The sequence below is a fragment of the Colletes latitarsis genome, chromosome 1 (assembly GCF_051014445.1).
Source record: "Colletes latitarsis isolate SP2378_abdomen chromosome 1, iyColLati1, whole genome shotgun sequence".
NCBI classification, from domain to species: domain Eukaryota; kingdom Metazoa; phylum Arthropoda; class Insecta; order Hymenoptera; family Colletidae; genus Colletes; species Colletes latitarsis.
The window spans coordinates 26,654,906-26,726,994 of NC_135134.1; positions in this window are offsets into that span (position 1 = coordinate 26,654,906).

The window sequence follows — 72,089 nt, forward strand, 5'->3', positions numbered from 1 at the left end:
ATCCTCTAAAATATTGATCCAAACCAGGTCTAATGGACTGTTTCAGTGTGGTAATACACTACTACGTCATCCAAACCAGTAACAGCCCAGGATCTGTTCAACAAGTATGTGAAAACGTGAATCTATGAGCCTGATGAGGGCAAATCCCAGACCTATCCCAGACCCAACATGCGTTATCCTCTAAAACATTTATCAAGACCAGGTTTAATTGAATGATTCCGTGTGGTACCACATTACTACGTGATCCAAACCAGAAAAAACCCAGGATCTGTTCAACAAGTATGTGAAGAATGCGAAAGTATGTGTCTGATGAGGGCAAATCCCGGGCCTAACCTAGACCTAACATGAGTTATCCCCAAAAATATTGAAGGAAACCAGGTTTAATTGACTGTTTCAGTGTGGTACCACATTACTACGTGATCCAATGCAGAAAAAGCCCTGGATCTAGCCATCAAGTATGAGAAATATGCGAAAGTATGAGCCTGATGAGGGCAAATCCTATACCTAACCCAGACCTAACATGCGTTATCCTCTAAAATATTGATCGAAACCAGGTTTAATCGACTGTTTCAGTGTGGTTCCACATTGCTACGTGATCCAAACCAGAAAAAACCCAGGATCAGTTCAACAAGTATGTGAAAAACGCGAAAGTATGAGCCTGATGAGGGCGAATCCCAGACCTATACCAGACCCAACATGCGTTATTCTCTTAAACATTTATCAAGACCAGGTTTAATTGAATGTTTCAGTGTGGTACCACATTACTACAGGATCCAAACTAGAAAAAGCCGAGAATCTGGCCATCAAGTATGAGAAATATGCGAAAGTACGAGCCTGATGAGAGCAAATCCCAGACCTAACCTAGACCTAACATGAGTTATTCTCAAAAATATTGATCGATACCAGGTTTAATGGACTGTTTCAGTGTGGTACCACATTACTACGTGAACCAAACCTGAAAAAACCCAGGATACGTTCAACAAGTATGTGAAGAATGCGAAAGTATGTGTCTGATGAGGTAAAATCCCAGGCCTAACTTAGGCCTAACATGCGTTATCCTCTAAAATATTGATCGAAACCAGGTTTAATGGACTGTCTCAGTGTGGTACCACATCACTACGTGATCCAAACCAGAAAAATACCCAGGTTCTGTTCAACAAGTATGTGGAGAATGCGAAAGTATGTGCCTGATGAGGGCAAATCCCAGGCCTAACCCAGACCTAACATGCGTTATCCTCTAAAATATTGATCGAAACCAGGTTTAATCGACTGTTTCAGTGTGGTTCCACATTGCTACGTGATCCAAACCAGAAAAAACCCAGGATCAGTTCAACAAGTATGTGAAAAACGCGAAAGTATGAGCCTGATGAGGGCGAATCCCAGACCTATCCCAGACCTAACATGCGTTATCCTCTAAAATATTGATCGAAACCAGGTTTAATCGACTGTTTCAGTGTGGTTCCACATTGCTACGTGATCCAAACCAGAAAAAACCCAGGATCAGTTCAACAAGTATGTGAAAAACGCGAAAGTATGAGCCTGATGAGGGCGAATCCCAGACCTATCCCAGACCTAACTTGCGTTATCCTCTAAAATATTGATCGAAACGAGGTTTAAGTGACTGTTTCAGCGTGGTACCACATTACTACGTGATACAATCCAGAAACAGCCCGGGATCTAGCCATGAAGTATGAGAAATATGCGAAAGTATGAGCCTGATGAGGGCAAGTCCTAGACCTGACCCAAACATAACATGCGTTATCCTCTAAAATATTGATCCAAACCGGGTTTAATGGACTGCTTCAGTGTGGTACCACTTTACTACGTGATCCAAAGCGGAAAAAACCCTCGATCGGGTCAACATGTATGCTAAAACTGCGAAAGTATGACCCTGACGAGGGCAAATCCCAGGCCTAACCTAGACCTAAAATGCGTTGTCCTCTAAAATATTGATGCAAACCAGGTTTAATTGACTGTTTCAGTGTTGTACTTCATTACTACGTGATGCAATCCAGAAAAAGCCCAGGATCTAGCCATGAAGTATGAGAAATATGCGAAAGAATGAGCCTGATGAGAGCAAATCCCAGACCAAACCTAGACCTAACATGAATTATTCTCTAAAATATTGATCGAAACCAGATTTAATTGACTGTTTCAGTGTGGTACCACGTTACTATGTGATCCAAACCAGTAAAAACCCAGGATCCGTTCAACAAGTATGTGAAGAATGCGAAAGTATGAGTCTGATGAGTGAAAATCCTCGGCCTAACCCAGACCTAACATGCGTTATCCTCAAAAATATTGATCGAAACCTGGTTTAATCGACTGTTTCAGTGTGGTACCACATTAGTATGTGATCAAAACCAGAAAATAACCCAGGATCTGTTCAACGAGTATGTGAAGTGTGCGAAAGTATGAGTCTGATGAGGGCAAATCCTAGACCTATCCCAGACCCAACATGCGTTATCCTCTAAAATATTTATCAAGACCAGGTTTAATTGACTGTTTCAGTGTGGTACCACATTGCTACGTGATCCAAACCAGAAAAAACCCAGGATCATTTCAACAAGTATGTGAAAAACGCGAAAGTATGAGCCTGATGAGGGCAAATCCCAGACCTATCCCAGACCTAACTTGCGTTATCCTCTAAAATATTGAACGAAACCTGGTTTAATCGACTGTTTCAGTGTGGTACCACATTACTATGTGATCAAAACCAGAAAATAACCCAGGATCTGTTCAACGAGTATGTGAAGTGTGCGAAAGTATGAGTCTGATGAGGGCAAATCCTAGACCTATCCCAGACCTAACATGCGTTATCCTCAAAAATATTGATCGAAACCTGGTTTAATTGACTGTTTCAGCATGGTACCACGTTACTACGTGATACAATCCAGAAACAGCCCAGGATCTAGCCATGAAGTATGAGAAATATGCGAAAGTATGAGCCTGATGTGGGCAAATCCTAGACCTAACCCAGACCTAACATGTGTTATCCTCAAAAATATTGATCGAAACCTGGTTTAATCGACTGTTTCAGTGTAGTACCACATTACTATGTGATCAAAACCAGAAAATAACCCAGGATCTGTTCAACGAGTATGTGAAGTGTGCGAAAGTATGAGTCTGATGAGGGCAAATCCTAGACCTATCCCAGACCTAACATGCGTTATCCTCAAAAATATTGATCGAAACCTGGTTTAATCGACTGTTTCAGTGTGGTAGCACATTACTACGTAACCCAAACCAGAAAGAACCCAGGACCTGTTCAACAAGTATGTGAAAAACACGAAAGTATGAGCCTGATGAGGGCAAATCCCAGACCAATCCCAGACCTAACTTGCGTTATCCTCTAAAATATTGAACGAAACCAGGTTTAATTGACTGTTTCAGCGTGGTACCACGTTACTACGTGATACAATCCAGAAACAGCCCAGGATCTAGCCATGAAGTATGAGAAATATGCGAAAGTATGAGCCTGATGAGGGCAAATCCTAGACCTAACCCAGACCTAACATGCGTTATCCTCAAAAATATTGATCGAAACCTGGTTTAATCGACTGTTTCAATGTGGTACCACATTACTATGTGATCAAAACCAGAAAATAACCCAGGATCTGTTCAACGAGTATGTGAAGTGTGCGAAAGTATGAGTCTGATGGGGGCAAATCCTAGACCTATCCCAGACCTAACATGCGTTATCCTCAAAAATATTGATCGAAACCTGGTTTAATCGACTGTTTCAGTGTGGTACCACACTACTACGTGATCCAAACCAGAAAAAACCCAGGATCTGTTCGACAAGTATGTGAAAAACGCGAAAGTATGAGCCTGATGAGAGCAAATCCCAGACCTATCCCAGACCTAACTTGCGTTGTCCTCTAAGATATTGATGGAAACCAGGTTTAATTGACTGTTTCAGTGTTGTACTTCATTACTACGTGATGCAATCCAGAAAAAGCCCAGGATCTAGACATCAAGTATGAGAAATATGCGAAAGAATGAGCCTGATGAGAGCAAATCCCAGACCAAACCTAGACCTAACATGAATTATTCTCTAAAATATTTATCAAGACAAGGTATAATTGAATGTTTCAGTGTGGAACCACATTACTACGTGATCCAAACCAGTAAAAACCCAGGATCCGTTCAACAAGTATGTGAAGAATGCGAAAGTATGAGTCTGATGAGTGAAAATCCTCGGCCTAACCTAGACCTAACATGCGTTATCCTCAAAAATATTGATCGAAACCTGGTTTAACCGACTGTTTCAGTGTGGTACCACACTACTACGTCATCCAAACCGGAAACAGCCCAGGATCTAGCCATGAAGTATGAGAAATATGCGAACGTATGAGCCTGATGAGGGCAAATCCTAGACCTAACCCAAACCTAACATGCGTTATCCTCTAAAATAGTTATCAATACCAGGTTTAATTGATTGTTTCAGTGTGGTACCACATTACTACGTGATCCAAACCAGAAAGAACCCAGGATCCGTTCAAAAAGTATGTGAAGAATGCGAAAGTATGAATCTGATGAGTGAAAAACGTCGGCCTAACCTAGACCTAACATGCGTTATCCCCAAAAATATTGATCGAAACCTGGTTTAATCGACTGTTTCAGTGTGGTATCACATTACTATGTGATCCAAACCAGAAAATAACCCAGGTTCCGTTCAACGAGTATGTGAAGTGTGCGAAAGTATGAGTCTGATGAGGGCAAACACCAGACCTATCCCAGACCTAACATGCGTTATCCTCTAAAATATTTATCAATACCAGGTTTAATTGACTGTTTCAGTGTTCTACTTCATTACTACGTGATGCAATCCAGAAAAAGCCCAGGATCTAGCCATCAAGTATGAGAAATATGCGAATGTATGAGCCTGATGAGGGCAAATCCTAGACCTATCCCAGAGCTAACATGCGTTATCCTCAAAAATATTGATCGAAACCTGGTTTAATCAACTGTTTCAGTGTGGTAGCACATTACTACGTAACCCAAACCAGAAAAAACCCAGGATCTGTTCAACAATTATGTGAAAAACACGAAAGTATGAGCCTGATGGGGGCAAATCCCAGACCTATCCCAGACCTAACTTGCGTTATCCTCTAAAATATTGAACAAAACCAGGTCTAATCGACTGTTTCAGTGTGGTACCACATTACTACGTGATCCAAACCAGAAAAAGCCAGGGATCTGTTCAACAAGTAAGTGAAAAACGCGAAAATATGACCCCGATGAGGGCAAATCCCGGACCTATCGCAGACCTAACTTGCGTTATCCTCTAAAATATTGATCGAAACGAGGTTTAATTTACTGTTTCAGGGTGGTACCACATCACTACGTGAACCAATCCAGAAAAAGCCCAGGATCTAGCCATGAAGTATGAGAAATATGCGAAATTATGAGCCCGATTAGGGCAAATCCCAGAACTAACCTAGACCTAACATGTGTTATTCTCAAAAATATTGATCGAAAGCAGGTTTAATCGACAGTTCTAGTGTGGTACCACATCGCTACGTGATCCAAACCAGAAAAAACCCAGGATACGTTCAACAAGTATGTGAAGATTGCGAAAGTATGTGTCTGATGAGGGAAAATCCCAGGCCTAACTTAGACCTAACATGCGTTATCCTCTTAAATATCGATCGAAACTGGGTTTCATTTACTGTTTCAGTGTGGTACCACATTACTACGTGATACAATCCAGAAAAAGTCCAGGATATAGCCATGAAGTATGAGAAATATGCGAAATTATGAGCCTGATTAGGGCAAATCCTAGTCCTAACCCAGACCTAACATGCGTTATCCTCTGAAATATTTATCAAGACCAGGTTTAATTGAATGTTTCAGTTCGGTACCACATTACTACGTGATCCAAACCAGAAAAAACACAGGATCTGACCAACAAGTATTTGGAGAATGCGAAAATATGTGTCTGATGAGGGAAAATACCAGGCCTAACCTAGACCTTACATGCGTTACCCTCAATAATATTGATCGAAACTAGGTTTAATCGACTGTTTCAGTGTGGCACCACATTACTACGTGATCCAAACCAGAAAAAACCCAGGATCTGTTCAACAAGACGCGAAACTATGAGCCTGATGAGGGCAAATCCCAGACCTATCCCAGACCTAACATGCGTTATCCTCTAAAATATTGACCATACCAGGTTTAATCGACTGTTTCAGAGTGGTACCACATTACTACGTGATCCAAACCAGAAAAAACACAGGATCTGACCAACAAGTATGTGGAGAATGCGAAAGTATGTGTCTGATGAGGGAAAATCCCAGGCCTAACCTAGACCTAACATGCGTCACCCTCAAAAATATTGATAGAAACCAGGTTTAATCGACTATTCCAGTGTGGTACCACATTACTACGTGATCCAAACCAGAAAAAGCCCAGAATCTGGCCATCAACTATGAGAAATATGCGAAACTACGAGCCTGATGAGATCAAATCCCAGACCTAACCAAGATCTATCATGCGTTATTCTCTAAAATATTGATCGAAACCGGGTTTAATGGACTGTTTCGGTGAGGTACCACATTACTACGTGATCCATACCAGAAAAAACCCAGGATCTGTTCAACAAGTATGTGAAGAATGCGAAAGTATGTGTCTGATGACGGGAAATTCCAGGCCTAACCTTGATCTAACATGCGTTTCCCTCAAAAATAATTATCAGTACCGGGTTTAATTGAATGTTTCAGTGTGGTACCACATTTCTACGTGATCCAAACCAGAAAAAACCCAGGATCTGTGCAACAAGTATGTGGAAAACGCGAAACTATGAGCCTGATGAGGGCAAATCCCAGACCTATCCCAGACCTAACAGGCGTTATCCTCTAAAATATTGACCAAACCAGGTTGAATCGACTGTTTCTGTGTGGTACCACATTACTACGTGATCCAAACCAGAAAAAACACAGGATCTGACCAACAAGTATGTGGAGAATGCGAAAGTATGTGTCTGATGAGGGAAAATCCCAGGCCTAACCTAGACCTAACATGCGTCACCCTCAAAAATATTGATAGAAACCAGGTTTAATCGACTATACCAGTGTGGTACCACATTACTACGTGATCCAAACCAGAAAAAGCCCAGAATCTGGCCATCAACTATGAGAAATATGCGAAAGTACGAGCCTGATGAGAGCAAATCCCAGACCTAACCAAGACCTAACATGCGTTATTCTCTAAAACATTGATCGAAACCAGGTTTAATGGACTGTTTCAGTGTGCTACCACATTACTACGTGATCCAAACCAGAAAAAACCCAGGATCCGTTCAACAAGTATGTGAAGAATGCGAAAGTATGTGTCGGATGAGGGAAAATCCCATGCCTAACCTAGACCTAACATGCGTTACCCTCAAGAATATTTATCAAGACCAGATTTAATGGACTGTTTCAGTGTGATACCACATTACTACGTGATCCAAACCAGAAAAAGCCCAGAATCTGGCCATCAACTATGAGAAATATGCGAAAGTACGAGCCTGATGAGAGCAAATCCCAGACCTAACCAAGACCTAACATGCGTTATCCTCAAAAATATTGATCGCCTCCAGGTCTAATCGACTGTTTCAGTGTGGTACCACATTACTACGTGATCCAAACCAGAAAAAGCCAGGGATCTGTTCAACAAGTAAGTGAAAAATGCGAAAATATGACCCCGATGAGGGCAAATCCCGGACCTATCGCAGACCTAACTTGCGTTATCCTCTAATATATTGATCGAAACGAGGTTTAATTTACTGTTTCAGGGTGGTACCACATCACTACGTGAACCAATCCAGAAAAAGCCCAGGATCTAGCCATGAAGTATGAGAAACATGCGAAATTATGAGCCCGATTAGGGCAAATCCCAGAATTAACCTAGACCAAACATGTGTTATTCTCAAAAATATTGATCGAAAGCAGGTTTAATCGTCAGTTTCAGTGTGGTACCACATCACTACGTGATCCAAACCAGAAAAAACCCAGGATACGTTCAACAAGTATGTGAAGATTGCGAAAGTATGTGTCTGATGAGGGAAAATCCCAGGCCTAACTTAGACCTAACATGCGTTATCCTCTAACATATTGATCGAAACCAGGTTCAATGGACTGTTTCAGTGTGGTACCACATCACTACGTGATGCAAACCAGAAAAATACCCAGGATCCGTTAAACAAGTATGTGAAGAATGCGAAAGTATGTGTCTTATGAGGGAAAATTCCAGGCCTAACCTAGACCTAACATGCGTTTCCCTCAAAAATATTTATCAGTACCAGGTTTAATTGAATGTTTCAGTGTGGTACCACATTTCTACGTGATTCAAACCAGAAAAAACAGAGGATCTGACCAACAAGTATGTGGAGAATGCGAAAGTATGTGTCTGATGAGGGAAAATCCCAGGCCTAACCTAGACCTAACATGGGTCACCCTCAAAAATATTGATAGAAACCAGGTTTAATCGACTATTCCAGTGTGGTACCACATTACTACGTGATCCAAACCAGAAAAAGCACAGAATCTGTCCATCAAGTATGAGAAATTTGCGAAAGTACGAGCCTGATGAGAGCAAATCCCAGAACTAACCTAGACCTAACATGAGTTATTCTCAAAAATATTGATCGAAAGCAGGTTTAATCGACAGTTTCAGTGTGGCACCACATCGCTACGTGATCCAAACCAGAAAAAACCCAGGATACGTTCAACAAGTATGTGATAAATGCGAAAGTATGTGTCTGATGAGGGAAAATTCCAGGCCTAACCTAGACCTAACATGCGTTTCCCTCAAAAATATTTATCAGTACCAGGTTTAATTGAATGTTTCAGTGTGGTACCACATTTCTACGCGATCCAAACCAGAAAAAACCCAGGATCTGTTCAACAAGTATGTGGAAAATGCGAAAGTATGTGTCTGATGAGGGCAAATCCCAGGCCTAACCCAGACATAACTTGCGTTATCCTCTAAAATATTGATCGAAACCAGGTTTAATCGACTGTTTCAGTGCGGTACCACATTACTACGCGATCCAAACAAGAAAAAACCCAGGATCTGTTCAACAAGTATGTGAAAAACGCGAAAGTATGAGCCTGATGAGGGCAAATCCCAGACCTATCCCAGACATAACTTGCGTTATCCTCTAAAATATTGATCGAAACCAGGTTTAATCGACTGTTTCATTGTGGTACCACATTACTACCTGATCAAAACCAGAAAAATACCAAGGATCTGTTCAACAAGTATGTGAAGAACGCGAAAATATGACCCTGATGAGGGCAAATCCCAGGACTAACCTAGACATAACATGCGTTATCCTCTAAAATATTGATCGAAACCAGGTTTAATGGACTGTTACAGTGTGGTACCACATTACTACGGGATCCAAACCAGAAAAAACCCAGGATCTGTTCTACAAGTATGTAAGAAACGCGAAACTATGAGCCTGACGAGGGCAAATCCCAGACCTATCCCAGACATAACTTGCGATAACATCTAAAATATTGATCGAAATCACGTTTAATGGACTGTTTCAGTGTGGTACCACATTACTACGTGATCCAAAACCAGAAAAAGCATGGGATCCGTTCTACAAGTATGTGAAAAATGCGAAAATATGACCCTGATGAGGGCAAATCCCACACCTATCCCAGACCTAACTTGCGTTATCCTCTAAAATATTGATCGAAACCAGGTTTAATGGACTGTTTCAGTGTGGTACCACATTACTACGTGATCCAAACCAGATAAAGCCCAGAATCTGGCCATCAACTATGAGAAATATGCGAAAATACGAGCCTGATGTGAGCAAATCCCAGACCTAACCAAGACCTAACATGCGTTATTCTCTAAAATATTGATCGAAACCAGGTTTAATGGTCTGTTTCAGTGTGGTACCACAATACTACGTGATCCAAACTAGAAAAAACCCAGGATCTGTTCAACATGTATGTGGAGAATACGAAAATATGACCCTGATACGGGCAAATCCCAGGACTAACCTAGACATAACATGCGTTAGCCTCTAAAATATTGATCGAAACCAGGTTTAATGGACTGTTTCAGTGTGGTACCACATTACTACGGGATCCAAACCAGAAAAAACCCAGGATCTGATCAACAAGTATGTGAAAAATGCGAAAGTATGTGTCTGATGAGGGCAAATCCCAGACCTATCCCAGACCTAACATGCGTTATCCTATAAAATATTGATCGAAACCAGGTTTAATGGACTGCTTCAGTGTGGTACCACATTACTACGTGATTCAAACCAGAAAAAACCCAGGATCTGTTCAACAAGTATGTGATAAATGTGAAAGTATGATCCTGATGTGGGCAAATCCCTGACCTATCCCAGACCTAACTTGCGTTGTCCTCTAAAATATTGATGGAAACCAGGTTTAATTGACTGTTTCAGGGTGGTACTACATTACTACATGATGCGATCCAGAAATAGCCCAGGATCTAGCCATGAAGTATGAGAAATATACGAAAGAATGAGCCCGATGAGAGCAAATCCCAGACCTACCCTAGACCTAACATGAATTATTCTCTAAAATATTGATCGAAACCAGGTTTAATGGACTGTTTCAGTGTGGTACCACATTACTGCGTGCTCCAAACCAGAAAAAACCCAGGATCTGTTCAACAAGAATGTGAAAAACGCGAAAGTATGAGCCTGATGAGGGCAAATCCCCAGATCTATCCCAGACATACCTTGCGTTATCCTCTAAAATATTGATCGACACCAGGTTTAATCGACTGTTTCAGTGTGGTACCACATTACTATGTGATCCAAACCAGAAAAAAACCCAGGATCTGTTCAACAAGTATGTGATGTATGCGAAAGTATGAGTCTGATGAGGGCAAATCCCAGGCCTAAACTAGACATAACTTTCGTTATCCTCTAAAATGTTGATCGAAACCAGGTTTAATTGACTGTTTTAGTTGTGGCACCACTTTACTACGTGATCCAAAGCAGAAAAAACCCTCGATCAGGTCAACATGTATGTTAGAACTGCGAAAGTATGACCCTGATGAGGGCAAATCCCAGACCTATCCCAGACCTAACTTGCGTTGTCCTCCAAGATATTGATGGAAACCAGGTTTAATTGACTGTTTCAGTGTTGTACTTCATTACTACGCGATGCAATCCAGAAAAAGCCCAGGATCTAGCCATCAAGTATGTGAAAAACGCGAAAGTATAAGCCTGATGAGGGCGAATCCCTGACCTATCCCAGACCTAACTTGCGTTATCCTCTGAAATATTGATCGAAACCAGGTTTAATTGACTGTTTCAGCGTGGTACCACATTACTACGTGATACAATCCAGAAACAGCCCAGGATCTGGCCATCAAGTATGAGAAATATGCGAAAGTACGAGTCTGATGCGAGCAAATCCAAGACCTATCCCAGACCTAACTTGCGTTATCCTCTAAAATATTGATCGAAACCAGGTTTAATCGACTGTTTCAGTGTGGTACCACATTACTACCTGATCAAAACCAGAAAAATACCAAGGATCTGTTCAACAAGTATGTGAAGAACGCGAAAATATGACCCTGATGAGGGCAAATCCCAGGACTAACCTAGACATAACATGCGTTATCCTCTAAAATATTGATCGGAACCAGGTTTAATGGACTGTTACAGTGTGGTACCACATTACTACGGGATCCAAACCAGAAAAAACCCAGGATCTGTTCTACAAGTATGTAAGTAACGCGAAACTATGAGCCTGACGAGGGCAAATCCCAGACCTATCCCAGACATAACTTGCGATAACATCTAAAATATTGATCGAAATCACGTTTAATGGACTGTTTCAGTGTGGTACCACATTACTACGTGATCCAAAACCAGAAAAAGCATGGGATCCGTTCTACAAGTATGTGAAAAATGCGAAAATATGACCCTGATGAGGGCAAATCCCACACCTATCCCAGACCTAACTTGCGTTATCCTCTAAAATATTGATCGAAACCAGGTTTAATGGACTGTTTCAGTGTGGTACCACATTACTACGTGATCCAAACCAGATAAAGCCCAGAATCTGGCCATCAACTATGAGAAATATGCGAAAATACGAGCCTGATGTGAGCAAATCCCAGACCTAACCAAGACCTAACATGCGTTATTCTCTAAAATATTGATCGAAACCAGGTTTAATGGTCTGTTTCAGTGTGGTACCACAATACTACGTGATCCAAACTAGAAAAAACCCAGGATCTGTTCAACATGTATGTGGAGAATACGAAAATATGACCCTGATACGGGCAAATCCCAGGACTAACCTAGACATAACATGCGTTAGCCTCTAAAATATTGATCGAAACCAGGTTTAATGGACTGTTTCAGTGTGGTACCACATTACTACGGGACCCAAACCAGAAAAAACCCAGGATCTGATCAACAAGTATGTGAAAAATGCGAAAGTATGTGTCTGATGAGGGCAAATCCCAGACCTATCCCAGACCTAACATGCGTTATCCTATAAAATATTGATCGAAACCAGGTTTAATGGACTGCTTCAGTGTGGTACCACATTACTACGTGATTCAAACCAGAAAAAACCCAGGATCTGTTCAACAAGTATGTGATAAATGTGAAAGTATGATCCTGATGTGGGCAAATCCCTGACCTATCCCAGACCTAACTTGCGTTGTCCTCTAAAATATTGATGGAAACCAGGTTTAATTGACTGTTTCAGGGTGGTACTACATTACTACATGATGCGATCCAGAAATAGCCCAGGATCTAGCCATGAAGTATGAGAAATATACGAAAGAATGAGCCCGATGAGAGCAAATCCCAGACCTACCCTAGACCTAACATGAATTATTCTCTAAAATATTGATCGAAACCAGGTTTAATGGACTGTTTCAGTGTGGTACCACATTACTGCGTGCTCCAAACCAGTGGAAGCCCAGGATCTGGCCAACAAGAATGAGAAATATGCGAAAGTATGAGACTGATGAGAGCAAATCCCAGACCTAACCTAGACCTAACATGAATTATTCTCTAAAATATTGATCGAAACCAGGTTTAATCGACTGTTTCAGTGTGGTACCAAATTACTACCTGATCCAAACCAGAAAAACCCAGGATCTGTTCAACAAGTATATGAAAAACTCGAAAGTATGAGCCTGATGAGGGCAAATACCAGAACTATCCCAGACATAACTTGCGTTATCCTCTAAAATATTGATCGACACCAGGTTTAATCGACTGTTTCAGTGTGGTACCACATTACTATGTGATCCAAACCAGAAAAAAACCCAGGATCTGTTCAACAAGTATGTGATGTATGCGAAAGTATGAGTCTGATGAGGGCAAATCCCAGGCCTAAACTAGACATAACTTTCGTTATCCTCTAAAATGTTGATCGAAACCAGGTTTAATTGACTGTTTTAGTGTGGTACCACTTTACTACGTGATCCAATGCAGAAAAAACCCTCGATCAGGTCAACATGCATGTTAAAACTGCGAAAGTATGAGCCTGATGAGGGCAAATCCTAGACCTATCCCAGACCTAACATGCGTTATCCTCAAAAATATTAATCGAAACCAGGCTTAATCGACTGTTTCAGTGTGGTCCCACATTACTACGTGATCCAAACCGGAAAAAACCCAGGATCCGGTCAACAAGTATGTGAAGAATGCGAAAGTATGAGTCTGATGAGTGAAAATCCCAGGCCTAACCTAGACCTAACATGCGTTATCCTCAAAAATATTGATCGAAACCTGGTTTAATCGACTGTTTCTGTGTGGTACCACATTACTACGTGACTCAAACCAGAAAAAACCCAGGATCTGTTCAACAGGTATGTGAAAAACGCGAAAGTATGAGCCTGATGAGGGCAAATCCCAGACCTATCCCAGAACAAACTTGCGTTATCCTCTAAAATATTGATCGAAACCAGGTTTAATCGACTGTTTCAGTGTGGTACCACATCGCAACGTGATCCAAACCAGAAAAAACCCAGGATCAGTTCAACAAGTATGTGAAAAACGCGAAAGTATGAGCCTGATGAGGGCGAATCCCAGAGCTATCCCAGACCTAACTTGCGTTATCCTCTAAAATATTGATCGAAACGAGGTTTAATTGTCAGTTTCAGCGTGGTACCACATTACTACGTGATACAATCCAGAAACAGCCCGGGATCTAGCCATGAAGTATGAGAAAAAATGCGAAAGTATGAGCCTGATGAGGGCAAATCCTAGACCTAACCCAAACCTAACATGCGTTATCCTCTAAAATAATGATCGAAGCCAGGTTTAATTGATTGTTTTAGTTGTGGCACCACTTTACTACGTGATCCAAAGCAGAAAAAACCCTCGATCAGGTCTACATGCATGTTAAAACTGCGAAACTATGACCCTGATGAGGGCAAATCCCAGGCCTAACCTAGACCTAACATGTGTTATCTTCTAAAATATTGAGCGAAACCAGGTTTAATTGACTGATTCAGTGTGGTACCACATTACTACGTGATCCAATCCAGAAATAGCCCAGGATCTAGCCATGAAGTATGAGAAATATGCGAAAGTATGAGCCTGATGAGGGCAAATCCTAGACCTAACCCAGACCTAACATGCGTTGTCCTATTTATCAAGACCAGGTTTAATGGACTGTTTCAGTGTGGTACCACTTTACTACGTGATCCAAAGCGTTAAGAACCCTCGATCAGGTCAACATGTATGTTAAAGCTGCGAAAGTATGACCCTGATGAGGGCAAATCCCAGGCCTTACCTAGACCTAACATGCGTTGTCCTCTAAAATATTGATGGAAACCAGGTTTAATTGACTGTTTCAGTGTTGTACTTCATTACTACGTGATGCAATCCAGAAAAAGCCCAGGATCTAGCCATCAAGTATGAGAAATATGCGAAAGAATGAACCTGATGAGAGCAAATCCCAGACCTAACCATGACATAACATGAATTATTCTCTAAAATATTGATCAAAACCAGGTTTAATTGACTGTTTCAGTGTGGTACCACATTACTACGTGATCCAATCCAGAAATAGCCCAGGATCTAGCCATGAAGTATGAGAATTATGCGAAAGTATGAGCCTGACGAGGGCAAATCCTAGACCTAACTCAGACCTAACATGCGTCATCCTCTAAAATATTTATCATGACCAGGTTTAATTGATTGTTTCAGTGTGGTCCCACATTTCTACGTGATCCAAACCAGAAAAAACCCAGGATCCGTCCAACAAGTATGTGAAGAATCCGAAAGTATGAGTCTGATGAGTGAAAATCCCCGGCCTAACCTAGACCTAACATGCGTTATCCTCAAAAATATTGATCGAAACCAGGTTTAACCGACTTTTTCTGTGTGGTACCACACTACTACGTGACCCAAAACGGAAAAAACCCAGGATCTGTTCAACAAGTATGTGAAAAACGGCGAAAGTATGAGCCTGATGAGGGCAAATCCCAGACCTATCCCAGACCTAACTTGCGTTATCCTCTAAAATATTGAACGAAACCGGGTTTAATTGACTGTTTCAGCGTGGTACCACATTACTACGTGATACAATACAGAATCAGCCCAGGATCTAGCCATGAAGTATGAGAAATATGCGTAAGTATGAGCCAGATGAGGGCAAATCCTAGACCTAACCCAAACCTAACATGCGTTATCCTCTAAAATATTTATCAAGACCAGGTTTAATTGAATGTTCCAGTGTGGTACCACATTACTACGTGAACCAAACCAGAAAGAACCCAGGATCCGTTCAACAAGTATGTGAAGAATACGAAAGTATGAGTCTGATGAGTGAAAATTCCAGGGTTAACCTAGACCTAACATGCGTTATCCTCTAAAATATTGATCCAAACCAGGTTTAATGGACTGTTTCAGTGTGGTACCACTTTACTACGTGATCCAATCCAGAAATAGCCCAGGATCTAGCCATGAGGTATGAGAAATATGCGAAAGAATGAGCCTGATGAGGGCAAATCCCAGACCTATCCCAGACCTAACTTGCGTTATCCTCTAAGATATTGATCGAAACCAGGTTTAATTGACTGTTTCAGCGTGGTACCACGTTACTACGTGATACAATCCAGTAATAGCCCAGGATCTAGCCATGAAGTATGAGAAATATGCGAAAGAATGAGCCTGATGAGGGCAAATCCCAGACCTGTCCCAGACCTAACTTGCGTTATCCTCTAAAATAATGATCGAAAACAGGTTTAATTGACTGTTTCAGTGTTGCACTTCATTACTACGTGATGCAATCCAGAAAAAGCCCAGGATCTAGCCATCAAGTATGAGAAATATGCGAAAGAATGAGCCTGATGAGAGCAAATCCCAGACCTAACCTAGACCTAACATGAATTATTCTCTAAAATATTGATCGAAACCAGGTTTAATTGACTTTTTCAGTGTGGTCCCACATTACTACGTGATCCAAACCAGAGAAAACCCAGGATCCGTTCAACAAGTATGTGAAGAATGCGAAAGTATGAGTCTGATGAGTGAAAATCCCAGGGCTAACCTAGGCCTAACATGCGTATCCTCTAAAATATTGATCCAAACCAGGTTTAATGGACTGTTTCAGTGTGGTACCACTTTACTACGTGATCCAAAGCAGAAAAAACACTCGATCAGGTCAACATGTATGTTAGAACTGCGAAAGTATGACCCTGATGAGGGCAAATCCCAGGCCTTACCTAGACCTAACATGCGTTGTCCTCTAAAATATTGATGGAAACCAGGTTTAATTGACTGTTTCAGTGTTGTACTTCATTACTACGTGATGCGATCCAGAAAAAGCCCAGGATCTAGCCATCAAGTATGAGAAATATGCGAAAGAATGAGCCTGATGAGAGCAAATCCCAGACCTAACCTAGACATAACATGAATTATTCTCTAAAATTTGATCAAAACCAGGTTTAATTGACTGTTTCAGTATGGTACCACATTACTACGTGATCCAATCCAGAAATAGCCCAGGATCTAGCCATGAAGTATGAGAAATATGCGAAAGTATGAGCCTGACGAGGGCAAATCCTAGACCTAACCCAGACATAACATGCGTTATCCTCTAAAATATTTATCATGACCATGTTTAATTGATTGTTTCAGTGTGGTCCCACATTACTACGTGATCCAAACCAGAAAAAACCCAGGATCCGTTCAACAAGTATGTGAAGAATGCGAAAGTATGAGTCTGATGAGGGCTAATCCCAGACCTATCCCAGACCAAACTTGCGTTATCCTCTAAAATAATGATCGAAACCAGGTTTAATTGACTGTTTTAGTTGTGGCACCACTTTACTACGTGATCCAAAGCAGAAAAAACCCTCGGTCAGGTCAACATGCATGTTAAAACTGCGAAAGTATGACCCTGATGAGGGCAAATCCCAGGCCTAACCCAGACCTAACATGCGTTGTCCTCTAAGATATTGATGGAAACCAGGTTTAATTGACTGTTTCAATGTTGTACTTCATTACTACGTGATGCAATCCAGAAAAAACCCAGGATCCGTTCAACAAGTATATGAAGAATGCGAAAGTGTGAGTCTGATGAGGGCTAATCCCAGACCTATCCCAGACCTAACTTGCGTTATCCCCTAAAATAATGATCGAAACCAGGTTTAATTGACTGTTTTAGTTGAGGTACCACTTTACTACGTGATCCAAAGCAGAAAAAACCCTCGATCAGGTCAACATGTATGTTAGAACTGCGAAAGTATGACCCTGATGAGGGCAAATCCCAGACCTATCCCAGACCTAACTTGCGTTGTCCTCCAAGATATTGATGGAAACCAGGTTTAATTGACTGTTTCAGTGTTGTACTTCATTACTACGCGATGCAATCCAGAAAAAGCCCAGGATCTAGCCATCAAGTATGAGAAATATGCGAAAGAATGAGCCCGATGAGAGCAAATCCCAGACCTAACCTAGACCTAACATGAATTATTCTCTAAAATATTGATCGAAACCAGGTTTAATTGACTGTTTCAGTGTGGTCCCACATTACTACATGATCCAAACCAGAAAAAACCCAGGATCCGTTCAACAAGTATGTGAAGAATGCGAAAGTATGAGTCTGATGAGTGAAAATCCCAGGCCTAACCTAGACCTAACATGAATTATTCTCTAAAATATTGATCGAAACCTGGTTTAATCTACTGTTTCAGTGTGGTACCTCATTACTATGTGATCCAAACCAGAAAAAACCCAGGATCATTTCAACAAGTATGTGAAAAACGCGAAAGTATAAGCCTGATGAGGGCGAATCCCTGACCTATCCCAGACCTAACTTGCGTTATCCTCTGAAATATTGATCGAAACCAGGTTTAATTGACTGTTTCAGCGTGGTACCACATTACTACGTGATACAATCCAGAAACAGCCCAGGATCTAGCCATGAAGTATGAGAAATATGCGATTGTATCAGCCTGATGAGGACAAATCCTAGACCTAACCCAAACCTAACATGCGTTATCCTCCAAAATATTTATCAAGACCAGGTTTAATTGAATGTTTCAGTGTGGTACCACATTACGACGTGAACCAAACCAGAAAAAACCCAGGATCCGTTCAACAAGTATGTGAAGAATGCGAAAGTATGAGTCTGATGAGGGTTAATCCCAGACCTATCCCAGACCTAACTTGCGTTATCCTCTAAAATAATGATCGAAACCAGGATTAATTGACTGTTGTAGTTGTGGTACCACTTTACTGCATGATCCAAAGCAGAAAAAACCGTCGATCAGGTCAACATGCATGTTAAAACTGCGAAAGTATGACCCTGATGAGGTCAAATCCCAGACCTATCCCAGACCTGACATGCGTTATCCGCTAAAATATTTATCAAGACCAGGTTTAATTGATTGTTTCTGTGTGGTCCCACATTCCTACGTGATCCAAACCAGAAAAAACCCAGGATCCGTTCAACAAGTATGTGAAGAATGCGAAAGTATGAGCCTGATGAGTGAAAATCCCAGACCTAACCTAGACCTAACATGCGTTATCCTCTAAAATATTGATCCAAACCAGGTTTAATGGACTGTTTCAGTGTGGTACCACTTTACTACGTGATCCAAAGCAGAAAAAGCACTCGATCAGGTCAACATGTATGTTAGAACTGCGAAAGTATGACCCTGATGAGGGCAAATCCCAGACCTATCCCAGACCTAACTTGCGTTATCCTCTAAAATATTGATCGAAACCAGGCTTAATTGACTGTTTCAGCGTGGTACCACGTTACTACGTGATACAATCCAGAAATAGCCCAGGATCTAGCCATGAAGTATGAGAAATATGCGAAAGTATGAGCCTGATGAGGGCAAATTCTAGACCGACCCAGACCTAACATGCGTTTTCCTCTAAAATATTTATCAAGACCTGGTTTAATTGAATGTTTCAGTGTGGTACCACATTACTACGTGTACCAATCCAGAAAAATCCCAGGATCCGTTCAACAAGTATGTGAAGAATGCGAAAGTATGAGTCTGATGAGTGAAAATCTCAGGGCTAACCTAGACCTAACATGCGTTGTCCTCTAAAATATTGGTCCAAACCAGGTTTAGTGGACTGTTTCAGTGTGGTACCACTTTACTACGTGATCCAAAGCAGAAAAAACCCTCGATCACGTCAACATGTATGATAAAACTGCGCAAGTATGACCCTGATGTGGGCAAATCCCAGGCCTAACCTAGACCTAACATGCGTTGTCCTCTAAAATATTGATGGAAACCAGGTTTAATTGACTATTTCAGTGTTGTACTTCATTACTACGTGATGCAATCCAGAAAAAGCCCAGGATCTAGCCATCAAGTATGAGAAATATGCGAAAGAATGAGCCTGATGAGAGCAAATCCCAGACCTAACCTAGACCTAACATGAATTATTCTCTAAAATATTGATCGAAACGAGGTTTAATTGACTGTTTCAGTGTGGTCCCACATTACTACGTGATCCAAACCAGAAAAAACCCAGGATCCGTTCAACAAGTATGTGAAGAATGCGAAAGTATGAGTCAGATGAGTGAAAATCCCAGACCTAACCTAGGCCTAACATGCGTTATCCTCTAAAATATTGATCCAAACCAGGTTTAATGGACTGTTTCAGTGTGGTACCACTTTACTACGTGATCCAAAGCAGAAAAAACACTCGATCAGGTCAACATGTATGTTAGAACTGCGAAAGTATGACCCTGATGAGGGCAAATCCCAGGCCTTACCTAGACCTAACATGCGTTGTCCTCTAAAATATTGATGGAAACCAGGTTTAATTGACTGTTTCAGTGTTGTACTTCATTACTACGTGATGCGATCCAGAAAAAGCCCAGGATCTAGCCATGAAGTATGAGAAATATGCGATTGTATCAGCCTGATGAGGACAAATCCTAGACGTAACCCAAACCTAACATGCGTTATCCTCCAAAATATTTATCAAGACCAGGTTTAATTGAATGTTTCAGTGTGGTACCACATTACTACGTGAACCAAACCAGAAAAAACCCAGGATCCGTTCAACAAGTATGTGAAGAATGCGAAAGTATGAGTCTGATGAGGGTTAATCCCAGACCTATCCCAGACCTAACTTGCGTTATCCTCTAAAATAATGATCGAAACCAGGATTAATTGACTGTTGTAGTTGTGGTACCACTTTACTACGTGATCCAAAGCAGAAAAAACCGTCGATCAGGTCAACATGCATGTTAAAACTGCGAAAGTATGACCCTGATGAGGTCAAATCCCAGACCTATCCCAGACCTGACATGCGTTATCCTCTAAAATATTTATCAAGACCAGGTTTAATTGATTGTTTCTGTGTGGTCCCACATTCCTACGTGATCCAAACCAGAAAAAACCCAGGATCCGTTCAACAAGTATGTGAAGAATGCGAAAGTATGAGCCTGATGAGTGAAAATCCCAGACCTAACCTAGACCTAACATGCGTTATCCTCTAAAATATTGATCCAAACCAGGTTTAATGGACTGTTTCAGTGTGGTACCACTTTACTACGTGATCCAAAGCAGAAAAAACCGTCGATCAGGTCAACATGTATGTTAGAATTGCGAAAGTATGACCCTGATGAGGGCAAATCCCAGACCTATCCCAGACCTAACTTGCGTTATCCTCTAAAATATTGATCGAAACCAGGCTTAATTGACTGTTTCAGCGTGGTACCACGTTACTACGTGATACAATCCAGAAATAGCCCAGGATCTAGCCATGAAGTATGAGAAATATGCGAAAGTATGAGCCTGATGAGGGCAAATTCTAGACCTGACCCAGACCTAACATGCGTTTTCCTCTAAAATATTTATCAAGACCTGGTTTAATTGAATGTTTCAGTGTGGTACCACATTACTACGTGTACCAATCCAGAAAAATCCCAGGATCCGTTCAACAAGTATGTGAAGAATGCGAAAGTATGAGTCTGATGAGTGAAAATCTCAGGGCTAACCTAGACCTAACATGCGTTGTCCTCTAAAATATTGATCCAAACCTGGTTTAATGGACTGTTTCAGTGTGGTACCACTTTACTACGTGATCCAAAGCAGAAAAAACCCTCGATCACGTCAACATGTATGATAAAACTGCGAAACTATGACCCTGATGTGGGCAAATCCCAGGCCTAACCTAGACCTAACATGCGTTGTCCTCTAAAATATTGATGGAAACCAGGTTTAATTGACTATTTCAGTGTTGTACTTCATTACTACGTGATGCAATCCAGAAAAAGCCCAGGATCTAGCCATCAAGTATGAGAAATATGCGAAAGAATGAGCCTGATGAGAGCAAATCCCAGACCTAACCTAGACCTAACATGAATTATTCTCTAAAATATTGATCGAAACCAGGTTTAATTGACTGTTTCAGTGTGGTCCCACATTACTACGTGATGCAATCCAGAGAAAGCCCAGGATCTATCCATCAAGTATGAGAAATATGCGAAAGAATGAGCCTGATGAGAGCAAATCCCAGACCTAACCTAGACCTAACATGAATTATTCTCTAAAATATTGATGGAAACCAGGTTTAATTGACTGTTTCAGTGTGGTACCACACTACTACGTGATCCAGACCAGAAAAAACCCAGGATCTCTTCAACAAGTATGTGAAAAACGTGAAAGTATGAGCCTGATGAGGGCAAGTCCAAGACCTATCCCAGACCTAACTTGCGTTGTCCACTAAAATATTTATCAAGACCAGGTTTAATTGAATGTTTCAGTGTGGTACCACATTACTACGTGATGCAATCCAGAAAAAGCCCAGGATCTAGCCATCAAGTTTGAGAAATATGCGAAAGAATGAGCCTGATGAGGGCAAATCCTAGACCTAACCCAGACCTAACATGCGTTATCCTCTAAAATATTTATCAAGACCAGGTTTAATTGATTGTTTCAGTGTGGTTCCACATTACGACGTTATCCAAACCAGAAAAAACCCAGGATCTGTTCAACGAGTATGTGAAAAACGCGAAAGTATGAGTCTGATGAGGTCAAATCCCAGACCTATCCCAGACTTATGTTGCGTTATCCTCTAAAATACTGATCGAAACCAGGTTTAATCGACTGTTTCAGTGTGGTACCACATTAATACGTGATCCAAACCAGAAAAAACCCAGGATCCGTTCAACAAGTATGTGAAGAATGCGAAAGTATGAGCCTGACGAGGGCAAATCCTAGACCTAACCCAGACCTAACATGCGTTATCCTCTAAAATATTTATCAAGACCAGGTTTAATGGACTGTTTCAGTGTGGTCCCACATTACTACGTGATCCAAACCAGAAAGAACCCATGATCCGTTCAACAAGTATGTGAAGAATGCGAAAGTATGAGTCTGATGAGTGAAAATCCCAGACCTAACCAAGACCTAACATGCGTTATCCTCAAAAATATTGATCGAAACCTGGTTTAATCGACTGTTTCAGTGTGGTACCACATTACTGTGTGATCCAAACCAGAAAATAACCCAGGATCTGTTCAACGAGTATGTGAAGTGTGCGAAAGTATGAGTCTGATGAGGGCAAATCCCAGACCTATCCCAGACCTAACATGCGTTATCCTCTAAAATATTTATCAAGACCAGGTTTAATTGATTGTTTCAGTGTGGTCCCACACTGCTACGTGATCCAAACCAGAAAAAACCCAGGATCTGTTCAACGAGTATGTGAAGTGTGCGAAAGTATGAGCCTGATGAGGGCAAATCCCAGACCTATCCCAGACCTAACTTGCGTTGTCCTCTTAGATATTGATGGAAACCGGGTTTAATTGACTGTTTCAGTGTTGTACTTCATTACTACGTGATGCAATCCAGAAAAAGCCCAGGATCTAGCCATCAAGTATGAGAAATATGCGAAAGAATGAGCCTGATGAGAGCAAATCCCAGACCTAACCTAGACCTAACATGAATTATTCTCTAAAATATTGATCGAAACCAGGTTTAATTGACTGTTTCAGTGTGGTCCCACATTACTACGTGATCGAAACCAGAAAAAACCCAGGAGCTGTTCAAGGAATATGTGAAGTGTGCGAAAGTATGAGTCTGATGAGGTCAAATCCCAGACCTATCCCAGACCTAACTTGCGTTATCCTCTAAAATTTTGATCGAAACCAGGTTTAATCGACTGTTTCAGCGTGGTACCACATTACTATGTGATACAATCCAGAAACAGCCCAGGATCTAGCCATCAAGTATGAGAAATATGCGAAAGTATGAGCCTGATGAGGGCAAATCCCAGACCTAACCCAGACCTAACTTGCGTTGTCCTCTAAGATATTGATGGAAACCAGGTTTAATCGACTGTTTCAGTGTGGTACCACATTACTACGTGATCCAAACCAGAAAAAACCAAGGATCCGTTCAACAAGTATGTGAAGAATGCGAAAGTATGAGTCTGATGAGTGAAAATCCCAGACCTAACCTAGACCTAACTTGCGTTGTCCTCTAAGATATTGATGGAAACCAGGTTTAATTCACTGTTTCAGTGTTGTACTTCATTACTACGTGATGCAATCCAGAAAAAGCCCAGGATCTAGCCATCAAGTATGAGAGATATGCGAAAGAATGAGCCTGATGAGAGCAAATCCCAGACCTAACCTAGACCTAACATGAATTATTCTCTAAAATATTGATCGAAACCAGGTTTAATTGATTGTTTCTGTGTGGTCCCACATTACTACGTGATCCAAACCAGAAAAAACCCAGGATCCGTTCAACAAGTATGAGAAGAATGCGAAAGTATGAATCTGATGAGTGAAAATACCAGGCCTAACCTAGACCTAACATGCGTTATCCTCAAAAATATTGATCGAAACCTGGTTTAATCGACTGTTTCAGTGTGGTACCACATTACTATGTGATCCAAACCAGAAAATAACCCAGGATCTGTTCAACAAGTATGGGAAAAACGAGAAAGTATGAGTCTGATGAGGTCAAATCCCAGACCTATCCCAGACTTAACTTGCGTTATCCTCTAAAATATTGATCGAAACCAGGTTTAATCGACTGCTTCAACGTGGTACCACATTACTATGTGATACAATCCAGAAACAGCCCAGGATCTAGCCATGAAGTATGAGAAATATGCGAAAGTATGAGCCTGATGAGGGCAAACCCTAGACCTAACCCAAACCTAACATGCGTTATCCTCTAAAATATTTATCAAGACCAGGTTTAATTGAATGTTTCAGTGTGGTACCACATTACTACGTGAACCAAACCAGAAAAAACCCAGGATCCGTTCAACAAGTAAGTTAAAACTGCGACAGTATGACCCTGATGAGAGCAAATCCCAGACCTAACCTAGACCTGACATGCGTTGTCCTCTAAAATATAGATGGAAACCAGGTTTAATTGACTGTTCCATTGTTGTACTTCATTACTACGTGATGCAATCCAGAGAAAGCCCAGGATCTAGCTATCAAGTATGAGAAATATGCGAAAGAATGAGCCTGATGAGAGCAAGTCCCAGACCTAACCTAGACCTAACATGAATTATTCTCTAAAATATTGATCGAAACCAGGTTTAATTGACTGTTTCAATGTTGTACTTCATTACTACGTGATGCAGTCCAGAGAAAGCCCAGGATCTAGCCGTCAAGTATGAGAAATATGCGAAAGAATGAGCCTGATGAGAGCAAATCCCAGACCTAACCTAGACCGAAGATGAATTATTCTCTATAATATTGATCACAACCAGGTTTAATTGACTGTTTCAGTGTGGTACCACATTACTACGTGATCCAATCCAGAAATAGCCAAGGATCCAGCCATGAAGTATGAGAAATATGCGAAAGAATGAGCCTGATGAGAGCAAGTCCCAGACCTAACCTAGACCTAACATGAATTATTCTCTAAAATATTGATCGAAACCAGGTTTAATTGACTGTTTCAATGTTGTACTTCATCACTACGTGATGCAGTCCAGAGAAAGCCCAGGATCTAGCCGTCAAGTATGAGAAATATGCGAAAGAATGAGCCTGATGGGGGCAAATCCTAGACCTAACCCAGACCTAACATGCGTTATCCTCTAAAATATTTATCAAGATCAGGTTTAATTGATTGTTTCAGTGTGGTACCACATTACTACGTGATCCACCCAAGAAAAAACCCAAGATCCGTTCAACAAGTATGTGAAGAATGCGAAAGTATGAGTCTGATGAGTGAAAATCCCAGGCCTAACCTAGACCTAACATGCGTTATCCTCAATAATATTGATCGAAACCAGGTTTAATTGAGTGTTTCAGTGTGGTACCACATTACTATGTGATCCAAACCAGAGAATAACCCAGGATCTGTTCAACGAGTATGTGAAGTGTGCGAAAGTATGAGTGTGATGAGGGCAAATCCCAGAACTATCCCAGACCTAACATGCGTTATCCTCTAAAATATTTATCAAGACCAGGTTTAATTGATTGTTTCAGTGTGGTCCCACATTACTACGTGATCCAAACCAGAAAAAACCCAGGATCTGTTCAACGAGTATGTGAAGTGTGCGAAAGTATGTGTCTGATGAGGGCAAATACCAGACCTATCCCAGACCTAACATGCGTTATCCTCTAAAATATTTATCAAGACCAGGTTTAATTGATTGTTTCAGTGTGGACCCACATTACTACGTGATCCAAACCAGAAAAAACCCAGGATCCGTTCAACAAGTATGTGAAGAATGCGAAAGTATGAGTCAGATGAGTGAAAATCCCAGACCTAACCTAGACCTAACATGCGTTATCCTCTAAAATATTGATCCAAACCAGGTTTAATGGACTGTTTCAGTGTGGTACCACACTACTACGTGATCCAAACCAGAAAAAACCCAGGATCTGTTCAACAAGTATGTGAAAAACGTGAAAGTATGAGCCTGATGAGGGCAAGCCCAAGACCTATCCCAGACCTAACATGCGTTATCCTCTAAAATATTTATCAAGACCAGGTTTAATTGATTGTTTCAGTGTGGTTCCACATTACGACGTTATCCAAACCAGAAAAAACCCAGGATCTGTTCAACGAGTATGTGAAAAACGCGAAAGTATGAGTCTGATGAGGTCAAATCCCAGACCTATCCCAGACTTATGTTGCGTTATCCTCTAAAATACTGATCGAAACCAGGTTTAATCGACTGTTTCAGTGTGGTACCACATTAATACGTGATCCAAACCAGAAAAAACCCAGGATCCGTTCAACAAGTATGTGAAGAATGCGAAAGTATGAGTCTGATGAGTGAAAATCCCAGGGCTAACCTAGGCCTAACATGCGTTATCCTCTAAAATATTGATCCAAACCAGGTTTAATGGACTGTTTCAGTGTGGTACCACATTACTATGTGATCCAAACCAGAAAATAACCCAGGATCTGTTCAACGAGTATGTGAAGTGTGCGAAAGTATGAGTCTGATGAGGGCAAATCCCAGACCTATCCCAGACCTAACATGCGTTATCCTCTAAAATATTTATCAAGACCAGGTTTAATTGATTGTTTCGGTGTGGTCCCACACTACTACGTGATCCAAACCAGAAAAAACCCAGGATCTGTTCAACGAGTATGTGAAGTGTGCGAAAGTATGAGCCTGAGAAGGGCAAATCCCAGACCTATCCCAGACCTAACTTGCGTTGTCCTCTTAGATATTGATGGAAACCGGGTTTAATTGACTGTTTCAGTGTTGTACTTCATTACTACGTGATGCAATCCAGAAAAAGCCCAGGATCTAGCCATCAAGTATGAGAAATATGCGAAAGAATGAGCCTGATGAGAGCAAATCCCAGACCTAACCTAGACCTAACATGAATTATTCTCTAAAATATTGATCGAAACCAGGTTTAATTGACTGTTTCAGTGTGGTACCACACTACTTCGTGATCCAAACCAGAAAGAACCCAGGATCTGTTCAACGAGTATGTGAAAAACGCGAAAGTATGAGCCTGATGTGGGCAAATCCCAGACCTATCCCAGACTTAACTTGCGTTGTCCTCTAAGATATTGATGGAAACCAGGTTTAATTGACTGTTTCAGTGTTGTACTTCATTACTTCGTGATGCAATCCAGAAAAAGCCCAGGATCTAGCCATCAAGTATGAGAAATATGCGAAAGAATGAGCCTGATGAGAGCAAATCCCAGACCTAACCTAGACCTAACATGAATTATTCTCTAATATATTGATCGAAACCAGGTTGAATTGACTGTTTCAGTGTGGTCCCACATTACTACGTGATCCAAACCAGACAAAACCCAGGATCCGTTCAACAAGTATGTGAAGAATGCGAAAGTATGAGTCTGATGAGTGAAAATCCCAGGCCTAACCCAGACCTAACATGCGTTATCCTCAAAAATATTGATCGAAACCTGGTTTAATCGACTGTTTCAGTGTGGTACTACATTACTATGCGATCCAAACCAGAAAATAACCCAGGATCTGTCAAACGAGTATGTGAAGTGTGCGAAAGTATGAGCCTGATGAGAGCAAATCCCAGACCTAACCTAGACCTAACATGAATTATTCTCTAAAATATTGATCGAAACCAGGTTTAATTGACTGTTTCAGTGTGCTACCTCATTAGTACGTGATCCAAACCAGAAAAAGCCCAGGATCAGTTCAACAAGTATGTGAAAAACGCGAAAGTATGAGCCTGATGAGGGCGAATCCCAGACCTATGCCAGACCTAACTTGCGTTATCCTCTAAAATATTGATCGAAACCAGGTTTAATTGACTGTTTCAGCGTGGTACCACACTACTACGTGACGCAATCCAGAAAAAACCCAGGATCTGTTCAACAAGTATGTGAAAAACGCGAAAGTATGAGCCTGATGAGGGCGAATCCCAGACCTATGCCAGACCTAACTTGCGTTATCCTCTAAAATATTGATGGAAACCAGGTTTAATTGACTGTTTCAGTGTTGTACTTCATTACTACGTGATACAATCCTGAAATAGCCCAGGATCTAGCCATGAAGGATGAGAAATATGCGAAAGTATGAGCCTGACGAGGGCAAATCCTAGACCTAACCCAGACCTAACATGCGTTATCCTCTAAAATATTTATCAAGACCAGGTTTAATTGATTGTTTCTGTGTGATCCCACATTACTACGTGATCCAAACCAGAAAAAACCCAGGATCCGTTCAACAAGTATGAGAAGAATGCGAAAGTATGAATCTGATGAGTGAAAATACCAGGCCTAACCTAGACCTAACATGCGTTATCCTCAAAAATATTGATCGAAACCTGGTTTAATCGACTGTTTCAGTGTGGTACCACATTACTATGTGATCCAAACCAGAAAATAACCCAGGATCTGTTCAACGAGTATGTGAAAAACGCGAAAGTATGAGCCTGATGTGGGCAAATCCCAGACGTATCCCAGACCTAACTTGCGTTGTCCTCTAAGATATTGATGGAAACCAGGTTTAATTGACTGTTTCAGTGTTGTACTTCATTACTACGTGATGCAATCCAGAAAAAGCCCAGGATCTAGCCATCAAGTATGAGAAATATGCTAAAGAATGAGCCTGATGAGAGCAAATCCCAGACCTAACCTAGACCTAACATGAATTATTCTCTAAAATATTGATCGAAACCAGGTTTAATTGACTGTTTCAGTGTTGTACTTAATTACCACGTGATGCAATCCAGAAAAAGCGCTGGATCTAGCCATCAAGTATGAGAAATATGCGAAAGAATGAGCCTGATGAGAGCAAATCCAAGACCTAACCTAGACCTAACATGAATTATTCTCTAAAATATTGATCGAAACCAGGTTTAATTGACTGTTTCAGCGTGGTACCACACTACTACGTGACGCAATCCAGAAAAAACCCAGGATCTGTTCAACAAGTATGTGAAAAACGCGAAAGTATGAGCCTGATGAGGGCGAATCCCAGACCTATGCCAGACCTAACTTGCGTTATCCTCTAAAATATTGATGGAAACCAGGTTTAATTGACTGTTTCAGTGTTGTACTTCATTACTACGTGATACAATCCTGAAATAGCCCAGGATCTAGCCATGAAGGATGAGAAATATGCGAAAGTATGAGCCTGACGAGGGCAAATCCTAGACCTAACCCAGACCTAACATGCGTTATCCTCTAAAATATTTATCAAGACCAGGTTTAATTGATTGTTTCTGTGTGATCCCACATTACTACGTGATCCAAACCAGAAAAAACCCAGGATCCGTTCAACAAGTATGAGAAGAATGCGAAAGTATGAATCTGATGAGTGAAAATACCAGGCCTAACCTAGACCTAACATGCGTTATCCTCAAAAATATTGATCGAAACCTGGTTTAATCGACTGTTTCAGTGTGGTACCACATTACTATGTGATCCAAACCAGAAAATAACCCAGGACCTGTTCAACGAGTATGTGAAAAACGCGAAAGTATGAGCCTGATGTGGGCTAATCCCAGACGTATCCCAGACCTAACTTGCGTTGTCCTCTAAGATAGTGATGGAAACCAGGTTTAATTGACTGTTTCAGTGTTGTACTTCATTACTACGTGATGCAATCCAGAAAAAGCCCAGGATCTAGCCATCAAGTATGAGAAATATGCTAAAGAATGAGCCTGATGAGAGCAAATCCCAGACCTAACCTAGACCTAACATGAATTATTCTCTAAAATATTGATCGAAACCAGGTTTAATTGACTGTTTCAGTGTTGTACTTAATTACTACGTGATGCAATCCAGAAAAAGCGCTGGATCTAGCCATCAAGTATGAGAAATATGCGAAAGAATGAGCCTGATGAGAGCAAATCCCAGACCTAACCTAGACCTAACATGAATTATTCTCTAAAATATTGATCAAAACCAGGTTTAATTGACTGTTTCAGTGTGGTACCACATTACTACGTGATCCAATCCAGAAAAAAACCCAGGATCTGTTCAACAAGTATGGGAAAAACGAGAAAGTATGAGTCTGACGAGGTCAAATCCCAGACCTATCCCAGACTTAACTTGCGTTATCCTCTAAAATATTGATCGAAACCAGGTTTAATCGACTGTTTCAGCGTGGTACCACATTACTATGTGATACAATCCAGAAACAGCCCAGGATCTAGCCATGAAGTATGAGAAATATGCGAAAGTATGAGCCTGATGAGGGCAAACCCTAGACCTAACCCAAACCTAACATGCGTTATCCTCTAAAATATTTATCAAGACCAGGTTTAATTGAATGTTTCAGTGTGGTACCACATTACTACGTGAACCAAACCAGAAAAAACCCAGGATCCGTTCAACAAGTAAGTTAAAACTGCGACAGTATGACCCTGATGAGAGCAAATCCCAGACCTAACCTAGACCTGACATGCGTTGTCCTCTAAAATATTGATGGAAACCAGGTTTAATTGACTGTTTCAGTGTTGTACTTCATTACTACGTGATGCAATCCAGAGAAAGCCCAGGATCTAGCCATCAAGTATGAGAAATATGCGAAAGAATGAGCCTGATGAGAGCAAGTCCCAGACCTAACCTAGACCTAACATGAATTATTCTCTAAAATATTGATCGAAACCAGGTTTAATTGACTGTTTCAATGTTGTACTTCATTACTACGTGATGCAGTCCAGAGAAAGCCCAGGATCTAGCCGTCAAGTATGAGAAATATGCGAAGAATGAGCCTGATGAGAGCAAATCCCAGACCTAACCTAGACCGAAGATCAATTATTCTCTATAATATTGATCACAACCAGGTTTAATTGACTGTTTCAGTGTGGTACCACATTACTACGTGATCCAATCCAGAAATAGCCCAGGATCCCAGCCATGAAGTATGAGAAATATGCGAAAGTATGAGCCTGATGGGGGCAAATCCTAGACCTAACCCAGACCTAACATGCGTTATCCTCTAAAATATTTATCAAGATCAGGTTTAATTGATTGTTTCAGTGTGGTACCACATTACTACGTGATCCACCCAAGAAAAAACCCAAGATCCGTTCAACAAGTATGTGAAGAATGCGAAAGTATGAGTCTGATGCGTGAAAATCCCAGGCCTAACCTAGACCTAACATGCGTTATCCTCAATAATATTGATCGAAACCAGGTTTAATTGAGTGTTTCAGTGTGGTACCACATTACTATGTGATCCAAACCAGAGAATAACCCAGGATCTGTTCAACGAGTATGTGAAGTGTGCGAAAGTATGAGTGTGATGAGGGCAAATCCCAGAACTATCCCAGACCTAACATGCGTTATCCTCTAAAATATTTATCAAGACCAGGTTTAATTGATTATTTCAGTGTGGTCCCACATTACTACGTGATCCAAACCAGAAAAAACCCAGGATCTGTTCAACGAGTATGTGAAGTGTGCGAAAGTATGTGTCTGATGAGGGCAAATCCCAGACCTATCCCAGACCTAACATGCGTTATCCTCTAAAATATTAATCAAGACCAGGTTTAATTGAATGTTTCAGTGTGGTACCACATTACTACGTGATGCAATCCAGAAAAAGCCCAGGATCTAGCCATCAAGTTTGAGAAATATGCGAAAGAATGAGCCTGATGAGGGCAAATCCTAGACCTAACCCAGACCTAACATGCGTTATCCTCTAAAATATTTATCAAGACCAGGTTTAATTGATTGTTTCAGTGTGGTTCCACATTACGACGTTATCCAAACCAGAAAAAACCCAGGATCTGTTCAACGAGTATGTGAAAAACGCGAAAGTATGAGTCTGATGAGGTCAAATCCCAGACCTATCCCAGACTTATGTTGCGTTATCCTCTAAAATACTGATCGAAACCAGGTTTAATCGACTGTTTCAGTGTGGTACCACATTAATACGTGATCCAAACCAGAAAAAACCCAGGATCCGTTCAACAAGTATGTGAAGAATGCGAAAGTATGAGTCTGATGAGTGAAAATCCCCGACCTAACCTAGACCTAACATGCGTTATCCTCTAAAATATTGATCCAAACCAGGTTTAATGGACTGTTTCAGTGTGGTCCCACATTACTACGTGATCCAAACCAGAAAAAACCCATGATCCGTTCAACAAGTATGTGAAGAATGCGAAAGTATGAGTCTGATGAGTGAAAATCCCAGACCTAACCAAGACCTAACATGCGTTATCCTCAAAAATATTGACCGAAACCTGGTTTAATCGACTGTTTCAGTGTGGTACCACATTACTATGTGATCCAAACCAGAAAATAACCCAGGATCTGTTCAACGAGTATGTGAAGAGTGCGAAAGTATGAGTCTGATGAGGGCAAATCCCAGACCTATCCCAGACCTAACATGCGTTATCCTCTAAAATATTTATCAAGACCAGGTTTAATTGATTGTTTCAGTGTGGTCCCACACTACTACGTGATCCAAACCAGAAAAAACCCAGGATCTGTTCAACGAGTATGTGAAGTGTGCGAAAGTATGAGCCTGAGAAGGGCAAATCCCAGACCTATCCCAGACCTAACTTGCGTTGTCCTCTTAGATATTGATGGAAACCGGGTTTAATTGACTGTTTCAGTGTTGTACTTCATTACTACGTGATGCAATCCAGAAAAAGCCCAGGATCTAGCCATCAAGTATGAGAAATATGCGAAAGAATGAGCCTGATGAGAGCAAATCCCAGACCTAACCTAGACCTAACAAGAATTATTCTCTAAAATATTGATCGAAACCAGGTTTAATTGACTGTTTCAGTGGGGTCCCACATTACTACGTGATCCAAACCAGGAAAAACCCTGGATCTGTTCAAGGAATATGTGAAGTGTGCGAAAGTATGAGTCTGATGAGGTCAAATCCCAGAGCTATCCCAGACCTAACTTGCGTTATCCTCTAAAATTTTGATCGAAACCAGGTTTAATCGACTGTTTCAGTGTGGTTCCACATTACTATGTTATCCAAACCAGAAAATAACCCAGGATCTGTTCAACGAGTATGTGAAGTGTGCGAAAGTATGCGTCTGATGAGGGCAAATCCCAGACCTATCCCAGACTTAACTTGCGTTATCCTCTATAATATTGATCGAAACCAGGTTTAATCGACTGTTTCAGTGTGGTATCACATTACTACGCGATCCAAACCAGAAAAAACCCAGAATCTGTTCAACGAGTATGTGAAGTGTGCGAAAGTATGAGTCTGATGAGGGCAAATCCCAGACCTATCCCAGACCTAACATGCGTTATCCTCTAAAATATTTATCAAGACCAGGTTTAATTGATTGTTTCAGTGTGGACCCACATTACTACGTGATCCAAATCAGAAAAAACCCAGGATCCGTTCAACAAGTATGTGAAGAATGCGAAAGTATGAGCCTGATGAGGCCAAACCCTAGACCTAACCCAAACCTAACACGCGTTATCCTCTAAAATATTTATCAAGACCAGGTTTAATTGAAGGTTTCAGTGTGGTACCACATTACTACGTGAACCAAACCAGAAAAAACCCAGGATCCGTTCAACAAGTATGTGAAGAATGCGAAAGTATGAGTCAGATGAGTGAAAATCCCAGACCTAACCTAGACCTAACATGCGTTATCCTCTAAAATATTGATCCAAACCAGGTTTAATGGACTGTTTCAGTGTGGTACCACACTACTACGTGATCCAAACCAGAAAAAACCCAGGATCTGTTCAAGGAGTATGTGAAAAACGTGAAAGTATGAGCCTGATGAGGGCAAGTCCAAGACCTATCCCAGACCTAACTTGCGTTGTCCTCTAAAATATTTATCAAGACCAGGTTTAATTGAATGTTTCAGTGTGGTACCACATTACTACGTGATACAATCCAGAAAAAACCCAGGATCCGTTCAACAAGTATGTGAAGAATGCGAAAGTATGAGTCTGATGAGTGAAAATCCCAGACCTAACCTAGACCTAACTTGCGTTGTCCTCTAAGATATTGATGGAAACCAGGTTTAATTGACTGTTTCAGTGTTGTACTTCATTACTACGTGATGCAATCCAGAAAAAGCCCAGGATCTAGCCATAAAGTATGAGAGATATGCGAAAGAATGACCCTGATGAGAGCAAATCCCAGACCTAACCTAGACCTAACATGAATTATTCTCTAAAATATTGATCGAAACCTGGTTTAATCGACTGTTTCAGTGTGGTACCACATTACTGTGTGATCCAAACCAGAAAATAACCCAGGATCTGTTCAACGAGTATGTGAAGTGTGCGAAAGTATGCGTCTGATGAGGGCAAATCCCAGACCTATCCCAGACTTAACCTGCGTTATCCTCTAAAATATTGATCGAAACCAGGTTTAATCGACTGTTTCAATGTGGTACCACATTACTACGCGATCTAAACCAGAAAAAACCCAGGATCTGTTCAACGAGTATGTGAAGTGTGCGAAAGTATGAGTCTGATGAGTGAAAATCCCAGGGCTAACTTAGACCTAACGTGCGTTATCCTCTAAAATATTGATCGAAACCAGGTTTAATCGACCGTTTCAGTGTGGTACCACACTACTTCGTGATCCAAACCAGAAAGAACCCAGGATCTGTTCAACGAGTATGTGAAAAACGCGAAAGTTTGAGCCTGATGTTGGCAAATCCCAGACCTATCCCAGACTTAACTTGCGTTGTCCTCTAAGATATTGATGGAAACCAGGTTTAATTAACTGTTTCAGTGTTGTACTTCATTACTACGTGATGCAATCCAGAAAAAGCCCAGGATCTAGCCATCAAGTATGAGAAATATGTGAAAGAATGAGCCTGATGAGAGCAAATCCCAGACCTAACCTAGACCTAACATGAATTATTCTCTAATATATTGATCGAAACCAGGTTGAATTGACTGTTTCAGTGTGGTCCCACATTACTACGTGATCCAAACCAGAAAAAACCCAGGATCCGTTCAACAAGTATGTGAAGAATGCGAAAGTATGAGTCTGATGAGTGAAAATCCCAGGCCTAACCTAGACCTAACATGAATTATTCTCTAAAATATTGATCGAAACCAGGTTTAATTGACTGTTTCAGTGTGGTACCACATTAGTACGTGATCCAAACCAGAAAAAGCCCAGGATCAGTTCAACAAGTATGTGAAAAACGCGAAAGTATAAGCCTGATGAGGGCGAATCCCAGACCTATGCCAGACCTAACTTGCGTTATCCTCTAAAATATTGATCGAAACCAGGTTTAATTGACTGTTTCAGCGTGGTACCACACTACTACGTGACGCAATCCAGAAAAAACCCAGGATCTGTTCAACAAGTATGTGAAAAACGCGAAAGTATGAGCCTGATGAGGGCAAATCCCAGACCTATCCAAGAACTAACTTGCGTTATCCTCTAAAATATTGATGGAAACCAGGTTTAATTGACTGTTTCAGTGTTGTACTTCATTACTACGTGATACAATCCTGAAATAGCCCAGGATCTAGCCATGAAGGATGAGAAATATGCGAAAGTATGAGACTGACGAGGGCAAATCCTAGACCTAACCCAGACCTAACATGCGTTATCCTCTAAAATATTTATCAAGACCAGGTTTAATTGATTGCTTCTGTGTGGTCCCACATTACTACGTGATCCAAACCAGAAAAAACCCAGGATCCGTTCAACAAGTATGAGAAGAATGCGAAAGTATGAGCCTGATGTGGGCAAATCCCAGATCTATCCCAGACCTAACTTGCGTTGTCCTCTAAGATATTGATGGAAACCAGGTTTAATTGACTGTTTCAGTGTTGTACTTCATTACTACGTGATGCAATCCAGATAAAGCCCAGGATCTAGCCATCAAGTATGAGAAATATGCTAAAGAATGAGCCTGATGAGAGCAAATCCCAGACCTAACCTAGACCTAACATGAATTATTCTCTAAAATATTGATCGAAACCAGGTTTAATTGACTGTTTCAGTGTTGTACTTAATTACTACGTGATGCAATCCAGAAACGCGCTGGATCTAGCCATCAAGTATGAGAAATATGCGAAAGAATGAGCCTGATGAGAGCAAATCCCAGACCTAACCTAGACCTAACATGAATTATTCTCTAAAATATTGTTCAAAACCAGGTTTAATTGACTGTTTCAGTGTGGTACCACATTACTACGTGATCCAATCCAGAAATAGCCCAGGATCCAGCCATGAAGTATGAAAAATATGCGAAAGTATGAGCCTGATGAGGGCAAATCCTAGACCTAACCCAGACCTAACATGCGTTATCCTCTAAAATATTGATCGCAACCAGGTTTAATGGACTGTTTCAGTGTGGTACCACACTACTACGTGATCCAAACCAGAAAAAACCCAGGATCCGTTCAACAAGTATGTGAAGAATGCGAATGTATGAGTCTGATGAGTGAAAATCCCCGGCCTAACCTAGACCCAACATGCGTTATCCTCTAAAATGTTGATCCAAACTAGGTTTAATGGGCTGTTTCAGTGTGGTACCACACTACTACGTGATCCAAACCAGAAAGAACCCAGGATCTGTTCAACGAGTATGTGAAGTGTGCGAAAGTATGAGTCTGATGAGGGCAAATCCCAGACCTATCCCAGACCTAACATGCGTTATCCTCTAAAATATTTATCAAGACCAGGTTTAATTGATTGTTTCAGTGTGGACCCACATTACTACGTGATCCAAACCAGAAAAAACCCAGGATCCGTTCAACAAGTATGTGAAGAATGCGAAAGTATGAGTCTGATGAGTGAAAATCCCAGGGCTAACTTAGACCTAACATGCGTTATCCGCTAAAATATTGATCGAAACCAGGTTTAATCGACCGTTTCAGTGTGGTGCCACACTACTTCGTGATCCAAACCAGAAAGAACCCAGGATCTGTTCAACGAGTATGTGAAAAACGCGAAAGTATGAGCCTGATGTGGGCAAATCCCAGACCTATCCCAGACTTAACTTGCGTTGTCCTCTAAGATATTGATGGAAACCAGGTTTAATTGACTGTTTCAGTGTGGTACCACATTACTACGTGATCCAATCCAGAAATAGCCCAGGATCCAGCCATGAAGTATGAGAAATATGCGAAAGTATGAGCCTGATGGGGGCAAATCCTAGACCTAACCCAGACCTAACATGCGTTATCCTCTAAAATATTTATCAAGATCAGGTTTAATTGATTGCTTCAGTGTGGTACCACATTACTACGTGATCCAAACCAGAAAAAACCCAGGATCTGTTCAACGAGTATGTGAAGTGTGCGAAAGTATGTGTCTGATGAGGGCAAATCCAAGACCTATCCCAGACCTAACATGCGTTATCCTCTAAAATATTTATCAAGACCAGGCTTAATTGATTGTTTCAGTGTGGACCCACATTACTACGTGATCCAAACCAGAAAAAACCCAGGATCCGTTCAACAAGTATGTGAAGAATGCGAAAGTATGAGTCAGATGAGTGAAAATCCCAGACCTAACCTAGACCTAACATGCGTTATCCTCTAAAATATTGATCCAAACCAGGTTTAATGGACTGTTTCAGTGTGGTACCACACTACTACGTGATCCAAACCAGAAAAAACCCAGGATCTGTTCAACAAGTATGTGAAAAACGTGAAAGTATGAGCCTGATGAGGGCAAGTCCAAGACCTATCCCAGACCTAACTTGCGTTGTCCTCTAAAATATTTATCAAGACCAGGTTTAATTGAATGTTTCAATGTGGTACCACATTACTACGTGATGCAAACCAGAAAAAACCCAGGATCCGTTCAACAAGTATGTGAAGAATGCGAAAGTATGCGTCTGATGAGTGAAAATCCCAGGGCTAACTTAGACCTAACATGCGTTGTCCTCTAAGATATTGATGGAAACCAGGTTTAATCGACTGTTTCAGTGTGGTACCACATTACTACGTGATCCAAACCAGAAAAAACCCAGGATCCGTTCAACAAGTATGTGAAGAATGCAAAAGTATGAGTCTGATGAGTGAAAATCCCAGACCTAACCTAGACCTAACTTGCGTTGTCCTCTAAGATATTGATGGAAACCAGGTTTAATTGACTGTTTCAGTGTTGTACTTCATTACTACGTGATGCAATCCAGAAAAAGCCCAGGATCTAGCCATCAAGTATGAGAGATATGCGAAAGAATGACCCTGGTGAGAGCAAATCCCAGACCTAACCTAGACCTAACATGAATTATTCTCTAAAATATTGATCGAAACCTGGTTTAATCGACTGTTTCAGTGTGGTACCACATTACTATGTGATCCAAACCAGAAAATAACCCAGGATCTGTTCAACGAGTATGTGAAGTGTGCGAAAGTATGAGCCTGATGAGAGCAAATCCCAGACCTAACCTAGACCTAACATGCGTTATCCTCTAAAATATTGATCCAAACCAGGTTTAATAGACTGTTTCAGTGTGGTACCACACTACTACGTGATCCAAACCAGAAAAAACCCAGGATCTGTTCAACGAGTATGTGAAGTGTGCGAAAGTATGAGTGTGATGAGGGCAAATCCCAGAACTATCCCAGACCTAACATGCGTTATCCTCTAAAATATTTATCAAGACCAGGTTTAATTGATTGTTTCAGTGTGGTCCCACATTACTACGTGATCCAAACCAGAAAAAACCCAGGATCTGTTCAACGAGTATGTGAAGTGTGCGAAAGTATGTGTCTGATGAGGGCAAAGCCCAGACCTATCCCAGACCTAACATGCGTTATCCTCAATAATATTGATCGAATCCAGGTTTAATTGAGTGTTTCAGTGTGGTACCACATTACTATGTGATCCAAACCAGAGAATAACCCAGGATCTGTTCAACGAGTATGTGAAGTGTGCGAAAGTATGAGTGTGATGAGGGCAAATCCCAGAACTATCCCAGACCTAACATGCGTTATCCTCTAAAATATTTATCAAGACCAGGTTTAATTGATTGTTTCAGTGTGGTCCCACATTACTACGTGATCCAAACCAGAAAAAACCCAGGATCTGTTCAACGAGTATGTGAAGTGTGCGAAAGTATGTGTCTGATGAGGGCAAATCCCAGACCTATCCCAGACCTAACATGCGTTATCCTCTAAAATATTTATCAAGACCAGGTTTAATTGATTGTTTCAGTGTGGACCCACATTACTACGTGATCCAAACCAGAAAAAACCCAGGATCCGTTCAACAAGTATGTGAAGAATGCGAAAGTATGAGTCAGATGAGTGAAAATCCCAGACCTAACCTAGACCTAACATGCGTTATCCTCTAAAATATTGATCCAAACCAGGTTTAATGGACTGTTTCAGTGTGGTACCACACTACTACGTGATCCAAACCAGAAAAAACCCAGGATCTGTTCAAGGAGTATGTGAAAAACGTGAAAGTATGAGCCTGATGAGGGCAAGTCCAAGACCTATCCCAGACCTAACTTGCGTTGTCCTCTAAAATATTTATCAAGACCAGGTTTAATTGAATGTTTCAGTGTGGTACCACATTACTACGTGATACAATCCAGAAAAAACCCAGGATCCGTTCAACAAGTATGTGAAGAATGCGAAAGTATGAGTCTGATGAGTGAAAATCCCAGACCTAACCTAGACCTAACTTGCGTTGTCCTCTAAGATATTGATGGAAACCAGGTTTAATTGACTGTTTCAGTGTTGTACTTCATTACTACGTGATGCAATCCAGAAAAAGCCCAGGATCTAGCCATAAAGTATGAGAGATATGCGAAAGAATGACCCTGATGAGAGCAAATCCCAGACCTAACCTAGACCTAACATGAATTATTCTCTAAAATATTGATCGAAACCTGGTTTAATCGACTGTTTCAGTGTGGTACCACATTACTATGTGATCCAAACCAGAAAATAACGCAGGATCTGTTCAACGAGTATGTGAAGTGTGCGAAAGTATGCGTCTGATGAGGGCAAATCCCAGACCTATCCCAGACTTAACCTGCGTTATCCTCTAAAATATTGATCGAAACCAGGTTTAATCGACTGTTTCAATGTGGTACCACATTACTACGCGATCTAAACCAGAAAAAACCCAGGATCTGTTCAACGAGTATGTGAAGTGTGCGAAAGTATGAGTCTGATGAGTGAAAATCCCAGGGCTAACTTAGACCTAACGTGCGTTATCCTCTAAAATATTGATCGAAACCAGGTTTAATCGACCGTTTCAGTGTGGTACCACACTACTTCGTGATCCAAACCAGAAAGAACCCAGGATCTGTTCAACGAGTATGTGAAAAACGCGAAAGTTTGAGCCTGATGTAGGCAAATCCCAGACCTATCCCAGACTTAACTTGCGTTGTCCTCTAAGATATTGATGGAAACCAGGTTTAATTGACTGTTTCAGTGTTGTACTTCATTACTACGTGATGCAATCCAGAAAAAGCCCAGGATCTAGCCATCAAGTATGAGAAATATGTGAAAGAATGAGCCTGATGAGAGCAAATCCCAGACCTAACCTAGACCTAACATGAATTATTCTCTAATATATTGATCGAAACCAGGTTGAATTGACTGTTTCAGTGTGGTCCCACATTACTACGTGATCCAAACCAGAAAAAACCCAGGATCCGTTCAACAAGTATGTGAAGAATGCGAAAGTATGAGTCTGATGAGTGAAAATCCCAGGCCTAACCTAGACCTAACATGAATTATTCTCTAAAATATTGATCGAAACCAGGTTTAATTGACTGTTTCAGTGTGGTACCACATTAGTACGTGATCCAAACCAGAAAAAGCCCAGGATCAGTTCAACAAGTATGTGAAAAACGCGAAAGTATAAGCCTGATGAGGGCGAATCCCAGACCTATGCCAGACCTAACTTGCGTTATCCTCTAAAATATTGATCGAAACCAGGTTTAATTGACTGTTTCAGCGTGGTACCACACTACTACGTGACGCAATCCAGAAAAAACCCAGGATCTGTTCAACAAGTATGTGAAAAACGCGAAAGTATGAGCCTGATGAGGGCAAATCCCAGACCTATCCAAGAACTAACTTGCGTTATCCTCTAAAATATTGATGGAAACCAGGTTTAATTGACTGTTTCAGTGTTGTACTTCATTACTACGTGATACAATCCTGAAATAGCCCAGGATCTAGCCATGAAGGATGAGAAATATGCGAAAGTATGAGACTGACGAGGGCAAATCCTAGACCTAACCCAGACCTAACATGCGTTATCCTCTAAAATATTTATCAAGACCAGGTTTAATTGATTGCTTCTGTGTGGTCCCACATTACTACGTGATCCAAACCAGAAAAAACCCAGGATCCGTTCAACAAGTATGAGAAGAATGCGAAAGTATGAGCCTGATGTGGGCAAATCCCAGATCTATCCCAGACCTAACTTGCGTTGTCCTCTAAGATATTGATGGAAACCAGGTTTAATTGACTGTTTCAGTGTTGTACTTCATTACTACGTGATGCAATCCAGATAAAGCCCAGGATCTAGCCATCAAGTATGAGAAATATGCTAAAGAATGAGCCTGATGAGAGCAAATCCCAGACCTAACCTAGACCTAACATGAATTATTCTCTAAAATATTGATCGAAACCAGGTTTAATTGACTGTTTCAGTGTTGTACTTAATTACTACGTGATGCAATCCAGAAACGCGCTGGATCTAGCCATCAAGTATGAGAAATATGCGAAAGAATGAGCCTGATGAGAGCAAATCCCAGACCTAACCTAGACCTAACATGAATTATTCTCTAAAATATTGTTCAAAACCAGGTTTAATTGACTGTTTCAGTGTGGTACCACATTACTACGTGATCCAATCCAGAAATAGCCCAGGATCCAGCCATGAAGTATGAAAAATATGCGAAAGTATGAGCCTGATGAGGGCAAATCCTAGACCTAACCCAGACCTAACATGCGTTATCCTCTAAAATATTGATCGCAACCAGGTTTAATGGACTGTTTCAGTGTGGTACCACACTACTACGTGATCCAAACCAGAAAAAACCCAGGATCCGTTCAACAAGTATGTGAAGAATGCGAATGTATGAGTCTGATGAGTGAAAATCCCCGGCCTAACCTAGACCCAACATGCGTTATCCTCTAAAATGTTGATCCAAACTAGGTTTAATGGGCTGTTTCAGTGAGGTACCACACTACTACGTGATCCAAACCAGAAAAAACCCAGGATCTGTTCAACAAGTATGTGAAAAACGCGAAAGTATGAGCCTGATGTGGGCAAATCCCAGACCTATCCCAGACCTAACTTGCGTTGTCCTTGAAGATATTGATGGAAACCAGGTTTAATTGACTGTTTCAGTGTTGCACTTCATTACTACGTGATGCAATCCAGAAAAAGCCCAGGATCTAGCCATCAAGTATGAGAAATATGCGAAAGAATGAGCCTGATGAGAGCAAATCCCAGACCTAACCTAGACCTAACATGAATTATTCTCTAATATATTGATCGAAACCAGGTTTAATTGACTGTTTCTGTGTGGTCCCACATTACTACGTGATCCAAACCAGAAAAAACCCAGGATCCGTTCAACAAGTATGTGAAGAATGCGAAAGTATGAGTCTGATGAGTGAAAATCCCAGGCCTAACCTAGACCTAACATGCGTAATCCTCAATAATATTGATCGAAACCAGGTTTAATTGAGTGTTTCAGTGTTGTACTTCATTACTACGTGATGCAATCCAGAAAAAGCCCAGGATCTAGCCATCTAGTATGAGAAATATGCGAAAGAATGAGCCTGATTTGACCAATCCCAGGCCTAACCTAGACCTAACATGAAATATTCTCTAAAATATTCATCAAAACCAGGTTTAATTGACTGTTTCAGTGTGGTACCACATTAATACGTGATCCAATCCAGTAATAGCCCAGGATCCAGCCATGAAGTATGAGAAATATGCGAAAGTATGAGCCTGATGAGGGCAAATCCTAGACCTAACCCAGACCTAACATGCGTTATCCTCTAAAATATTTATCAAGACCAGGTTTAATTGATTGTTTCAGTGTGGTACCACATTACTACGTGATCCACACCAGAAAAAACCCAAGATCCGTCCAACAAGTATGTGAAGAATGCGAAAGTATGAGTCTGATGAGTGAAAATCCCAGGCCTAACCTAGACCTAACATGCGTTATCCTCAAAAATATTGATCGAAACCTGGTTTATTCGACTGTTTCAGTGTGGTACCACAATGCTACGTGATGCAATCCAGAAAAAGCCCAGGATCTAGCCATCAGGTATGAGAAATATGCAAAAGAATGAGCCTGATGAGGGCAAATCCTAGACCTATCCCAGACCTAACTTGCGTTATCCTCTAAAATATTGATCGAAACCAGGTTTAATTGACTGTTCCAGTGTGGTACCACATTACTACGTGATCCAATGGAGAAATAGCCCAGGATCTAGCCATGAAGTATGAGAAATATGCGAAAGTATGAGCCTGACGAGAGCAAATCCTAGACCTAACCCAGACCTAACATGCGTTATCCTCTAAAATATTTATCAAGACCAGGTCTAACTGAATGTTTCAGTGTGGTACCACATTACTACGTGATCCATACCAGAAAAAACCCAGGATCCGTTCAACAAGTATGTGAAGAATGCGAAAGTATGAGTCTGATGCGTGAAAATCCCAGGCCTAACCTAGACCTAACATGCGTTATCCTCAAAAATATTGATCGAAACCTGGTTTAATCGACTGTTTCAGTGTGGTACCACTTTACTACGTGATCCAAAGCAGAAAAAACACTCGATCAGGTCAACATGTATGTTAGAACTGCGAAAGTATGACCCTGATGAGGGCAAATCCCAGACCTATCCCAGACCTAACTTGCGTTGTCCTCTAAGATATTGATGCAAACCAGGTTTAATTGACTGTTTCAGTGTTGTACTTCATTACTACGTGATGCAATCCAGAAAAAGCCCAGGATCTAGCCATCAAGTATGAGAAATATGCGAAAGAATGAGCCTGATGAGAACAAATCCCAGACCTAAGCTAGACCTAACATGAATTATTGTCTAAAATATTGATCGAAACCAGGTTTAATTGACTGTTTCAGTGTGGTACCACATTACTATGTGATCCAAACCAGTAAAAACCCAGGATCCGTACAACAAGTATGTGAAAAACGCGAAAGTATGAGCCTGATGAGGGCAAATCCCAGACCTATCCCAGACCAAACCTGCGTTAGCCTCTAAAATAATGATCGAAACCAGGTTTAATTGACTGTTTTAGGTGTGGCACCACTTTACTACGTGATCCAAAGCAGAAAAATCCCTCGATCAGGTCAACATGCATGTTAAAACTGCGAAAGTATGACCCTGATGAGGGCAAATCCCAGGCCTAACCTAGACCTAACATGCGTTATCTTCTAAAATATTGAGCGAAACCAGGTTTAATCGACTGTTTCAGTGTGGTACCACATTACTACGTGACTCAAACCAGAAAATAACCCAGGATCTGTTCAACAAGTATGTGAAAAACGCGAAAGTATGAGCCTGATGAGGGCAAATCCCAGACCTATCCCAGACCAAACTTGCGTTATCCTCTAAAATATTGATCGAAACCAGGTTTAATCGACTGTTTCAGTGTGGCTCCACATTGCTACGTGATCCAAACCAGAAAAAACCCAGGATCAGTTCAACAAGTATGTGAAAAACGCGAAAGTATGAGCCTGATGAGGGCGAATCCCAGACCTATCCCAGACCTAACTTGCGTTATCCTCTAAAATATTGATCGAAACGAGGCTTAAGTGACTGTTTCAGCGTGGTACCACATTACTACGTGATACAATCCAGAAACAGCCCGGGATCTAGCCATGAAGTACGAGAAATATGCGAAAGTATGAGCCTGATGAGGGCAAATCCTAGACCTAACCCAAACCTAACATGCGTTATCCTCTAAAATATTGATCCAAACCGGGTTTAATGGACTGCTTCAGTGTGGTACCACTTTACTACGTGATCCAAAGCGGAAAAAACCCTCGATCGGGTCAACATGTATGTTAAAACTGCGAAAGTATGACCCTGACGAGGGCAAATCCCAGGCCTAACCAAGACCTAACATGCGTTGTCCTTTAAAATATTGATGGAAACCAGGTTTAATTGACTGTTTCAGTGTGGTACCACTTTACTACGTGATCCAAAGCGGAAAAAACCCTCGATCGGGTCAACATGTATGTTAAAACTGCGAAAGTATGACACTGACGAGGGCAAATCCCAGGCCTAACCAAGACCTAACATGCGTTGTCCTTTAAAATATTGATGGAAACCAGGTTTAATTGACTGTTTCAGTGTTGTACTTCATTACTACGTGATGCAATCCAGAAAAAGCCCAGGATCTAGACATCAAGTATGAGAAATATGCGAAAGAATGAGCATGATGAGAGCAAATCCCAGACCAAACCTAGACCTAACCTGTATTATTCTCTAAAATATTGATCGAAACCAGGTTTAATTGACTGTTTCAGTGTGGTACCACATTACTATGTGATCCAAACCAGTAAAAACCCGGGATCCGTTCAACAAGTATGTGAAGTGTGCGAAAGTATGAGTCTGATGAGTGAAAATCCTCGGCCTAACCTAGACCTAACATGCGTTATCCTCAAAAATATTGATCGAAACCTGGTTTAATCGACTGTTTCAGTGTGGTACCACATTACTATGTGATCAAAACCAGAAAATAACCCAGGATCTGTTCAACGAGTATGTGAAGTGTGCGAAAGTATGAGTCTGATGAGGGCAAATCCTAGACCTATCCCAGACCTAACATGCGTTATCCTCAAAAATATTCATCGAAACCTGGTTTAATTGACTGTTTCAGCGTGGTACCACGTTACTACGTGATACAATCCAGAAACAGCCCAGGATCTAGCCATGAAGTATGAGAAATATGCGAAAGTATGAGCCTGATGAGGGCAAATCCTAGACCTAACCCAGACCTAACATGCGTTATCCTCAAAAATATTGATCGAAACCTGGTTTGATCGACTGTTTCAGTGTGGTAGCACATTACTACGTAACCCAAACCAGAAAAAACCCAGGATCTGTTCAACAAGTATGTGAAAAACACGAAAGTATGAGCCTGATGAGGGCAAATCCCTGACCTATCCCAGACCTAACTTGCGTTATCCTCTAACATATTGAACGAAACCAGGTTTAATTGACTGTTTCAGCGTGGTACCACATTACTACGTGATACAATCCAGAAACAGCCCAGGATCTAGCCATGAAGTATGAGAAATATGCGAAAGTATGAGCCTGATGGGGGCAAATCCTAGACCTAACCCAGACCTAACATGCGTTATCCTCTAAAATATTTATCAAGACAAGGTTTAATTGAATGTTTCAGTGTGGTACCACATTACTACGTGATCCAAACCAGTAAAAACCCAGGATCCGTTCAACAAGTATGTGAAGAATGCGAAAGTATGAGTCTGCTGTGTGAAAATCCCCGGCCTAACCTAGACCTAACATGCGTTATCCTCAAAAATATTGATCGAAACCTGGTTTAATCGACTGTTTCAGTGTGGTACCACATTACTATGTGATCCAAACCAGAAAATAACCCAGGATCTGTTCAACGAGTCTGTGAAGTGTGCGAAAGTATGAGTCTGATGAGGGCAAATCCCAGACCTATCCCAGACCTAACATGCGTTATCCTCTAAAATATTGATCCAAACCAGGTCTAATGGACTGTTTCAGTGTAGTACCACATTACTACGTGATCCAAACCAGAAAAAACCCAGGATCTGTTCAACAAGTATGTGAAAAACGCGAAAGTATGAGCCTGATGAGAGCAAATCCCAGACGTATCCCAGACCTAACTTGCGTTGTCCTCTAAGATATTGATGGAAACCAGGTTTAATTGACTGTTTCAGTGTTGTACTTCATTACTACGTGATGCAATCCAGAAAAAGCCCAGGATCTAGCCATCAAGTATGAGAAATATGCGAATGTATGAGCCTGATGAGGGCGAATCCCAGACCTATCCCAGACCTAACTTGCGTTATCCTCTAAAATATTGATCGAAACGAGGTTTAATTGACTGTTTCAGCGTGGTACCACATTACTACGTGATACAATCCAGAAACAGCCCGGGATCTAGCCATGAAGTATGAGAAATATGCGAAAGTATGAGCTTGATGAGGGCAAATCCTAGACCTAACCCAAACCTAACATACGTTATCCTCTAAAATATTGATCCATACCGGGTTTAATGGACTGCTTCAGTGTGGTACCACTTTACTACGTGATCCAAAGCGGAAAAAACCCTCGATCAGGTCAACATGTATGTTAAAACTGCGAAAGTATGACCCTCATGTGGGCAAATCCCAGGCCTAACCTAGACCTAACATGCGTTATCTTCTAAAATATTGATGGAAACCAGGTTTAATTGACTGTGTCAGTGTTGTACTTCATTACTACATGATGCAATCCAGAGAAAGCCCAGGATCTAGACATCTAGTATGAGAAATATGCGAAAGAATGAGCCTGATGAGATCAAATCCCAGACCAAACCTAGACCTAACATGAATTATTCTCTAAAATATTGATCGAAACCAGGTTTAGTTGACTGTTTCAGAGTGGTACCACATAACTATGTGATACAATCCAGAAAAAATCCAGGATCAGTTCAACAAGTATGTGAAAAACGCGAAAGTATGAGCCTGATGAGGGCGAATCCCATACCTATCCCAGACCTAACTTGCGTTGTCCTCTAAAATATTGATGGAAACCAGGTTTAAATGACTGTTTCAGTGTTGTACTTCATTACTACATGATGCAATCCAGAAAAAGCCCAGGATCTAGGCATCAAGTATGAGAAATATGCGAAAGAATGAGCCTGATGAGAGCAAATCCCAGACCAAACCTAGACCTAACATGAATTATTCTCTAAAATATTGATCGAAACCAGGTTTAGTTGACTGTTTCAGTGTGGTACCACATTACTATGTGATCCAAACCAGTAAAAACCCAGGATCCGTACAACAAGTATGTGAAGAATGCGAAAGTATGAGTCTGATGAGTGAAAATCCTCGGCCTAACCTAGACCTAACATGCGTTATCCTCAAAAATATTGATCGAAACCAGGTTTAATGGACAGTTTCAGTGTGGTACCACACTACTACGTGATCCAAACCAGAAAAAAACGCAGGATCGGTTCAACAAGTATGTGAAAAACGCGAAAGTATGAGCCTGATGAGAGCAAATCCCAGACCAAACCTAGACCTAACATGAATTATCCTCTAAAATATTCATCGAAACCAGGTTTAATTGACTGTTTCAGTGTGGTGCCACATTACTACGTGATCCAATCCAGAAATAGCCCAGGATCTAGCCATGAGGTATGAGAAATAGGCGAAAGTATGAGCCTGACGAAAGCAAATCCTAGACCTAACCCAGACCTAACATGCGTTATCCTCTAAAATATTTATCAAGACCAGGTTTAGTTGATTGTTTCAGTGTGGTACCACATTACTACGTCATCCACACCAGAAAAAACCCAAGATCCGTTCAACAAGTATGTGAAGAATGCGAATGTATGAGTCTGATGTGTGAAAATCCCACACCTAACCTAGACCTAACATGCGTTATCCTCTAAAATATTGATCCAAACCAGGTTTAATGGACTGTTTCAGTGTGGTACCACTTTACTACGTGATCCAAAGCAGAAAAAACACTCGATCAGGTCAACATGTATGTTAGAACTGCGAAAGTATGACCCTGATGAGGGCAAATCCCAGACCTATCCCAGACCTAACTTGCGTTGTCCTCTAAGATATTGATGCAAACCAGGTTTAATTGATTGTTTCAGTGTGGTCCCACATTACGATGTGATCAAAACCAGAAAATAACCCAGGATCTGTTCAACGAGTATGTGAAGTGTGCGAAAGTATGAGTCTGATGAGGGCAAATCCCAGACCTATCCCAGACCTAACATGCGTTATCCTCTAAAATATTGATCCAAACCAGGTCTAATGGACCGTTTCAGTGTGGTACCACTTTACTACGTGATCCAAAGCAGAAAAAACACTCGATCAGGTCAACATGTATGTTAGAACTGCGAAAGTATGACCCTGATGAGAGCAAATCCCGGACCTATCCCAGACCTAACTTGCGTTGTCCTCTAAGATATTGATGCAAAACAGGTTTAATTGACTGTTTCAGTGTTGTACTTCATTACTACGTGATGCAATCCAGAAAAAGCCCAGGATCTAGCCATCAAGTATGAGAAATATGCGAAAGAATGAGCCTGATGAGAACAAATCCCAGACCTAAGCTAGACCTAACATGAATTATTCTCTAAAATATTGATCGAAACCAAGTTTAATTGACTGTTTCAGTGTGGTCCCACATTACTACGTGATCAAAACCAGAAAAGAACACAGGATCTGTTCAACAAGTATGTGAAAAACGCGAAAGTATGAGCCTGATGAGGACAAATCCCAGACCTATCCCAGACCTAACTTGCGTTGTCCTCTAAGATATTAATGGAAACGAGGTTTAATTGACTGTTTCAGTGTGGTACCACATTACTACGTGATCCAAACCAGAAAAAAACCCAGGATCTGTTCAACAAGTATGTGAAGTATGCGAAAGTATGAGTCTGATGAGGGCAAATCCCAGGCCTAAACTAGACATAACTTTCGTTATCCTCTAAAATATTGATCGAAACCAGGTTTAATTGACTGTTTTAGTGTGGTACCACTTTACTACGTGATCCAATGCAGAAAAGACCCTCGATCAGGTCAACATGCATGTTAAAACTGCGAAAGTATGAGCCTGATGAGGGCAAATCCCAGACCTATCCCAGAACTAACATGCGTTATCCTCAAAAATATTAATCGAAACCAGGTTTAATCGACTGTTTCAGTGTGGTACCACATTACTACGTGATCCAAACCAGAAAAAAACCCAGGATCTTGTCAACGAGTATGTGAAGTGTGCGAAAGTATGAGTCAGATGAGGGCTAATCCCAGACCTATCCCAGACCTAACCTGCGTTATCCTCTAAAATAATGATCGAAACCAGGTTTAATTGACTGTTTTAGTTGTGGCACCACTTTACTACGTGATCCAAAGCAGAAAAATCCCTCGATCAGGTCAACATGTATGTTAAAACTGCGAAAGTATGACCCTGATGTGGGCAAATCCCAGGCCTAACCTAGACCTAACATGCGTTATCTTCTAAAATATTGAGCGAAACCAGGTTTAATCGACTGTGTCAGTGTGGTACCACATTACTACGTGACTCAAACCAGAAAAAACCCAGGATCTGTTCAACAAGTATGTGAAAAACGCGAAAGTATGAGCCTGATGAGGGCAAATCCCAGACCTATCCCAGACCAAACTTGCGTTATCCTCTAAAATATTGATCGAAACCAGGTTTAATCGACTGTTTCAGTGTGGTTCCACATTGCTACGTGATCCAAACCAGAAAAAACCCAGGATCAGTTCAACAAGTATGTGAAAAACGCGAAAGTATGAGCCTGATGAGGGCGAATCCCAGACCTATCCCAGACCTAACTTGCGTTATCCTCTAAAATATTGATCGAAACGAGGTTTAAGTGACTGTTTCAGCGTGGTACCACATTACTACGTGATACAATCCAGAAACAGCCCGGGATCTAGCCATGAAGTATGAGAAATATGCGAAAGTATGAGCCTGATGAGGGCAAGTCCTAGACCTGACCCAAACCTAACATGCGTTATCCTCTAAAATATTGATCCAAACCAGGTCTAATGGACTGTTTCAGTGTGGTACCACTTTACTACGTGATCCCAAGCGGAAAAAACCCTCGATCGGGTCAACATGTATGCTAAAACTGCGAAAGTATGACCCTGACGAGGGCAAATCCCAGGCCTAACCTAGACCTAACATGCGTTGTCCTCTAAAATATTGATGGAAACCAGGTTTAATTGACTGTTTCAGTGTTGTACTTCATTACTACGTGATGCAATCCAGAAAAAGCCCAGGATCTAGCCATGAAGTATGAGAAATATGCGAAAGAATGAGCCTGATGAGAGCAAATCCCAGACCAAACCTAGACCTAACATGCGTTATCCTCAAAAATATTGATCGAAACCTGGTTTAATCGACTGTCTCAGTGTGGTACCACATTACTATGTGATCAAAACCAGAAAATAACCCAGGATCTGTTCAACGAGTATGTGAAGTGTGCGAAAGTATGAGTCTGATGAGGGCAAATCCTAGACCTATCCCAGACCCAACATGCGTTATCCTCTAAAATATTTATCAAGACCAGGTTTAATTGACTGTTTCAGTGTGGTACCACATTGCTACGTGATCCAAACCAGAAAAAACCCAGGATCATTTCAACAAGTATGTGAAAAACGCGAAAGTATGAGCCTGATGAGGGCAAATCCCAGACCTATCCGAGACCTAACTTGCGTTATCCTCTAAAATATTGAACGAAACCTGGTTTAATCGACTGTTTCAGTGTGGTACCACATTACTATGTGATCAAAACCAGAAAATAACCCAGGATCTGTTCATCGAGTATGTGAAGTGTGCGAAAGTATGAGTCTGATGAGGGCAAATCCTAGACCTATCCCAGACCTAACATGCGTTATCCTCAAAAATATTGATCGAAACCTGGTTTAATCGACTGTTTCAGTGTGGTAGCACATTACTACGTAACCCAAACCAGAAAGAACCCAGGATCTGTTCAACAAGTATGTGAAAAACACGAAAGTATGAGCCGGATGAGGGCAAATCCCAGACCTATCCCAGACCTAACTTGCGTTATCCTCTAAAATATTGAACGAAACCAGGTTTAATTGACTGTTTCAGCGTGGTACCACGTTACTACGTGATACAATCCAGAAACAGCCCAGGATCTAGCCATGAAGTATGAGAAATATGCGAAAGTATGAGCCTGATGAGGGCAAATCCTAGACCTAACCCAAACCTAACATGCGTTATCCTCTAAAATATTGATCCAAGCCGGGTTTAATGGACTGCTTCAGCGTGGTACCACTTTACTACGTGATCCAAAGCGGAAAAAACCCTCGATCAGGTCAACATGTATGTTAAAACTGCGAAAGTATGACCCTGACGAGAGCAAATCCCAGGCCTAACGTAGACCTAACATCCGTTGTCCTCTAAAATATTGATGGAAACCAGGTTTAATTGACTGTTTCAGTGTTGTACTTCATTACTACATGATGCAATCCAGAAAAAGCCCAGGATCTAGACATCAAGTATGAGAAATATGCGAAAGAATGAGCCTGATGAGAGCAAATCCCAGACCAAACCTAGACCTAACATGAATTATTCTCTAAAATATTGATCGAAACCAGGTTTAGTTGACTGTTTCAGTGTGGTACCACATTACTATGTGATCCAAACCAGTAAAAACCCAGGATCCGTTCAACAAGTATGTGAAGAATGCGAAAGTATGAGCCTGATGAGGGCAAATCCCAGACCTATCCCAGACCTAACTTGCGTTGTCCTCTAAGATATTGATGGAAACCAGGTTTAATCGACTGTTTCAGTGTGGTACCACATTACTACGTGATCCAAACCAGAAAAAAACCCAGGATCTGTTCAACAAGTATGTGAAGTATGCGAAAGTATGAGTCTGATGAGGGCAAATCCCAGGCCTAAACTAGACATAACTTTCGTTATCCTCTAAAATATTGATCGAAACCATGTTTAATCGACTGTTTCAGTGTGGTACCACATTACTACGTGACTCAAACCAGAAAAAACCAAGGATCTGTTCAACAACTATGTGAAAAACGCGAAAGTATGAGCCTGATGAGGGCAAATCCCAGACCTATCCCAGACCAAACTTGCGTTATCCTCTAAAATATTGATCGAAACCAGGTTTAATCGACTGTTTCAGTGTGGTTCCACATTGCTACGTGATCCAAACCAGAAAAAACCCAGGATCAGTTCAACAAGTATGTGAAAAACGCGAAAGTATGAGCCTGATGAGGGCGAATCCCAGACCTATCCCAGACCTAACTTGCGTTATCCTCTAAAATATTGATCGAAACGAGGTTTAAGTGACTGTTTCAGCGTGGTACCACATTACTACGTGATACAATCCAGAAACAGCCCGGGATCTAGCCATGAAGTATGAGAAATATGCGAAAGTATGAGCCTGATGAGGGCAAGTCCTAGACCTGACCCAAACCTAACATGCGTTATCCTCTAAAATATTGATCCAAACCGGGTTTAATGGACTGCTTCAGTGTGGTACCACTTTACTACGTGATCCAAAGCGGAAAAAACCCTCGATCGGGTCAACATGTATGCTAAAACTGCGAAAGTATGACCCTGACGAGGGCAAATCCCAGGCCTAACCTAGACCTAACATGCGTTGTCCTCTAAAATATTGATGGAAACCAGGTTTAATTGACTGTTTCAGTGTTGTACTTCATTACTACCTGATGCAATCCAGAAAAAGCCCAGGATCTAGACATCAAGTATGAGAAATATGCGAAAGAATGAGCCTGATGAGAGCAAATCCCAGACCAAACCTAGACCTAACATGAATTATTCTCTAAAATATTGATCGAAACCAGGTTTAGTTGACTGTTTCAGTGTGGTACCACATTACTATGTGATCCAAACCAGTAAAAACCCAGGATCCGTTCAACAAGTATGTGAAGAATGCGAAAGTATGAGTCTGATGAGTGGAAATCCTCGGCCTAACCTAGACCTAACATGCGTTATCCTCAAAAATATTGATCGAAACCATGTTTAATCGACTGTTTCAGTGTGGTACCACATTACTACGTGATCCAAACCAGAAAAAAACACAGGATCTGTTCAACAAGTATGTGAAAAACGCGAAAGTATGAGCCTGATGAGGGCAAATCCCAGACCTATCCCAGACCTAACTTGCGTTGTCCTCTACGATATTGATGGAAACCAGGTTTAATCGACTGTTTCAGTGTGGTACCACATTACTACGTGATCCAAACCAGAAAAATCCCTCGATCAGGTCAACATGCATGTTAAAACTGCGAAAGTATGACCCTGATGTGGGCAAATCCCAGGCCTTACGTAGACCTAACATGAGTTATCTTCTAAAATATTGAGCGAAACCAGGTTTAATCGACTGTTTCAGTGTGGTGCCACATTACTACGTGACTCAAACCAGAAAAAACCCAGGATCTGTTCAACAACTATGTGAAAAACGCGAAAGTATGAGCCTGATGAGGGCAAATCCCAGACCTATCCCAGACCAAACTTGCGTTATCCTCTAAAATATTGATCGAAACCAGGATTAATCGACTGTTTCAGCGTGGTACCACATTACTACGTGATACAATCCAGAAACAGCCCGGGATCTAGCCATGAAGTATGAGAAATATGCGAAAGTATGAGCCTGATGAGGGCAAGTCCTAGACCTGACCCAAACCTAACATGCGTTATCCTCTAAAATATTGAACCAAACCGGGTTTAATGGACTGCTTCAGTGTGGTACCACTTTACTACGTGATCCAAAGCGGAAAAAACCCTCGATCGGGTCAACATGTATGCTAAAACTGCGAAAGTATGACCCTGACGAGGGCAAATCCCAGGCCTAACCTACACCTAACATGCGTTGTCCTCTAAAATATTGATGGAAACCAGGTTTAATTGACTGTTTCAGTGTTGTACTTCATTACTACGTGATGCAATCCAGAAAAAGCCCAGGATCTAGACATCAAGTATGAGAAATATGCGAAAGAATGAGCCTGATGAGAGCAAATCCCAGACCAAACCTAGACCTAACATGAATTATTCTCTAAAATATTTATCAGGACAAGGTTTAATTGAATGTTTCAGTGTGGTACCACATTACTACGTGATCCAAACCAGTAAAAACCCAGGATCCGTTCAACAAGTATGTGAAGAATGCGAAAGTATGAGTCTGATGAGTGAAATTCCTCGGCCTAACCTAGACCTAACATGCGTTATCCTCAAAAATATTGATCGAAACCTGGTTTAATCGACTGTTTCAGTGTGGTACCACATTACTATGTGATCAAAACCAGAAAATAACCCAGGATCTGTTCAACGAGTATGTGAAGTGTGCGAAAGTATGAGTCTGATGAGGGCAAATCCTAGACCTATCCCAGACCTAACATGCGTTATCCTTTAAAATATTTATCAAGACCAGGTTTAATTGACTGTTTCAGTGTGGTACCACATTGCTACGTGATCCAAACCAGAAAAAACCCAGGATCATTTCAACAAGTATGTGAAAAACGCGAAAGTATGAGCCTGATGAGGGCAAATCCCAGACCTATCCCAGACCTAACATGCGTTATCCTCTAAAATATTGATCCAAACCAGGTCTAATGGACTGTTTCAGTGTGGTACCACACTACTACGTCATCCAAACCAGAAACAGCCCAGGATCTAGCCATGAAGTATGAGAAATATGCGAACGTATGAGCCTGATGAGGGCAAATCCTAGACCTAACCCAAACCTAACATGCGTTATCCTCTAAAATAGTTATCAATACCAGGTTTAATTGATTGTTTCAGTGTGGTACCACATTACTACGTGATCCAAACCAGAAAAAACCCAGGATCCGTTCAAAAAGTATGTGAAGAATGCGAAAGTATGAGTCTGATGAGTGAAAGTCCCAGACCTAACCTAGACCTAACATGCGTTATCCTCTAAAATATTGATCCAAACCAGGTCTAATGGACTGTTTCAGTGTGGTACCACACTACTACGTCATCCAAACCAGAAACAGCTCAGGATCTAGCCATGAAGTATGAGAAATATGCGAACGTATGAGCCTGATGAGGGCAAATCCTAGACCTAACCCAAACCTAACATGCGTTATCCTCTAAAATAGTTATCAATACCAGGTTTAATTGATTGTTTCAGTGTGGTACCACATTACTACGTGATCCAAACCAGAAAGAACCCAGGATCCGTTCAAAAAGTATGTGAAGAATGCGAAAGTATGAGTCTGATGAGTGAAAAACCCCGGCCTAACCTAGACCTAACATGCGTTATCCTCAAAAATATTGATCGAAACCTGGTTTAATCGACTGTTTCAGTGTGGTACCACATTACTATGTGATCCAAACCAGAAAATAACCCAGGTTCCGTTCAACGAGTATGTGAAGTGTGCGAAAGTATGAGTCTGATGAGGGCAAACACCAGACCTATCCCAGACCTAACATGCGTTATCCTCTAAAATATTTATCAATACCAGGTTTAATTGATTGTTTCAGGGTGGTACCACATTACTACGTGATCCAAACCAGAAAAAACCCAGGATCCGTTCAAAAAGTATGTGAAGAATGCGAAAGTATGAGTCTGATGAGTGAAAATCCCAGACCTAACCTAGACCTAACATGCGTTATCCTCTAAAATATTGATCCAAACCAGGTTTAATGGACTGTTTCAGTGTGGTACCACACTACTACGTGATCCAAACAAGAAAAAACCCAGGATCCGTTCAACAAGTATGTGAAAAACGCGAAAGTATGAGCCTGATGAGAACAAATCCCAGACCTATCCCAGACCTAACTTGCGTTGTCCTCTAAGATATTGATGGAAACCAGGTTTAATTGACTGTTTCAGCGTGGTACCACATTACTACGTGATACAATCCAGAAACAGCCCGGGATCTAGCCATGAAGTATGAGAAATATGCGAAAGTATGAGCCTGATGAGGGCAAATCCTAGACCTAACCCAAACCTAACATGCGTTATCCTCTAGAATATTTATCAAGACCAGGTTTAATTGATTGTTTCAGTGTGGTCCCACATTACTACGTGATCCAAACCAGAAAAAACCCAGGATCTGTTCAACATGTATGAGAAATATGCGAAAGAATGAGCCTGATGAGAGCAAATCCCAGACCTAACATAGACCTAACATGAATTACTCTCTAAAATATTGATCGCAACCAGGTTTAATTGACTGTTTCAGTGTGGTCCCACATTACTACGTGCTCTAAACCAGAAATAACCCAGGATCCGTTCAACAAGTATGTGAAGAATGCGAAAGTATGAGTCTGATGAGTGAAAATCCCAGGCCTAACCTAGACCTAACATGCGTTATCCTCAAAAATATTGATCGAAACCTGGTTTAATCAACTGTTTCAGTGTGGTACCACATTACTATGTGATCCAAACCAGAAAATAACCCAGGATCTGTTCAACAAGTATGTGAAAAACGCGAAAGTATGAGCCTGATGGGGGCAAATCCTAGACCTAACCCAAACCTAACATGCGTTATCCTCTAAAATATTTACCAAGACCAGGTTTAATTGAATGTTTCAGTGTGGTGCCACATTACTACGAGAACCAAACCAGAAAAAACCCAGGATCCGTTCAACAAGTATGTGAAGAATGCGAAAGTATGAGTCTGATCAGTGAAAATCTCAGGCCTTACCTAGACCTAACTTGCGTTGTCCTCTAAAATATTGATGGAAACCAGGTTTCATTGACTGTTTCAGTGTGGTACTACATTACTACGTGATGCAATCCAGAAAAAGCCCAGGATCTAGCCATCAAGTATGAGAAATATGCGAAAGAATGAGCCTGATGAGAGCAAATCCCAGACCTAACCTAGACCTAACATGCGTTATCCTCTAAAATATTGAGCGAAACCAGGTTTAATGGACTGTTTCAATGTGGTACCACACCACATCGCGATCCAAACCAGAAAAAACCGAGGATCTGTTCAACAAGTATGTGAAAAACGCTAAACTGTGAGCCTGATGAGGGCAAATCTTAGACCTAACCGAGACCTAAGATGCGGTATCCTCTAAAATATTTATCCAGACCAGGTTTCATTGAATGTTTCAGTGTGGTACCACTTTACTACGTGATCCAATCCAGAAACAGCCCAGGATCTAGCCATGAAGTATGAGAAACATGCGAAAGAATGAGCCAGATGAGAGCAAATCCCAGACCTAACCTAGACCTAACATGAATTATTCTGTAATATATTGATCGAAACAAGGTTTAATTGACTGTTTCAGAGTGGTCCCACATTACTACGTGATCCAAACGAGAAAAAACCCAGGATCCGTTCAACAAGAATGTGAAGAATGCGAAAGTATGAGTCTGATGAGTGAAAATCTCAGGCCTAACCTAGACCTAACATGCGTTATCCTCTAAAATATTGATCGAAACCTGGTTTAATCGACTGTTTCAGTGTGGTACCACATTACTATGTTATCCAAACCAGAAAATAACCCAGGATCTGTTCAAGGAGTATGTGAAGTGTTGCGAAAGTATGAGTCTGATGAGGTCAAATCCGAGACCTAACCCAGACCTAACATGCGTTAGCCTCTAAAATATTTATCAAGACCAGGTTTAGTTGAATGTTTCAGTGTGGTGCCACATTACTACGAGAACCAAACCCGAAAAAACCCAGGATCCGTTCAACAAGTATGTGAAGAATGCGAAAGTATGAGTCTGATGAGTGTAATTCCCAGGGCTAATCTAGACCTAACATGCGTTGTCCTCTAAAATATTGATGGAAACCAGGTTTCATTGACTGTTTCAGTGTGGTACTACATTACTACGTGATGCAATCCAGAAAAAGCCCAGGATCTAGCCATCAAGTATGAGAAATATGCGAAAGAATGAGCCTGGTGAGAGCAAATCCCAGACCTAACCTAGACCTAACATGCGTTACCCTCTAAAATATTGAACGAAACCAGGTTTGATGGACTGTTTCAATGTGGTACCACACTACATCGTGATCCAAACCAGAAAAAACCGAGGATCTGTTCAACAAGTATGTGAAAAACGCTAAACTGTGAGCCTGATGAGGGCAAATCTTAGACCTAACCGAGACCTAAGATGCGGTATCCACTAAAATATTTATCCAGACCAGGTTTCATTGAATGTTTCAGTGTGGTACCACTTTACTACGTGATCCAATCCAGAAACAGCCCAGGAACTAGCCATGAAGTATGAGAAACATGCGAAAGAATGAGCCAGATGAGAGCAAATCCCAGACCTAACCTAGACCTAACATGAATTATTCTGTAATATATTGATCGAAACCAGGTTTAATTGACTGTTTCAGTGTGGTCCCACATTACACGTGATCCAAACGAGAAAAAACCCAGGATCCGTTCAACAAGAATGTGAAGAATGCGAAAGTATGAGTCTGATGAGTGAAAATCTCAGGCCTAACCTAGACCTAACATGCGTTATCCTCTAAAATATTGATCGAAACCTGGTTTAATCGTCTGTTTCAGTGTGGTACCACATTACTATGTTATCCAAACCAGAAAATAACCCAGGATCTGTTCAAGGAGTATGTGAAGTGTTGCGAAAGTATGAGTCTGATGAGGTCAAATCCGAGACCTAACCCAGACCTAACATGCGTTAGCCTCTAAAATATTTATCAAGACCTGGTTTAATTGAAAGTTTCAGAGTGGTACCACATTACTACGTGATGCAATCCAGAAAAAGCCCAGGATCTAGCCATCAAGTTTGAGAAATATGCGAAAGAATGTGCCTGATGAGAGCAAATCCCAGACCTAACCTAGACCTAACATGAATTGTTCTCTAAAATATTGACCGAAACCAGGTTTAATTGACTGTTTCAGTATGGTCCCACATTACTACGTGATCCAAACCAGAAAAAACCCAGGATCTGTTCAACAAGTATGTGAAAACCGCTAAACTGTGAGCCTGATGAGGGCAAATCGTAGACCTAACCCAGACCTAAGATGCGTTAACCTCTAAAATATTTATCCAGACCAGGTTTCATTGAATGTTTCAGTGTGGTACCACTTTACTACGTGATGCAATCCAGGAAAAGCCCAGGATCTAGCCATGAAGTATGAGAAATATGCGAAAGTATGAGCCTGATGAGCGCAAATCGCAGACCTAACCTAGACCTAACATGAATTATTCTCTAAAATATTGACCGAAACCAGGTTTAATTGACTGTTTCAGTGTGGTCCCACATTACTACGTGATCCAAACCAGAAAAGAACCAGGATCCGTTCAACAAGTATGTGAAGAATGCGAAAGTATGAGTCCGATGAGTGAAAATCCCAGGCCTAACCTAGACCTAACATGCGGTATCCTCAAAAATATTGATCGAAACCTGGTTTAATCAACTGTTTCAGTGTGGTACCACATTACTATGTGATCCAAACCAGAAAATAACCCAGGATCTGTTCAACAAGTATGTGAAAAACGCGAAAGTATGAGCCTGATGAGGGCAAATCCTAGACCTAACCCAAACCTAACATGCGTTATCCTCTAAAATATTTACCAAGACCAGGTTTAATTGAATGTTTCAGTGTGGTGCCACATTACTACGAGAACCAAACCAGAAAAAACCCAGGATCCGTTCAACAAGTATGTGAAGAATGCGAAAGTATGAGTCTGATCAGTGAAAATCTCAGGCCTTACCTAGACCTAACTTGCGTTGTCCTCTAAAATATTGATGGAAACCAGGTTTCATTGACTGTTTCAGTGTGGTACTACATTACTACGTGATGCAATCCAGAAAAAGCCCAGGATCTAGCCATCAAGTATGAGAAATATGCGAAAGAATGAGCCTGATGAGAGCAAATCCCAGACCTAACCTAGACCTTACATGCGTTATCCTATAAAATATTGAGCGAAACCAGGTTTAATGGACTGTTTCAGTGTGGTACCACACTACATCGTGATCCAAACCAGAAAAAACCCAGGATCTGTTGAACAAGTATGTGAAAAACGCTAAACTGTGAGCCTGATGAGGGCAAATCTTAGACCTAACCCAGACCTAAGATGCGTTATCCTCTAAAATATTTATCCAGACCAGGTTTCATTGAATGTTTCTGTGTGGTACCACTTTACTACGTGATCCAATCCAGAAGTAGCCCAGGATCTAGCCATGAAGTATGAGAAATATGCGAAAGTAAGAGCCTGATGAGGGCAAATCCTAGACCTATCCCAGACCTAACTTGCGTTATCCTCTAAAATATTGATCGAAGCCAGGTTTAATTGACTGTTTCAGCGTGGTACCACATTACTACGTGATACAATCCAGAAACAGCCCAGGATCTAGCCATGAAGTATGAGAAATATGCTAAAGTATGAGCCTGATGAGAGCAAATCCTAGACTTAACCCAGACCTAACATGCGTTATCCTCTAAAATATTTATCAAGATCAGGTTTAATTGATTGTTTCAGTGTGGTCCCACATTACTACGTGTTCCAAACCAGAAAAAACCCAGTATCTGTTCAACATGTATGAGAAATATGCGAAAGAATGAGCCTGATGAGAGCAAATCCCAGACCTAACCTAGACCTAACATGAATTATTCTCTAAAATATTGATCGAAACCAGGTTTAATTGACTGTTTCAGTGTTGTACTTCATTACTACGTGATGCAATCCAGAAAAAGCCCAGGATCTAGCCATCAAGTATGAGAAATATGCGAAAGAATGAGCCTGATGAGAGCAAATCCCTGACCTAACCTAGACCTAACATGAATTATTCTCTAAAATGTTGATCAAAACCAGGTTTAATTGACTGTTACAGTGTGGTACCACATTACTACGTGAACCAAACCAGAAAAAACCCAGGTTCCGTTCAACATGTATGAGAAATATGCGAAAGAATGAGCCTGATGAGAGAAAATCCCAGACCTAACCTAGACCTAACATGAATTATTCTCTAAAATATTCATCGAAACCAGGTTTACTTGACTGGTTCAGTGTGGTCCCACAATACTACGTGATCCAAACCAGAAAAAACCCAGGATCCGTTCAACAAGTATGTGAAGAATGCGAAAGTATGAGTCTGATGAGGGAAAATCCCAGGCCTAACCTAGACCTAACATGCGTTATCCTCTAAAATATTGATCGAAACCAGGTTTAGTCGACTGTTTCAGAGTGGTCCCAGATTACTACGTGATCCAAACCAGAAAAAACCCAGGATCCGTTCAACAAGTATGTGAAGAATGCGAAAGTATGAGTCTGATGAGGTCAAATCCCAGACCTATCCCAGACTTAACTTGCGTTGTCCTCTAAAATATTGATCGAAACCAGGTTTACTTGACTGCTTCAGTGTGGTTCCACAATACTACGTGATCCAAACCAGAAAAAACCCAGGATCCGTTCAACAAGTATGTGAAGAATGCGAAAGTATGAGTCTGATGAGGGAAAATCCCAGGCCTAACCTAGACCTAACATGCGTTATCCTCTAAAATATTGATCGAGACCAGGTTTAGTCGACTGTTTCAGAGTGGTCCCAGATTACTACGTGATCCAAACCAGAAAAAACCCAGGATCCGTTCAACAAGTATGTGAAGAATGCGAAAGTATGAGCCTGATGAGGGCAAATCCTAGACCTAATCCAAACCTAACATGCGTTATCCTCTAAAATATTTATCAAGACCAGGTTTAATTGAATGTTTCAGTGTGGTACCACATTACTACGTGAACCAAACCAGAAAAAACGCAGGATCCGTTCAACAAGTATGTTAAAACTGCGGCAGTATGACCCTGATGAGGGTAAACCCCAGGCCTAACCTAGACCTAACATGCGTTGTCCTCTAAAATATTGATGGAAACCAGGTTTAATTGACTGTTTCAGTGTAGTACTTCATTACTACCTGATGCAATCCAGAAAAAGTCCAGGATCTAGCCATCAAGTATGAGAAATATGCGTAAGAATGAGCCTGATGAGAGCAAATCCCAGACCTAGCCTAGACCTAACATGAATTATTCTCTAAAATATTGATCGAAACCAGGTTTAATTGACTGTTTCAGTGTTGTACTTCATTACTACGTGATGCAATCCAGAAAAAGCCCAGGATCTAGCCATCAAGTATGAGAAATATGCGAAAGAATGAGCCTGATGAGAGCAAATCCCTGACCTAACCTAGACCTAACATGAATTATTCTCTAAAATGTTGATCGAAACCAGGTTTAATTGACTGTTTCAGTGTTGTACTTCATTACTACGTGATGCAATCCAGAAAAAGCCCAGGATCTAGCCATCAAGTATGAGAAATATGCGAAAGAATGAGTCCGATGGGAGCAAATCCCTGACCTAACCTAGACCTAACATGAATTATTCTCTAAAATATTGATCAAAACCAGGTTTAATTGACTGTTTCAGTGTGGTACCACATTACTACGTGATCCAATCCAGAAATAGCCCAGGATCTAGCCATGAAGTATGAGAAATATGCGAAAGTATGAGCCTGATCAGGGCAAATCCTAGACCTAACCCAGACCTAACATGCGTTATTCTGTAAAATTTTTATCAAGACCAGGTTTAATTGAATGTTTCATGGTGGTACCTCATTACTACGTGATCAAAACCAGAAAAAAACGAGGATCCGTTCAACAAATATGTGAAGAATGCGAAAGCATGAGTCTGATCAGTGAAAATCTCAGGCCTCACCTAGACCTAACTTGCGTTGTCCTCTAAAATATTGATGGAAACCAGGTTTCATTGACTGTTTCAGTGTGGTACTACATTACTACGTGATGCAATCCAGAAAAAGCCCAGGATCTAGCCATCAAGTATGAGAAATATGCGAAAGAGTGAGACTGATGAGAGCAAATCCCCGACCTAACCTAGACCTAACATGCGTTATCCTCTAAAATATTGCGCGAAACCAGGTTTAATGGACTGTTTCAGTGTGGTACCACACCACGTCGTGATCCAAACCAGAGAAAGCCCAGGATCTGTTCAAGAAGTATGTGAAAAACGCTAAACTGTGAGCCTGATGAGGGCAAATCTTAGACCTAACCCAGACCTAAGATGCGTTATCCTCTAAAATATTTATCCAGACCTGGTTTCATTGAATGTTTCTGTGTGGTACCACTTTACTACGTGATCCAATCCAGAAGTAGCCCAGGATCTAGCCATGAAGTATGAGAAATATGCGAAAGTAAGAGCCTGATGAGGGCAAATCCTAGACCTATCCCAGACCTAACTTGCGTTATCCTCTAAAATATTGATCGAAGCCAGGTTTAATTGACTGTTTCAGCGTGGTACCACATTACTACGTGATACAATCCAGAAACAGCCCAGGATCTAGCCATGAAGTATGAGAAATATGCGAAAGTATGAGCCTGATGAGAGCAAATCCTAGACTTAACCCAGACCTAACATGCGTTATCCTCTAAAATATTTATCAAGATCAGGTTTAATTGATTGTTTCAGTGTGGTCCCACATTACTGCGTGTTCCAAACCAGAAAAAACCCAGTATCTGTTCAACATGTATGAGAAATATGCGAAAGAATGAGCCTGATGAGAGCAAATCCCAGACCTAACCTAGACCTAACATGAATTATTCTCTAAAATATTGATCGAAACCAGCTTTAATTGACTGTTTCAGTGTTGTACTTCATTACTACGTGATGCAATCCAGAAAAAGCCCAGGATCTAGCCATCAAGTATGAGAAATATGCGAAAGAATGAGCCTGATGAGAGCAAATCCCTGACCTAACCTAGACCTAACATGAATTATTCTCTAAAATGTTGATCAAAACCAGTTTTAATTGACTGTTACAGTGTGGTACCACATTACTACGTGAACCAAACCAGAAAAAACCCAGGTTCCGTTCAACATGTATGAGAAATATGCGAAAGAATGAGCCTGATGAGAGAAAATCCCAGACCTAACCTAGACCTAACATGAATTATTCTCTAAAATATTCATCGAAACCAGGTTTACTTGACTGCTTCAGTGTGGTCCCACAATACTACGTGATCCAAACCAGAAAAAACCCAGGATCCGTTCAACAAGTATGTGAAGAATGCGAAAGTATGAGTCTGATGAGGGAAAATCCCAGGCCTAACCTAGACCTAACATGCGTTATCCTCTAAAATATTGATCGAAACCAGGTTTAGTCGACTGTTTCAGAGTGGTCCCAGATTACTACGTGATCCAAACCAGAAAAAACCCAGGATCCGTTCAACAAGTATGTGAAGAATGCGAAAGTATGAGTCTGATGAGGTCAAATCCCAGACCTATCCCAGACTTAACTTGCGTTGTCCTCTAAAATATTGATCGAAACCAGGTTTAATTGACTGTTTCAGTGTAGTACTTCATTACTACGTGATGCAATCCAGAAAAAGCCCAGGATCTAGCCATCAAGTATGAGAAATATGCGAAAGAATGAGCCTGATGAGAGCAAATCCCAGACCTAGCCTAGACCTAACATGAATTATTCTCAAAAATATTGATCGAAGCCAGGTTTAATTGACTGTTTCAGTGTTGTACTTCATTACTACGTGATGCAATCCAGAAAAAGCCCAGGATCTAGCCATCAAGTATGAGAAATATGCGAAAGAATGAGCCTGATGAGAGCAAATCCCTGACCTAACCTAGACCTAACATGAATTATTCTCTAAAATGTTGATCGAAACCAGGTTTAATTGACTGTTTCAGTGTTGTACTTCATTACTACGTGATGCAATCCAGAAAAAGCCCAGGATCTAGCCATCAAGTATGAGAAATATGCGAAAGAATGAGTCCGATGGGAGCAAATCCCTGACCTAACCTAGACCTAACATGAATTATTCTCTAAAATATTGATCAAAACCAGGTTTATTTGACTGTTTCAGTGTGGTACCACATTACTACGTGATCCAATCCAGAAATAGCCCAGGATCTAGCCATGAAGTATGAGAAATATGCGAAAGTATGAGCCTGATGAGGGCAAATCCTAGACCTAACCCAGACCTAAGATGCGTTATCCTCTAAAATATATATCCAGACCAGGTTTCATTGAATGTTTCAGTGTGGTACCACTTTACTACGTGAACCAAACCAGAAAAAACCCAGGATCCGTTCAACAAGTATGTTAAAACTGCGACAGTATGACCCTGATGAGGGTAAATCCCAGGCCTAACCTAGACCTAACATGCGTTGTCCTCTAAAATATTGATGGAAACCAGGTTTAATTGACTGTTTCAGTGTAGTACTTCATTACTACGTGATGCAATCCAGAAAAAGCCCAGGATCTAGCCATCAAGTATGAGAAATATGCGAAAGAATGAGCCTGATGAGAGCAAATCCCAGACCTAGCCTAGACCTAACATGAATTATTCTCTAAAATATTGATCGAAACCAGGTTTAATTGACTGTTTCAGTGTTGTACTTCATTACTACGTGATGCAATCCAGAAAAAGCCCAGGATCTAGCCATCAAGTATGAGAAATATGCGAAAGAATGAGCCTGATGAGAGCAAATCCCTGACCTAACCTAGACCTAACATGAATTATTCTCTAAAATGTTGATCAAAACCAGGTTTAATTGACTGTTTCAGTGTGGTACCACATTACTACGTGAACCAAACCAGCAAAACCCAGGTTCCGTTCAACATGTATGAGAAATATGCGAAAGAATGAGCCTGATGAAAGCAAATCCCAGACCTAACCTAGACCTAACATGAATTATTCTCTAAAATATTGATCGAAACCAGGTTTACTTGACTGCTTCAGTGTGGTCCCACAATACTACGTGATCCAAACCAGAAAAAACCCAGGATCCGTTCAACAAGTATGTGAAGAATGCGAAAGTATGAGTCTGATGAGGGAAAATCCCAGGCCTAACCCAGACCTAACATGCGTTATCCTCTAAAATATTGATCGAAACCAGGTTTAGTCGACTGTTTCAGAGTGGTCCCAGATTACCACGTGATCCAAACCAGAAAATACCCAGGATCCGTTCAACAAGTATGTGAAGAATGCGGAAGTATGAGTCTGATGAGGTCAAATCCCAGACCTATCCCAGACTTAACTTGCGTTGTCCTCTAAAATATTGATCGAAACCAGGTTTAATCGACTGTTTCAGCGTGGTACCACATTACTACGTTATACAATCCAGAAACAGCCCAGGATCTAGCCATGAAGTATGAGAAATATGCGAAAGTATGAGCCTGATGAGGGCAAATCCTAGACCTAGCCTAGACCTAACATGAATTATTCTCTAAAATATTGATCGAAACCAGGTTTAATTGACTGTTTCAGTGTTGTACTTCATTACTACGTGATGCAATCCAGAAAAAGCCCAGGATCTAGCCATCAAGTATGAGAAATATGCGAAAGAATGAGTCCGATGGGAGCAAATCCCTGACCTAACCTAGACCTAACATGAATTATTCTCTAAAATATTCATCAAAACCAGGTTTATTTGACTGTTTCAGTGTGGTACCACATTACTACGTGATCCAATCCAGAAATAGCCCAGGATCTAGCCATGAAGTATGAGAAATATGCGAAAGTATGAGCCTGATGAGGGCAAATCCTAGACCTAACCCAGACCTAAGATGCGTTATCCTCTAAAATATATATCCAGACCAGGTTTCATTGAATGTTTCAGTGTGGTACCACTTTACTACGTGAACCAAACCAGAAAAAACCCAGGATCCGTACAACAAGTATGTGAAGAATGCGAAAGTATGAGTCTGATGAGGGAAAATCCCAGGCCTAACCCAGACCTAACATGCGTTATCCTCTAAAATATTGATCGAAACCAGGTTTAGTCGACTGTTTCAGAGTGGTCCCAGATTACCACGTGATCCAAACCAGAAAAAACCCAGTATCTGTTCAACATGTATGAGAAATATGCGAAAGAATGAGCCTGATGAGAGCAAATCCCAGACCTAACCTAGACCTAACATGAATTATTCTCTAAAATATTGATCGAAACCAGGTTTAATTGACTGTTTCAGTGTTGTACTTCATTACTACGTGATGCAATCCAGAAAAAGCCCAGGATCTAGCCATCAAGTATGAGAAATATGCGAAAGAATGAGCCTGATGAGAGCAAATCCCTGACCTAACCTAGACCTAACATGAATTATTCTCTAAAATGTTGATCAAAACCAGGTTTAATTGACTGTTACAGTGTGGTACCACATTACTACGTGAACCAAACCAGAAAAAACCCAGGTTCCGTTCAACATGTATGAGAAATATGCGAAAGAATGAGCCTGATGAGAGAAAATCCCAGACCTAACCTAGACCTAACATGAATTATTCTCTAAAATATTCATCGAAACCAGGTTTACTTGACTGGTTCAGTGTGGTCCCACAATACTACGTGATCCAAACCAGAAAAAACCCAGGATCCGTTCAACAAGTATGTGAAGAATGCGAAAGTATGAGTCTGATGAGGGAAAATCCCAGGCCTAACCTAGACCTAACATGCGTTATCCTCTAAAATATTGATCGAAACCAGGTTTAGTCGACTGTTTCAGAGTGGTCCCAGATTACTACGTGATCCAAACCAGAAAAAACCCAGGATCCGTTCAACAAGTATGTGAAGAATGCGAAAGTATGAGTCTGATGAGGTCAAATCCCAGACCTATCCCAGACTTAACTTGCGTTGTCCTCTAAAATATTGATCGAAACCAGGTTTAATTGACTGTTTCAGTGTAGTACTTCATTACTACGTGATGCAATCCAGAAAAAGCCCAGGATCTAGCCATCAAGTATGAGAAATATGCGAAAGAATGAGCCTGATGAGAGCAAATCCCAGACCTAGCCTAGACCTAACATGAATTATTCTCAAAAATATTGATCGAAACCAGGTTTAATTGACTGTTTCAGTGTTGTACTTCATTACTACGTGATGCAATCCAGAAAAAGCCCAGGATCTAGCCATCAAGTATGAGAAATATGCGAAAGAATGAGCCTGATGAGAGCAAATCCCTGACCTAACCTAGACCTAACATGAATTATTCTCTAAAATGTTGATCGAAACCAGGTTTAATTGACTGTTTCAGTGTTGTACTTCATTACTACGTGATGCAATCCAGAAAAAGCCCAGGATCTAGCCATCAAGTATGAGAAATATGCGAAAGAATGAGTCCGATGGGAGCAAATCCCTGACCTAACCTAGACCTAACATGAATTATTCTCTAAAATATTGATCAAAACCAGGTTTATTTGACTGTTTCAGTGTGGTACCACATTACTACGTGATCCAATCCAGAAATAGCCCAGGATCTAGCCATGAAGTATGAGAAATATGCGAAAGTATGAGCCTGATGAGGGCAAATCCTAGACCTAACCCAGACCTAAGATGCGTTATCCTCTAAAATATATATCCAGACCAGGTTTCATTGAATGTTTCAGTGTGGTACCACTTTACTACGTGAACCAAACCAGAAAAAACCCAGGATCCGTTCAACAAGTATGTTAAAACTGCGACAGTATGACCCTGATGAGGGTAAATCCCAGGCCTAACCTAGACCTAACATGCGTTGTCCTCTAAAATATTGATGGAAACCAGGTTTAATTGACTGTTTCAGTGTAGTACTTCATTACTACGTGATGCAATCCAGAAAAAGCCCAGGATCTAGCCATCAAGTATGAGAAATATGCGAAAGAATGAGCCTGATGAGAGCAAATCCCAGACCTAGCCTAGACCTAACATGAATTATTCTCTAAAATATTGATCGAAACCAGGTTTAATTGACTGTTTCAGTGTTGTACTTCATTACTACGTGATGCAATCCAGAAAAAGCCCAGGATCTAGCCATCAAGTATGAGAAATATGCGAAAGAATGAGCCTGATGAGAGCAAATCCCTGACCTAACCTAGACCTAACATGAATTATTCTCTAAAGTGTTGATCAAAACCAGGTTTAATTGACTGTTTCAGTGTGGTACCACATTACTACGTGAACCAAACCAGCAAAACCCAGGTTCCGTTCAACATGTATGAGAAATATGCGAAAGAATGAGCCTGATGAGAGCAAATCCCTGACCTAACCTAGACCTAACATGAATTATTCTCTAAAATGTTGATCAAAACCAGGTTTAATTGACTGTTTCAGTGTGGTACCACATTACTACGTGAACCAAACCAGAAAAAACCCAGGTTCCGTTCAACATGTATGAGAAATATGCGAAAGAATGAGCCTGATGAAAGCAAATCCCAGACCTAACCTATACCTAACATTAATTATTCTCTAAAATATTGATCGAAACCAGGTTTACTTGACTGCTTCAGTGTGGTTCCACAATACTACGTGATCCAAACCAGAAAAAACCCAGGATCCGTTCAACAAGTATGTGAAGAATGCGAAAGTATGAGTCTGATGAGGGAAAATCCCAGGCCTAACCTAGACCTAACATGCGTTATCCTCTAAAATATTGATCGAGACCAGGTTTAGTCGACTGTTTCAGAGTGGTCCCAGATTACTACGTGATCCAAACCAGAAAAAACCCAGGATCCGTTCAACAAGTATGTGAAGAATGCGAAAGTATGAGCCTGATGAGGGCAAATCCTAGACCTAACCCAGACCTAAGATGCGTTATCCTCTAAAATATTGCGCGAAACCAGGTTTAATGGACTGTTTCAGTGTGGTACCACACCACGTCGTGATCCAAACCAGAGAAAGCCCAGGATCTGTTCAAGAAGTATGTGAAAAACGCTAAACTGTGAGCCTGATGAGGGCAAATCTTAGACCTAACCCAGACCTAAGATGCGTTATCCTCTAAAATATTTATCCAGACCTGGTTTCATTGAATGTTTCTGTGTGGTACCACTTTACTACGTGATCCAATCCAGAAGTAGCCCAGGATCTAGCCATGAAGTATGAGAAATATGCGAAAGTAAGAGCCTGATGAGGGCAAATCCTAGACCTATCCCAGACCTAACTTGCGTTATCCTCTAAAATATTGATCGAAGCCAGGTTTAATTGACTGTTTCAGCGTGGTACCACATTACTACGTGATACAATCCAGAAACAGCCCAGGATCTAGCCATGAAGTATGAGAAATATGCGAAAGTATGAGCCTGATGAGAGCAAATCCTAGACTTAACCCAGACCTAACATGCGTTATCCTCTAAAATATTTATCAAGATCAGGTTTAATTGATTGTTTCAGTGTGGTCCCACATTACTGCGTGTTCCAAACCAGAAAAAACCCAGTATCTGTTCAACATGTATGAGAAATATGCGAAAGAATGAGCCTGATGAGAGCAAATCCCAGACCTAACCTAGACCTAACATGAATTATTCTCTAAAATATTGATCGAAACCAGCTTTAATTGACTGTTTCAGTGTTGTACTTCATTACTACGTGATGCAATCCAGAAAAAGCCCAGGATCTAGCCATCAAGTATGAGAAATATGCGAAAGAATGAGCCTGATGAGAGCAAATCCCTGACCTAACCTAGACCTAACATGAATTATTCTCTAAAATGTTGATCAAAACCAGGTTTAATTGACTGTTACAGTGTGGTACCACATTACTACGTGAACCAAACCAGAAAAAACCCAGGTTCCGTTCAACATGTATGAGAAATATGCGAAAGAATGAGCCTGATGAGAGAAAATCCCAGACCTAACCTAGACCTAACATGAATTATTCTCTAAAATATTCATCGAAACCAGGTTTACTTGACTGCTTCAGTGTGGTCCCACAATACTACGTGATCCAAACCAGAAAAAACCCAGGATCCGTTCAACAAGTATGTGAAGAATGCGAAAGTATGAGTCTGATGAGGGAAAATCCCAGGCCTAACCTAGACCTAACATGCGTTATCCTCTAAAATATTGATCGAAACCAGGTTTAGTCGACTGTTTCAGAGTGGTCCCAGATTACTACGTGATCCAAACCAGAAAAAACCCAGGATCCGTTCAACAAGTATGTGAAGAATGCGAAAGTATGAGTCTGATGAGGTCAAATCCCAGACCTATCCCAGACTTAACTTGCGTTGTCCTCTAAAATATTGATCGAAACCAGGTTTAATTGACTGTTTCAGTGTAGTACTTCATTACTACGTGATGCAATC